The sequence below is a fragment of the Erythrolamprus reginae genome, chromosome Z (assembly GCF_031021105.1).
Source record: "Erythrolamprus reginae isolate rEryReg1 chromosome Z, rEryReg1.hap1, whole genome shotgun sequence".
Classification (NCBI taxonomy): Eukaryota; Metazoa; Chordata; class Lepidosauria; order Squamata; family Dipsadidae; genus Erythrolamprus; species Erythrolamprus reginae.
The window spans coordinates 147,286,527-147,357,764 of NC_091963.1; the positions used below are offsets into that span (position 1 = coordinate 147,286,527).

The 71,238-nt window shown below is 43.6% G+C and overlaps 3 protein-coding genes across 4 annotated transcripts; 2 read left to right on the top strand and 1 right to left on the bottom strand.

Moving 5' to 3' along the window:
• Positions 1-2,361: 2,361 nt before the first annotated feature.
• Positions 2,362-29,337, bottom strand: EFS (embryonal Fyn-associated substrate). 2 transcript variants are annotated; one of them, XM_070767069.1, is made up of 7 exons: positions 29,261-29,337; positions 26,717-28,201; positions 21,176-21,490; positions 20,570-20,668; positions 14,309-14,995; positions 6,344-6,433; positions 2,362-3,693 (listed from the first exon to the last, which is right to left on the bottom strand). In XM_070767069.1, the coding sequence occupies exons 3-7, from the start codon at positions 21,413-21,415 to the stop codon at positions 3,280-3,282; spliced, it is 1,530 nt and encodes a 509-aa protein (XP_070623170.1). In that variant the 5' UTR covers positions 21,416-21,490; positions 26,717-28,201; positions 29,261-29,337; the 3' UTR covers positions 2,362-3,279. The 2 variants fall into 2 exon arrangements, with proteins under 2 accessions (XP_070623170.1, XP_070623169.1); XM_070767068.1 differs by having other exon boundaries at positions 26,638-28,201; positions 29,261-29,324.
• Positions 29,338-48,712: 19,375 nt separating this feature from the next.
• IL25 (interleukin 25) lies at positions 48,713-54,763 on the top strand. The gene is made up of 4 exons (XM_070728721.1): positions 48,713-48,730; positions 52,165-52,388; positions 54,264-54,549; positions 54,689-54,763. Exons 1-4 carry the CDS (start codon positions 48,713-48,715, stop codon positions 54,761-54,763), a joined length of 603 nt encoding a protein of 200 aa, XP_070584822.1.
• Positions 54,764-59,424: 4,661 nt separating this feature from the next.
• CMTM5 (CKLF like MARVEL transmembrane domain containing 5) lies at positions 59,425-68,532 on the top strand. Its single transcript, XM_070727926.1, has 5 exons — positions 59,425-59,523; positions 62,935-63,087; positions 63,960-64,055; positions 65,278-65,356; positions 68,340-68,532. The coding sequence occupies exons 1-5, from the start codon at positions 59,425-59,427 to the stop codon at positions 68,354-68,356; spliced, it is 444 nt and encodes a 147-aa protein (XP_070584027.1). The 3' UTR covers positions 68,357-68,532.
• The last annotated feature ends 2,706 nt before the right edge of the window (positions 68,533-71,238 follow it).

A 71,238-nucleotide genomic window follows, 5' to 3' on the forward strand; every position in this document is an offset into this window, starting at 1 on the left:
AGTAGTCGCCGGCAGGCAGGACGTTGCAGCATATGATCTTGTGGGCAATACTGAGATCTTGTTTAAGGCGTCTTAGTTCTAAACTTTCTAGGCCCAGGATTGAAAGTCTAGTCTCGTAGGGTATTCTGTTTCGAGTGGAGGAGTGAAGGGCTCTTCTGGTGAAGTATCTTTAGACATTTTCAAGGGTGTTAATGTCTGAGATGCAATATGGGTTCCAACCAGATGAGCTGTATTCGAGGATGGGTCTGGCAAAAGTTTTGTAAGCTCTGGTAAGTAGTGTGAGATTGCCAGAGCAGAAGCTACGTTTACAACTCTTGAAGCCTTCTTGGCTATATTGTTGCAGTGGGCTTTGGCACTTAAATCTTTTGTTATTAGTTTCTGTAGTTGCGTTTGGAGCTGTTTCCTTTATAGAAACATAGAAGACTGACGGCAGAAAAAGACCTCATGATCCATCTAGTTTGCCCTTATACTATGTTTTGTATTTTATCTTAGGATGGATATATGTTTATCCAGGCATGTTTCAATTCAGTTACTGTGGATTTACCAACCACGTCTGCTGGAAGTTTGTTCCAAGCATCTACTACTCTTTCAGTAAAATATTTTCTCATGTTGCTTTTGATCTTTCCCCCAACTAACTTCAGATTGTGTCCCCTTGTTTTTGTGTTCACTTTCCTATTAAAAACACTTCCCTCCTGAACCCTTTGACATATTTAAATGTTTCGATCATGTCCCTCCTTTTCCTTCTGTCCTCCAGACTATACAGATTGAGTTCATTAAGTCTTTCCTGATACGTTTTATGCTTAAGACCTTCCACCATTTTTGTAGCCCGTCTTTGGACCCGTTCAATTTTGTCAATATCTTTTTGTAGGTGAGGTCTCCAGAACTGAACACAGTATTCCAAATGTGGTCTCACCAGTGCTCTATATAGCGGGATCACAATCTCCATCTTCCTGCTTGTTATACCTCTAGCTATGCAGCCAAGCATCCTACTTGCTTTTCCTACCGCCCGACCACACTGCTCACCCATTTTGAGACTGTCAGAAATCACTACCCCTAAATCCTTCCTTCTCTTCTGAAGTTTTTGCTAACACAGAACTGCCAATGCAATACTCAGATTGAGGATTCCTTTTCCCCAAGTGCATTATTTTACATTTGGAAACATTAAACTGCAGTTTCCATTGCTTTGACCATTTATCTAGTAAAGCTAAATCATTTACCATATTACAGACGCCTCCAGGAATATCAACCCTATTGCACACTTTAGAGTCATCGGCAAATAGGCAAACCTTCCCTACCAAACCTTCTCCTATGTCATTCACAAACATATTAAAAAGAATAGGACCCAGAACAGACCCTTGTGGCACACCGCTTGTAACCTGTCTCTGCTCAGAATACTCGCCATTAACAATAACTCTCTGATGTCTACACTTCAGCCAGCTGCAAATTCACTGAACTATCCAGGGATTAAGTCCAATCTTCACTTGTCTGTATCTGTTGTGTGCTCGTGTGTTGTTGTGGTTGAAGCTGAAGTAGTCGCTGGCAGGATGGACGTTGTAGCAGGTGATTTTATGGGCTATGCTTAGGTCGTGTTTAAGGCGATGTAGTTCTACGTTTTCTAAACCTAGGATTGCAAGTCTAGTTGCGTAGGGTATTCTGTTATGAGTGGAGGGCTCAGAGAAATATTCGCCTTTACCTAGGATCAAACTTGGTCTTCTGGTTGTGAGGACGAGACTTCCACCTGTAGGCTACCACACCACTTCTGTACAATCACTACAAGAAGGGTTGCAAATTATGGATCACCTGCCTTCCAATCATTGAAAATAAAATGAAAGGTCTCCCACGAAGAACGTCACAAGTGTGGATCAGATAGGGTAGTTCTCGATTTACGACCAGAGGTGGGCTGGTAAGGTGGAATGGTGACATGTGCGCGATTTCATTACCTGCCCAGGTGCAGTAGCAGAAGTGCGCTGGGTTCCGCTAGCACTTAAGAGCCATGGGGGCAAGCACAGGTCACCGTTCCACCTTGGCAGCCCACCTCTGCTTACGACCACAATTTGAGTGGAATTTTGGTCCTTAAGGAGGTCGGTTGTTAAGCAACCTGTGCTCCGTTTTGCGCCATGGCTTTTAAAAGGGTCTCCCTGAAGTCATTAAGTGAGTCCAAGCGTCATTAAACAAATACAGCTCCCCACTCCCCAATTGACTCTGCTCATCGGACATCAGTTGCGAAAGTTGTAAACCACAATCACATTTTTCAGAACCGTAACTTTGAAACAGTCGAATAAAAAGGGTTATAAGCCTAGGACTAGCCACACAGCTGGGTGGAGAAGGAAAGAACGCAGCAAAATTTTAAAAAACACAGTCTTTTTTTTTCACCATCTATTTTATTATCGTCAAACCTAGAGAGATTCTGAGAAATATTTCCTGAGGGGGAAAGGAAAAAAAAAAACTTTGCCTCCGTTTACCGATATTCTGACGGTGGGTTCTGCTAATTCAGTCTTTTCGACCGTGGTCCCTTTAAGAGGGGTGGACTTCAACTCCCAGAATTCTCCAGGGCTGGGGAATTCTGGGAGTTGAAATCCAGCCCCCTCTTAAAGGGACCACGGTTGAGAAATAGCATTTCAATTGCTCCGTCAATTCTGTTAACAACTTGTGTTGTTTGTTCTTCCAATCCTTGACACACTATCTTATTATTGCAGCTAATTGATGGGATTGGGGAGGGGGGAAGGTGGGGGGCTGGCAACGAGACACCCCATTTGGCAGCCATTTTCTTCTTCCTCGTTTCCTGTTGTGCCTCGTTGGGGGGGGGGGGGAGGACACCGGAAGCTATTCCCCTCCTTTCGACCATCAGGAGCATGTAGAAAGCAGCGAAGGTCCTGTTCTCCCTCTCTCCCTCGCATCCGTTCATGGATAGCGGGTTCGCCCTTCCAGATTAAAAGAATCCGTGCTGAATTCCAGCACCGGACGAAGCCCCGAGTTCGAGAGATGCTGGCGAGGGGGACAAAACCAGGGACGTTCTTTGGCTAGGAAGACTGGCAGGGTATAAGGAAGGAGGCCAAGACCAGTTCCTTGAGATACGACAGGGTGGGGTTTTTTTTGTTTGGCACATGCATTGGCCGTGGTGGATCTGGTCTTGACCGATGAACGAACTGGACCGAAGCGGAACATGGGTACCCATTCCTAGACCGTCACTGGCCCGGATGGGCCCCTCTGCAGAAAGAGAGGCCTATATTGTCTCCTCGTCCACTGTAGGGTGGAGCGGCAACCGCACGGAATCTCGGATCAAGATGGCGCCAAGGTGCCCAGCAAGGTGGTAAAAGCCAGAGCTTGGCGCGACAACTCCGTCACGCAACTCTGCATCTCCCGGGCGGCGGGCAACGACGGGTAGCTCAAAGCGGCGCTCTTGACTGAGAGCACCGCTTCCTTCAACGCTTGGCACAGGGCCGTGCTGGCGGCCCCCACCCTGGCCCGCACAGCCGCCGAAGACGCCAGGCGGGAGACGGTGTCGCCCACAAACACCAGCTTGTGCGCCGTGACAATGACGAATTTGCCATGGGGCACGAAGACGCGGGGCGGCTGGTGGGCCCCGGCGCTGGCCAAGAGGGCCTCGATGGCCGACACGAGGGTGCGGTAGTGCGTCTGGCACTGCCCCGTGTAGAACTGCAGCAGCTGGCTGTCCTCCGGGGATGGCGGCACCTAGCAAGGCGAAAGAGAAGGTTGTTAGGATATTTGTGACCTTGGGAACACCTTGTCACTAGAAATTTTACGTTTCCCACTATTATGCCACCCTCCGAGAGCAGAATTTATTCCAGGGGTCAAAAAGGGTTTTATTCAAAGTATTTCAACGTTGCAGAAAACACAATGTGGAGTCAAAAAAGTCAAGATGGCGGCAGTGACAGTGCAATCGGAGCACGTTAGGTTTATCGGGGGCATCAAAAACAGAGGATCAATTTGAATGGCAATGTTGCTATTGACATTTTGACCTATGATGGTGGCATTTTATGATTATGATCATGGTTTATCCCTTGTTGTATGCATACTGAGAGTTTATGCATTGGAGACAAATTCCTTGGGCAATAAAGAATTCTATTCTATTCTGTTCTATTCTATTCCATTCCATTCTTTCTATTTATTTCTATTCCTATTTACTATTAAATTCCTATTTTCTCTTCTATTCTATTTTCTAATTCTTATTCCTATTTCTATCCATTTCTATTTCCATTATTTCTATTTCGATTAATGTTTTCAATTCCTATTTTCGATTGGATTCCTATTTTCTTTTCTATTCCATTCCATCCCATTCCATATTTTCTATTCCATTCCATATTCCATTCCATTCCATATTTTCTATTCCATTCCATATTTTCTATTCTATTCCTTTCTTATTTTGTCACCAAACCCCTGTGGACCCCTCTGTTTGCACAGTGTGTTGTGTGGTCAGATACACAATGGTATTCCAATCAGCAGGGTTCAAATTCCAGCTGGGGTGCTTTTTTTTAACAGGACTCCTTCAAGGGAAGGGCAGGAGCCAAAGGTCAGTTTCTGATTTTGCAAACATAGCTTTCCATAAACGTCTGGGCTTCTGGCTTTTCAATCCAATACTAATCTCCAATGCAAACTAATCAATGCAAGAAACTGTACTTAACAAAATGACCGGATTCCTCCTCCTCCTAAACACTGACACCTTTGACATTATTTTTGTCTGCAAAACATGGCTAAACACATCCCTCCCTGACTCCATCATCATGGAGCACTATGTTTGGAATACTGTGTCCAGTTCTGGGGACCTCACCTACAAAAAGATATTGACAAAATTGAACGGGTCCAAAGACGGGCTACAAGAATGGTGGAAGGTCTTAAGTATAAAACGTATCAGGAAAGACTTAATGAACTCAATCTGTATAGTCTGGAGGACAGAAGGGAAAGGGGGGACGTGATGGAAACATTTAAATATATTAAAGGGTTAAATAAGGTCCAGGAGGGAAGTGTTTTTAATAGGAAAGTGAACACAAGAAGAAGGGGACACAATCTGAAGTTAGTTGGGGGAAAGATCAAAAGCAACATGAGAAAATATTATTTTACTGAAAGAGTAGTAGATCCTTGGAACAAACTTCCAGCAGACGTGGTTGGTCAATCCACAGGAACTGAATTTAAACATGCCTGGGATAAACATATATCCATCCTAAGATAAAATACAGAAAATAGTATAAGGGCAGACTAGATGGACCAGGAGGTCTTTTTCTGCCGTCAGACTTCTATGTTTCTATCATAGCAAGAAACTACCTTGTCTTCCGGTCCAACCGTGAAACCCGCAGAGGACGATTCTACAAAAAAGTCACTAAACCTAAAAAACATCCAAGTTACACACGATCACACCCTTCCTGAAACCATTGTCTGTGAGATTGTCCTTAAATACCACACTACGCTCCCTACTTTGCTACAGAGCCCCAGACTACAACATCACACATGTGAACAAATTAACCTCCCTGCTAACGTGGGCAGCCTCCTGCCCTTGCCCCCTGACTCTGTGGTTTTGTCATCAAACCTTTAACCTTAGACTGTCCACTGTTGACCTCACCTGGTTCTTAGAGGTCAGCAAGGGGCGTGCATAAGTGCACCAGCGTGCTTACCGTCCCCTGTCCAATTGACCCCTCTTATCAGTACCCATCTTAGAAACGTAAAAGATTGACGGCAGAAAAAGACCTCATGGTCCATCTAGTCTGCCCTTATACTATTTTTTGTATTTTATCTTAGGATGGATCTATGTTTATCCCAGGCATGTTTAAATTCAGTTACTGTGGATTTATCTACCATGTCTGCTGGAAGTTTGTTCCAAGGATCTACTACTCTTTTCAGTAAAATAATATTTTCTCATGTTGCTTCTGATCTTTCCCCCAACTAACCTCAGATTCTGCCCCCCTTGTTCTTGTGTTCACTTTCCTATTAAAAACACTTCCCTCCTGAACCTTATTTAACCCTTTAACATATTTAAATGTTTCGATCATGTCCCCCCTTTCCCTTCTGTCCTCCAGACTATACAGATTGAGTTCATGAAGTCTTTCCTGATACGTTTTATGCTTAAGACCTTCCACCATTCTTGTAGCCCGTCTTTGGACCCCTTCAATTTGATCCATATCTTTTTGTAGGGGAGGTCTCCAGAACTGAACACAGTATTCCAAATGTGGTCTTATATCTTATGTATGTAAACAATTGTATCTATGTATATTCCAAATACGTACTTGACACATAAAAATAAACGAATAGATGCTGAGACCCTGAGGTCATGAATTCAGGTGGGACACAGTGAGAGCAACCAAAGGGGTTATAAAGTTCAAAGAAGAGATACCATTTCTTCCGTCGGAGTTGCCTCTCCCGAGTCCGTAAGTGTGGGGCTGGCTTCGGGTGTGGCTGCTTTCTGCTGGATTTTATCAGCCCCCTGAGGTGAGGAGAGAAGGAAGAAGAAAGAAAGAAAAAAGGAAAAAAGAAAGAAAGAAAAAAGAAGAGAGAGAGGAAAGAAAAAAGAAAGAAAAAAGAAAGGAAAAAAGAAAGAAAGAAAGAAAGAAAAAAGAAGGGAGGAAGGAAGGAAAGAAAGAAAAAAGAAAGAAAGAAAAAAAGAGGGAGGGAGGAAAGAAAGAAAGAAAGAAAGAAAGAAAGGAGGTAGGGAAGGAAGGAAGGAAATTTAAAAATAAAGGAGAAAAGAAAGGAAGGAAGAAAAAGGAATGGAGGAAGGGAGAAGGAATGATTTTAAAAATAAAGGGGGGAAAGAAAAAAAGAAACAAGGAAAAGAAGAAAGGAAATTTAAAAATAAAGCGGGGGAGGAGGAAAGGAAGATAGAAAAGAAGGAAGGGATAGGAACAGAAGATGGAGAGGGGGAAGGGAAGGGGAAGAGAGGAAAGGTACAGGAGGGGAGGAGAAGCAAAGAAGGGTAACAGTGAGGAACGGAGGGAAGAAAAGAAATTTAAAAATAAAGGGGGAGAAAAGGAAAGAAAGACAGGAAGGAAGGAAGGAAGGAAGGAAGGAAGGAAAAGGAATAGGGAGAGGGAAGGAAGGAAATAAGGAATTTTAAAAATAAAGGGAGAGAAAGGGAAGATAGAAAACATGTAAGGAAGAAAGGAAGGAGAATAAAAAAGGAATAGAGAGGAAAGGGGAAGGAAAGAATTTTAAAACCAGAGAAAGAAAATGAAAGGAAGATTAAAAAAAAGGAAGGAAGGAAGGAATTTAAAAAATAAAGGGGAAAAGAAAAGGAAGGGAGGGAGGGAGAGTGGAAGATGAGAAAAGAAAGAAAAGGAAGAGGAAAGGCCAAAAGAAAGAACAACAAGCACATTTATTTACTGAGTCTCATAAATGACACAGAATGTTAGAATACAATCCAGAAATTCTTTCGGAAAAAACACAAGCGACAACCAACCACGATGAATTCAGATCATTGCATGGACTTGCAAACCCTGCATTGCTTCTGATCCAGGGTGGTGCTGGTGCTGGTGGTTCTGACCTTCCCGTCCATCCTTCGTCCGTCTACATTTTCGGCCTCGCCACTCAACTCTGCGAATCTGTGCTGACATTCTCCCCCCGTCTTCAGTTAATTTACGTGGTGAACCTCTCTCGGCCCCCCATTTGTCCCTTCCCCACCCCCTCCCCCCGACGCCTTTCACAATCCGATGCGATTCCCCCAAACTCTGTCCAGCGTCTCAGTTCAAGCAGAATTTTGTGTGCACAAAACTGTGTGTCTCTACCGGGTTGGGATTGGCGGTTTTGCAATCCTGCCCCTCGGGCCATCAAGTCCGTTGAAACCCTAATTTGGATTTTAGGTATGCAGTATTCTTTCTCATGCTAAATATTTTCGGCTAGCGGGGAAAAGCAAAAAAATGGATCCTTTTTGTGTTTTGAACGACAATTCTTTTCTGTCCCCTCCAGCACAATGCACACTGGGATTCAGAACACAATTCAAAGTGTTGGTCATGACCTTTAAAGCCTTACATGGTATTGGACCAGAGTACCTCCGGAACCGCCTGCTACCACACAAATCAAAGCGACCGATAAGGTCCCACAGAATTGGCCTTCTCCGGGTCCCGTCGACTAAACAATGTTGTTTGGCGGGCCCCAGGGGAAGAGCCTTCTCTGTGGTGGCCCCGGCCCTCTGGAACCAACTCCCCCCGGAGATTAGACCTGCCCCCACCCTTCCTGTCTTTTGTAAACTACTTAAGACTCACTTATACCGCCAGGCATGGGGGAGTTGAGACACTTTTCCCCCAGGCTATTTTTTATACTTTGTTTTATGTTTGGTATGAATGTTGCTGTTTGGTTTTTAAGTAATGATAGGGTTTTATATGTTTTTAATATTAGATTTGTTCCACTGTTATATTGTTTTTATTGCTGTTGTGAGCCGCCCCAAGTCTTCGGAGAGGGGCGGCATACACATCTAATAAATAAATAAATAAATAAAACGTGCCGAATTTCACCGAAAAATGCAATTATCAGAATAAAGTATCAAAGCAGGGACTCCTCGACTTACGACTACAATGGAGCCCAAAGCTTCGGTGGCTGAGCGTGACAGTTGTTGAGTTTTGCCCCCATTTTACGACCAGCCTTGCCCCCATTGCTAACTGAATCACAGGAGTTAAGTCAGTCACCCCATTGTTAAGTGAGCCTGACTTCTCCGCTGAAGTTGTTTGTCCGACGGTCACAAAAAGGGGACCCTGGAATATAAACCACCCTTGCCAACTGTCTGCATTTCGATCGCGTGATGGGTGGAATGTTACAACAGACGTGTGAAAAACAGGTCGAAAGTCGCCTTTCTTTGGTGCCGTTGCAACTTCAAACGGTCACAAAACGAACCGTTCTAAGTCAAGGATCATCCATAGCCCGGTGCGCGCAATGCAGATCGTCCTCAACTTGCAACAGTTTGTTTAGTGACGGTTCAAAGTTACGAGGGTCGCCCAGAAAGTAATGCACCAGATTTTTTTCCTTCAACAATTGTTTACGGAACACAATGAAACGTACACACAAGAAAGAATGATGTTTCATCTACACTCCCAATTTTTCCACGTGATCTCTGTCCCATTCTATGGCCTTCCTCCAGTGAGACACAAAGGTGTGAATGACCTGTCGGTACCACTCCTTGTTCGGGTCGCGAAGCCATTTTTGCACTGTGCGAATCACCCTCTTCGTCATCCTCAAAACATCTTCCGTGAATGGCATCCTTTAATGGCCCAAATAAGCGGAAGTCTGAGCGAGCTAATTCAGGGCTGTAGGGTGGACGAGGTAACACTGTCCAACCCTGTTTAGTGATGTGACATGCTGTTTGTAACGTACATCCCTTACAGACGCCATTTCGAAACACTGCTGCAGCTACGCTATCTGATGTGGTTAGCTCTGGCCCTGCTCCTGTCCCAAGGACTGTGGATGTGGGGGAGACATCCACATGCTGCAGGCCTGTTTTGCCCCCGGTGGAATCTGATGATGAAGGCTCCTCTGACCAAGAAGACATGAGTGACAGGGAGGAGGAGAGTGTGGCAGACAGCTCAGAAGGAGATCAATTCTCTAGCTCCTCCTTGGATTAAGAACAAGAGTTAACGATACAGCCACGCATGCAGAGATCGATGAATAGGCAACAACTGAGAGATTATTATCAAAGAAAATGAGGCCACCTGTGGTTGGGTGGGGCTGTGGTGATTAGTGAGGCTGCTATAAATAGCAGCCTGTGGGTTTGGCCATTGTGGAGGATTATCTGATCGTTGTGTTTCGTGACTGCTTTACTGACTTTGACCTTTTGTGTGCTGATTTCCCCCCGCTTTGAAACTAAACCAGAGCAAAGTGTGTTTCACTTTGTGAAAGAAGAAGGACTGTGAATTGCCTCACAGCTGCAAGCTAAGTATCACAGAACTGATAAGGGACTTGTACAAATTACCAGTTTGTTTGGAGACGAGTGCTCTTTGCTACACCAAAAGAGGGCTTGGTTTAAGTGAATTTTCATTATAAAGAACATTGTTTTGAATTTTCAAACGTGTGTGTGTCTGAAATTTGTACCTGTGAATTTTTGGGAGGAGTCTACCAGAGAGCCCAACAGAACAGCTATCTGTCTGAAGAAACGCAAAATTTACACACACACTCCTGACAATTGAAATAATGTATATCTAAAGTTTCGCATTCGTACCATTACTGTAGGCTGAGGAAAAAAATGTGGTGCATTGTTTCCTGGGCGACCCTCGTACAAAAGGACCTGAAATAAGTGACACGATCTGTTTTTCAAAACTAGGACCAGGTGACCCCAATTCAGATGTTTTGCCAACCGATTCATACTTATGACCGACGCCGTTTCCCCCTTTCTGCGATCTTTCAGCAAGCAAAATGAAAAACAGATTCCGTTAACAAGCGTCTGACTAACCTATCCACTTTGATGATTCACTTAACAACTGGGACAAGGAAGGTGGTAAAACAGAGGCAAAACTCCTTTCACGCTGCTTCACTTAAAGATGGAGTTTTTATTTATAGAAACATAGAAGTCTGACAGCAGAAAAAAACCTCATGGTCCATCTAGTCTGCCCTTATACTATTTTCTGTATTTTATCTTAGGATGGATCTATGTTTATCCCAGGCATGTTTCAATTCAGTGACTGTGGATTTATCTACCACGTCTGCCGGAAGTTTGTTCCAAGGATCTACTACTCTTTCAGTCAAATAATATTTTCTCACGTTGCTTTTGATCTTTCCCCCAACTAACTTCAGATTGTGTCCCCTTGTTCTTGTGTTCCCTTTCCTATTAAAAACACTTCCCTCATGGACCTTATTTAACCCTTTAACATATTTAAATGTTTCGATCATGTCCCCCCTTTTCCTTATTTATTTATTGGATTTGTATGCCGCCCCTCTCCGCAGACTCGGGGCAGCTAACAACATTAATAAAAACAGCATGTAACAATCCAATACTAAGACAACTAAAAAAACCCTTATTATAAAACCAAACATACACACAAACATACCATCCATAAAATTGTAAAGCCTAGGGGGAAAGAATATCTCAGTTCCCCCATGCCTGGCGGCAGAGGTGGGTTTTAAGAAGCTTACGAAAGGCAAGGAGGGTGGGGGCAATTCTAATCTCTGGGGGGAGTTGGTTCCAGAGGGCCGGGGCCACCACAGAGAAGGCTCTTCCCCTGGGTCCCGCCAAACGACATTGTTTAGTCGATGGGACCCGGAGAAGGCCAACTCTGTGGGACCTAACTGGTCGCTGGGATTCGTGCGGCAGAAGGCGGTCCCGGAGATAATCTGGTCCGGTGCCATGAAGGGCTTTATAGGTCATAACCAACACTTTGAATTGTGACCGGAAACTGATCGGCAACCAGTGCAGACTGCGGAGTGTTGGTGTAACATGGGCATATTTAGGGAAGGCCATGATTGCTCTCGCAGCTCAAATGTAGTTGTAAGTTGAGGACAGCGGTGTTTTTCAAATTCCGTTGCTACCAGTTCGCTATTAGTTAAAACCTAACAAAGCACAATAAACGATTTTCACTCAAAGGAAAAAGCAGGCATTGTTTCGAGGAATCCCGCTTTGAAAATTTACAATGGCTCGGGCGGGTCGGTGTCGGGTTCGAGACAAAGCACGTTCCCCCAACCGCATTGTGCTCGAGCGAGTTTCACACGCCAGCGTTCTAATCCGAATAGCTTGGGTTAATGTTCACCTTTCCCTGCAGGGAGGCGATGAGAGAATGGAACTTATTCTGAGGCAGAGAGCGCGTTTACAAGAATGAGGAAATTAAACCGGATTTCACAAAAAAATGTCCAATGTGCTTAGAAAGCCTGTTCGTTTTTCTTAATTTAATCAACACGCAAATTTAAGGGGTAATCTCACATTCGAACAATGGTTTCCTTTTCGGCCTGTGGCAAGGGACAGAATTTTGAAGGAGACTGTGCCATTCTGAGGAAGCAAAAACTGCAATCTATCAAAAGGTACAGGTAGAGGAGGTCGAAAAAGTCAAAATGGCCACAGAAAATGGCAGTATGGAAAGCTTGCCCCTCTCAGTGTGCGGCCTGCAAAGAGAGTGGGGCCTGTATAGTCTTTAAGCTACCGCCGCAATTGAGCCCATTAGGTCTCACATAGTTGGCCTTCTCCGGGTCCCGTCAACTAAACGATGTCGTTTGGCGGGACCCAGGGGAAGAGCCTTCTCTGTGGTGGCCCCAACCCTTTGGAGCCAACTCCCCCCAGATATCAGAGTTGCCCCCACCCTCCTTGCCTTTCGTAAGCTCCTTAAAACCCACCTCTGTCGTCAGGCATGGGGGAATTGAGACTTTCCCTTCCCTCTAGACTTATAAAATTTATGCATGGTATGTCAGTATGTATGATTGGTTTCTTAAATTGGGGTTTTTAAAATTAACTTAAATATTAAATTTGTTTACATTGTATTATCATTGTTGTTAGCCGCCCCGAATCTACGGAGAGGGGCGGCATGCAAATCTGATTAATAAAATAAATAAATAAAATAAATAAGCAAAAGCATTTTAAAGTGAGTCTTTTAAAACCTTTCTTGCCGATTTGTTAACTCAGTAATAGTGATGGGCGAACCGAACCCGCATAATTCGGGTCTGTACCGAATTTTGCGGTGTTCGGTATGCCGAACACGAACCCAATTTTTTTTTCAAACTTCAGGTAAAGTTTGGGGTCGTGTTCGGAGCTTTGACGTCACCGGTAGGTTGCTAAGGATGCCAAGGTGATCACTTCCTGGATTCCATGGAATCCAGGAAGTGATCACCTTGGCGTCCTTAGCAACCTGCCGGTGACGTCAAAGCTCCGCCCCTGGAATCTCTTCGTGGGAGGGATTCCCTGTTCGGGTTCGAGTTCGGCTGAATTTTGCGTAAAATTCGGCCGAACTTGCCGAACCCGAACACTGTTGGGTTCGCCCATCACTACTCAGTAACCTGATTGTTAACGGAATCTAGCTTCCGTGTTGGTTTTGCTCATTGAAAAGCCGCCAAAGGGGGAATCGCATGATCCCGCAAATCTGCAACCGTCGTAAATATGAGCCAGTTCAATGATGGGTTCTTAGCGGTGTGCCCCAGAGCTCCGCCCTGATAGCTCCCGGCAGATTGTGCAAGATGGCTGTGGGGCTGTCTTCGCTGGTCCGTCATGCGGCGCCGGCGCCATCTCTTTTTTGTTGAATTTTTGGCTTTATTTAGCTTCCTGCGTATTTGCAGAAGCAAAATCTCGCAAGGGGACGATCTCGCGCATGTACAATTTCAGTAATCTTTTCCTTCCGTGCATGCATGAAGTTAAAAAATGCCAAAACCACGCATGCACTAGCGACACCCCCCACCCCGAGTCGTCAGGTTGCACACGCAGCGCAACGGTAGACAGGTAAAGAGAAACCTGCCCCCGAGCCAGTTGCCTCACATGGCTGTAAGAGACCTCCGCCACTACTGGTGCTGTTGCACATGCAGCTCTGGGTGACTGGTGAGCCTGCGCATCGATGCGAGATTACGCTTCTGTGCATGCCCAGGAAGCAAATCTTGCAAGAAGACGGGCGGGCACGGAAGATTTCAGCGATTTTTTTTGCTCCTGAACATGCGCGGAAGCATAAAATTGCCGAAATTTATTTATGTATTATTTATTCATTTTTTATGTCACCTTTCTCCTTAGACTCAGGGCGTCTTACAACATGTTAGCAATAACACTTTGGAACAGAGCCAGCCTACTGCCCCCACAATCCGGGTCCTCACTTTACCCACCTTGGAATTATGGAAGGCAGAGTCGACCTTGAGCCGCTGATGAGATTTGAACCTCTGACCTGCAGATCTACAGTCAGCTTTAGTGGCCTGCAGTACAGCACTCTACCTGCTGCGCCACCCTGGCTCTTATCTCGCGCTCCCGCATGTTGTCTCGCATGATTTTGCTTCCTGTACATGCACAGAAGCCAAATCTCACTCTGATGCGCGCGCATGCCCGCCAGGCACCCAGAGCTACCGGAACACCGCCCCCCCCTCCTCGGTCCAGGTAGGAACCCAACACTGCTCTGACCCAGAAAAACCAAAGACCTGGGTCTCTAGTTAGAATACAGGGAGTCCTCGACTTAATGACCGATCACTTAGTGACTGTTGAAAGTACCAATTCTCCCCATGGTCACATGTTGGGCACTGGGCAACCAGACTGCATTAGTGGCTATTTGCACACACACACACACACACACACAAACAGCCACAACACCATGACTTGCAAACCTTTTTGTGCTCACTGTGAACAAGGAGTGACTGTTGTATTCACTGAATGATGGCTGCATTAAAAAAAACCCAAACCCGATTAACCTTGTGTTGCAGCCGTCCTTACCTTCAGATGGACATAATCGTACTCGTCCGCGAGACGGATGCCTTCGTATTCGTTGTGGACGTCATCTCTGGCTTGGTCCAGCTGGTCCCCCACCCCGAGCCCCCCCAGCCGGGGTGGAGGAGGAGGCAGCGGACGGTCCTGGATGCTGCCCTTCCGCGCGATGTTGGGCGACGGAGGCGGTAGCTCGCCCGAAAGCCGCTCTTCGCTAGGAAGAGCAGGCAGCGGACGGCGGGACAGACTCTCCGCGGACGGCAGCCGGGGACGAGCAGGGGGTCCCATGTCCCTAAGGTTGAGTCCTTGGAGGGCTCCCTCTAGAGGTGGGGTGCCGGGCGTCAGGAGAGGAACGTCGTAAATGGCCCCGTCTTCCTCTGCGTCTTCTTCGTCCTTCCCACCCGCCCGGATGTCTTCGGGCGATTCATACAAGTTAAGCAAGGCGGAAGCGCGGCGTAAATTGGATGGGATGGCATAGATCAGTGGCCCTTCGCTGTTTTCTTCATCCTCCTCCTCCTCCTCCCCCTCTTGCGCCAGGGTTTTCTTGAAGGCGAGGGGCACATCATAAGCCTCGTCCACCTCTGGTGGGGCGCTGGGCTGGGGGGCTACACGGGCGACCTTTTTGACCCGTGGAGCGGGTGAATCGTATGTGTCCAAAACCACATCACGGAGCAAGGAGGAGGGTACGTCATAAACCTACGAATGAGGGCAAAAAATAAAGAACATGTTCCCAAATGAAAGCCTGTTTTGGGGGTCAGGCCTACAGCTAAGCCATAAGCGTGTTTTGCGGGCCACGTGTTGGTTGAATCCAGATGTTAACCACAGTTTATGGCTCAGCGCATTTTGAGCCACATATATGGCTGGATCAGGAATGGAGAGCTCAGCATGGATGATAAATGCAGTCGCTTTGATTATAAACTGCAGTTTATGGCTTAATCTGTTGTTTTGCTTTGGTAGTTTACTTTAGTCCATATACCAAGGTTAAAAACAAACCATGGCTCACATTATACATTCAAGATAATACTTTTCCCCCCTCAACCTTTTGAAGATGTTGCAAACTTCAATTCCCCAAATCCCCATGTCTGGCTGTAGGGCCTTTGGAATGGTATTTTTAAGCCTTCCCCACTTAAATATGGGTGGACTTCAACTCCCAGAATTCCCATGACTGGTTTTGGGGCCTTTTGGACAGTGTCTTTCAACCTTGGCCCCTTGAAGATATGTTGGGCTGAGGAATTCTGGGGATTGAAGTCCACACGTAGTGAGGTAAAGGAACACTAAGATAGATAAAGGCCTTAATCGATACATTCTCTATTCTCATCCTTTTTACCCAGCATTTCAATAAAAGATCTGTGTATATCCATGGAGAGGTGTGGCATATAAGTCAAACAAACAAACAAACAATTGCTGCACGAATAAAAAAAAGGGCTGTGAAAATATTTACTTTCTCCTTACATCCTGGACATAAAGAGTTTCAAATCCTACCTACAAAACGTCGCTAAAGAGCCCTGCACACCAAGACAACTAGACACAAGAACAGTTCCCCCCCCAAATGCCATCACTCTGCTAAAGAAATAATTCCCTCAACACTGCCAAACTATTTACTAAGTCTGCACTACTATTTCTACTAATCATTTCTCATCATTCCTGTCACCCATTTCCTCCCACTTATGACTGTATGACTGTAACTTGTTGCTTGTATCCTAAGATTTTTTATTAATATATTAATATTAATTTTATTAATATTGTTTCCAATTGCTTATTACAATCATTAAGTGTTGTGCCTCATGATTCTTGACAAATGTATCTTTTCTTTTACGTACACTGAGAGCATCTGCACCAAACACAAATTCCTTGTGTGTCCAATCACACTTGGCCAATAAAGAATTCTATTCCATTCCATTCCATCCCTTCTTATTCTATGCTATTCTATTCTGTTCTGTTCTATTCCATTCCATTCAATTCCTTTATTCTATTCTATTCCATTCCATTCCTTCTGATTCTATTCTATTCCATTCCTTCTTGTTCTATTCTATTCTATTCCTTCTTATTCTATTCTATTCTATTCCTTCTTATTCTATTCTATTCCCTTCCTTCTTATTCTATTCTATTCCATTCCATTCCCTTCCTTCTTATTCTATTCTATTCTATCCCTTCTTATTCTATTCTGTTCTATTCTATTCCATTCCATTCCTTCTTATTCTATTCTATTCTATTCCTTCTTATTCTACGGCTTGACTTCCTGGCTCCAATCCTTCCCCGCAGGGAGGCGGAACCAATGAAGATGTTCCGCCCCAGACGCCTAATGGATCCAGAGGGTTTCCAGACGGCGCTTGGGGTTATTCCAGAGGCACTCATCCACAGTTCGGCGGAGTCTCTTGCGGAGGCCTGGAATACGGCTGCTGCGGAGGCTCTCGACCGGATTGCGCCTTTGCGACCTCTCCGTGGCGCTAGACCCCGTAGAGCCCCATGGTTCAACGAGGAGCTCCGGGAGTTGAAACGCCAAAAGAGACGTCTAGAGAAGCGATGGAGGAAGAGTAGGTCTGAATCTGATCGAACACTTGTAAGAGCTTTTATTAAGACTTACAAAGTGGCGCTCAAGGCGGCAAGATGCGCGTACCATGCTGCCTTGATTGCATCAGCGGAATCCCGCCCGGCCGCTCTGTTTAGGGTGACCCGCTCCCTTCTTAACCAGGGGGGAGTTGGGGAGCCCTTGCAGAGTAGTGCTGAAGAGTTTAACACGTTTTTCGCTGATAAAGTCGCTCAGATCCGGGCCGACCTCGACTCCAATTGTAAAACAGAGTCGACTGACAACGAGTCAGTCGAGGTGACTGGGGCACGTACTTGTCCACCTGTCTGGGAAGAGTTTGATCTGGTGACACCTGATGAAGTGGACAAGGCCATTGGAGCTGTGAGTTCCGCCACCTGTTTACTGGATCCGTGTCCCTCCTGGTTGGTCTCGGCCAGCAGGGAGGTGACACGGAGCTGGGCCCAGGAGATTACCAACGCTTCCTTGGGGAGGGGAGTTTTTCCATCACTCTATAAAGAAGCGCTTGTGCGCCCCCTCCTCAAGAAGCCCTCCCTGGACCCAGCAGTACTTAACAACTATCGTCCAGTCTCCAACCTTCCCTTCATGGGGAAGGTTGTCGAGAAGGTGGTGGCACTCCAGCTCCAGCGGTCCTTGGAAGAAGCCGATTATCTAGGTCCCCAGCAGTCGGGCTTCAGGCCCGGTTACAGCACGGAAACCGCTTTGGTTGCGTTGATGGATGATCTCTGGCGGGCCCGGGACAGGGGTTTATCCTCTGTCCTGGTGCTCCTCGATCTCTCAGCGGCTTTCGATACCATCGACCATGGTATCCTTCTGCACCGGTTGGAGGGGTTGGGGGTGGGAGGCACTGTGCTTCAGTGGTTCTCCTCCTACCTCTCTGGCCGGTCGCAGTCGGTGTTAGTGGGGGGTCAGAGGTCGGCTCCGAGGTCTCTCCCTTGTGGGGTGCCTCAGGGGTCGGTCCTCTCCCCCCTGCTATTCAACATCTACATGAAACCGCTGGGTGAGATCATCCAAGGACATGGGGTGAGGTATCATCAATATGCCGATGATACCCAGCTTTACATCTCCACCCCATGCCCAGTCAACGAAGCGGTGGAAGTGATGTGCCGGTGCCTGGAGGCTGTTGGGGCCTGGATGGGTGTCAACAGACTCAAGCTCAACCCGGATAAGACGGAGTGGCTGTGGGTTTTGCCTCCCAAGGACAATCCCATCTGTCCGTCCATTACCCTGGGGGGGGAATCACTGACCCCCTCAGAGAGGGTCCGCAACTTGGGCGTCCTCCTCGATCCACAGCTCACATTAGAGAACCACCTTTCAGCTGTGGCGAGGGGGGCGTTTGCCCAGGTTCGCCTGGTGCACCAGTTGCGGCCCTATTTGGACCGGGACTCATTACTCACAGTCACTCATGCCCTCATCACCTCGAGGTTCGACTACTGTAATGCTCTCTACATGGGGCTACCTTTGAAAAGTGTTCGGAAACTTCAGATCGTGCAGAATGCAGCTGCGAGAGCAATCATGGGCTTTCCCAAAAATGCCCATGTTACACCAGCACTCCGCAGTCTGCATTGGCTGCCGATCAGTTTCCGGTCACAATTCAAAGTGTTGGTTATGACCTTTAAAGCCCTTCATGGCACTGGACCAGAATATCTCCGAGACCGCCTTCTGCCGCACGAATCCCAGCGACCGATTCGGTCCCACAGAGTGGGCCTCCTCCGGGTCCCGTCAACTAAACAATGCCGGTTGGCGGGCCCCAGGGGGAGAGCCTTCTCTGTGGCGGCACCGGCCCTCTGGAACCAACTCCCCCCGGAGATCAGAATTGCCCCTACTCTTCCTGCCTTCCGTAAACTCCTCAAAACCCACCTTTGCCGTCAGGCATGGGGAAACTAAACATCTCCCCCTGGGCACGTTGAAGTTATATATGGTATGCCTGTATGTGTGTATGTTAGTATAGGGGATTTTCTTAAACTCATAATATTTTAATTAATTGGATTGTATTGGATTGTTTTTCACTTGTTGTGAGCCGCCCCGAGTCTTCGGAGAGGGGCGGCATACAAATCCAAATAATAAATAAATAAATAAATATTCTATTCCATTCCTTCTAATTCTATTCTATTCTATTCCTTCTTATTCTATTCTATTCTATTCCTTCTTATTCTATTCTATTCCATTCCTTCTAATTCTATTCTATTCTATTCCATTCCTTCTTATTCTATTCCATTCCATTCCTTCTTATTCTATTCTATTCTATTCCATTCCTTCTTATTCTATTCTATTCAATTCCTTCTCCCATTCCATTCCATTCCCTTCCTTCTTATTCTATTCTATTCTATTCTATTCTATTCTTTCTATTCCATTCCATTCCTTCTTCCACTCCATTCGTACCTCCCTTGATCTGGATTGTATCCCTCTGCTTGACCAGACTTGGCTTCAGTCTAATCTGGAGTGACAGATGCCCCTTTGGCTCTGACCGATATCCCCAGCTTCAAAAGACACCAAGGACGCTCCAAAAATCACAGTCTAGTTTTCCTTTTTTAAACCTCCCCAGCTGCCACCTCCGCATTTCTCCATTTAAGGCGAATGTTGGTTTGGCTTGGGAAGGGGGGGGGAAACGGGGGCCCTTTTGTAGGCAGCTGTCTCCTTTATAAAGGGCTCAGATACAATTACTCTCAGCAGCAGGGCAGGCGTAAAATTTAACCCCCAACAAGTTGCGGCCAGTTGTCGTCACCCCACCCCACCGTTTCCCCTACCCTGGAGGCTTTGCCAGACGCCACCGGGCGCACCGGCCGATGGCAACTGGCGCCGAGATCAAATGTGCCCCCTCCACCCAGCTGAGGTTTCGACGCCCAGGTCAGATTTAGAATAGAAACCAGTTGGCCATTCAGTGGGTCAGGGGCAATAACATAGGACATAGAAAACATAATAAAATAAAATCATAAAATGAGAGAAATGAAAATAACATAAAATAGTAAAACAGAATAGATTTGGAATAATAAGGTCAGAATAATAAAAATGGGCTAGAGAATAATAAAAATGGACTAAGGGAATCCTAATAAAATGAAGCAAAATAAATTAATAGAATAGAATAATAAAATAATAAATAAAAACGTAAAATAATGAAATAGTAAAATCAAATCAAATAACAGTACAGTAAATAAAAATAATGAAATAATAAAATAGACGAGTAAAGGAAGCTAAAATAGAATAAGCTAAAATAAAAATAACAATAATAAAACAAAAATAAAAAATAGAATAAAATAAATATATACTATAAAATAAAAAGAATAGAGGAATAAGATAAAAAGAATAAAAAAATAAAACAAAACATTAAAGTAAAATAAAATATAAAATAAAAATAAATAATCACAATGCTAGCCCTGCCATCTGGGTATATAATATATGTAGTTCTTGACTTACAACCAATTATTTAGTGACTATTTGAAGAGACTTAGTAGCTTTTCACACTTAAACCATTGCCAGAGCCCCACAACCACGTAATCTAGAAACCATACACTCGGCACCTGACTCATACTTACGACGGTTACAGTATCCCGGGGTCACGTGAGCCCCTATGGGGACCTTATGACAAGCAAAGTCAATGTGGAAATCAGCCTCACTTAACAACCGGGTTACTAACTTAACAACGGAAGCGATTCACCAAACAGCTGTGACAAGAAAAGGCCCAAAGAGACCCACAGCCATCTTTCTGGCTTCTTCTCTCAAAATACCTCCACGGAGTCTTCTTCTTTTCTGGTGCCCCGAGGAACCCTATAGATCCCCTCCGGGGGCAACGGGCAGGGCCTTGCAGGTGGTGGTATTTCATAGACCTGAGACAGAAGAAAAAGACAAGGAGAAACCAGAAATCAGGGTTCTGAGAGAAGGAGCAAATCCCTGGGAGCTTCAAACCGTATCTCAGATAGTTCGCCCAACATTGGAGAATTCATGGTTTGGTGTGGTGGAGGAAGCCCATCCTATCCCCTCCCAGTGGACCTCAAAAGCAAGGGGGTTCTGGAGTAAACATCTTAGAAGATCCAAGGGTTCCTCCCCCACAGCAGCAGTGGGTTGCACCCGGTACAGGCTGCACTATAGTGCGCCCATGTGAGAATCAGCTTCTGCACATGCGCCGTAAGTGAAATCTCACGTGACAACACTGGTGTGTGAGATTTCGAGAGATTTCGCTTATTTCCAGTGTTTTTTTGCTTCCGCGTATGCACAGAAGCAAAGAAATCGCTGAAAATCGGTGAAATCTCACGCGCACGAGCATCCTTGTGTGAGATTTCGCTTACGGCGCATGCGCAGAAGCCAAATCTCATGCCGACACGCCCACGGCTCACCTCCTGTTCTTCTTTCCTTTGATCTCTTCTTCTCCATCCATCCATGGACCCATCTGAGATCTTTCCCATGAGAAGACCTTCCTTCTTGGGGACCTGGTAGACCTCTGGGTTATGACTTTGGTGAGACCCTGACTCCAGGAGGACCTTCACTCGGTTGGCGGGCACGATCCCTTGCTGGCCGTGCAAAGAACAGAGGTGCCAGCCCTCCAGGCCAGTCCCTTCTGGCTGGAGAAGGACCATGAGGTCACCCTTGTGGAAGGAGAGTTCATCTGGACATTCGGCCGTGTTGTCGTACAGAGCACGACACAACTGTGCCTGTGGAGACGAAAAACAAGGTTGACACTCAGGGCTCAAGTCACACTTTCCAAAGCCTGGGAAGAATTCCAAGACTACAACTCCCAGAATTCCTAGATGACAACTTCCAGAATTCCAAGACTACAACTCCCAGAATTCCAAGACTACAACTCCCAGAATTCCAAGACTACAACTCCCAGAATTCCAAGACTACAACTCCCAGAATTCCAAGATAACTCCCAGAATTCCAAGACTACAACTCCCAGAATTCCAAGACCACAACTCCCAGAATTCCTAGATAACTCCCAGAATTCCAAGACTACAACTCCCAGAATTCCTAGGCCACAACTCCCAGAAAAACTAAATAACTTCCAGAATTCCAAACCACCACGCGCAAAGTTCTTCAAAACCCCCCAGAATTCCTAGATAACTCTCAGAATTCCCAAACCACAACTCCCAGAATTCCCACACTACAACTCCCAGGGTTCCTAGCTCACTTGTGGCTGGTTAGTTATCCATAACTAAGATGATGGAATGTCTTTATTTTGCAATACAAGTTGGGACGACTGTACGTTTTAATGTTTATAAATGTACAAGCATCTCCCCTGCTATAACAGGTAGTCCTTGTTTAGTGACTGTCTCGCTCAGCGACCGTTTGCGGTCGCGACTGGGATGTAAAACGGAACTTTGCAACCAGCTCTTGAATTTACGACCACTGCAGGTCTGCAAAGCGGAACAAAAAGCTAAACTCAGATTGGGAAATCATGCTCCGCTTAGCAACCGACACAGTTGCCCAATAATGGTCGCTAAATGAGGACTGCCTGTATATTAAAAATGCCCTAGGCTTCTTTGCTAGATTTCTACATGGGGGGGGGGCATTTTAAAAAAAATATATGCATGAGAAAGATTATTATACCACAGGACAAAGTTACACAGTTAGTTCTTACAACTACAGCTCCCATCATGCCCAGCTATTCAATTTTTTTCCAACTGTCTCCTGGGCGGTCATTCCATCATCCTGTTCCCCAGGGAACCTAGACATTGTTGGTTGAAACAGCTTTGGAAACAACTGATTGAGAAAGCCCCCAGGCCAAAGGACTGCAAATCTGTTCTCCCCGCATGTAGAAAACTAGTGCCTCAGGGACAATGTTAGCTCTTCACTGGCAGGGAGTTTTGAACAGGCCTTAATCCAGCCGTTTTCCCTTCCCTGATAGTCTGAATAGGCTCCAGGCCCACTAGGGGTGGACCCTGGCCTTCTTTAAGATTGCACTGATAAACGGCATTTTTAAAATCCATGCTTGAATTCCTCTGAAAAATAGAGGCAAAAAGACTGGGAAATTTGCCCAAAAATTGGGAACAGGATGAACCAAAACAAGTTCCGGCATTGCTCGCGTCCCCATTTATAAACAATCGCTGAGTTTTGCAAGCAAAACTTGGGGCTTTTTTAAAAAAAAAAAACCCCAAAAACTTAGTTTTCAAACATTTCCTGGACTAATCAGCAATATAGATAGTCCGCAACTTACAACAGTTCGCTTATGACCGTTTACAACGGGATGGATCCCTTTTCACTCTTTATGCAGCATTCCCGCCCCCCCCCCCCCCGGTCACGTGATTTACATTCGGACGCTTGGCTTATGATGGCCACAGTGTCCTCGGATCACGTGATCCCTTTTGTGACCAGCTGACGAGCAACGTCAACAGGGAAGACAGATTCAGTTAAACAACCGTTGTCGCTTACTTAATTCATTTAACAACCGTGGCAAGCGAAGCCATAAAATGAGGTGAAACTCTTTTAAAAAATGTCTCACTTAGCAACATAAATCAATTGTGGTCGTTAAGTCGAGGATTACCTGTAGTGGGGCCACGTCATAGAAACCCAGAAAACGAATGTCAGAAAAAGACCTTCTTGGACCATCGAGTGTGTCTTTTTAACTGAGTTTTTTAAAACTTTCTTTTAATTAATAAATTCATTAGGCTTTAATTATATGACGGCCCCATGAATGGTTCTTCTAAAAATGTTTATTTTATTATCTTTTGCAAAAATTAAAAAATCAGCATAGGCAGTTGCCGACTTGTTTAGTGACCGTTTGAAGTTATGGTGGCATTGCAAAAAAGTGGCAGGAGCTTTTTTTTGCATTTATTTTATTTTATTTATTTATTTTATTTATTTGATTTTTATGCCGCCCTTCTCCTTAGACTCAGGGCGTCTTACAACATGTTAGCAACAGCACTTTTTAACAGATCCAGCCTATTGACCCCACAATCCGGGTCCTTATATACGACTGTTTTACGACGCAATTAGAATTCAGATATTTGGCAACTGTCTCGTATATATGGCGGTTGCAGTGTGGGCCTGGTGATCCCCTTTTGCGACCGTCCCACAGGCAATGTCCGTGGGGAAGACAGTGCCACTTACATAACAATGGCATTGATTCATTTAACAACCATGGCAAGATAGGTCATTAAAAAGAGAGCAAAAATCACCAATGTCTCACTTAGCAGCAGAAATTCTGGCTCCATTGTGGCTGTAAGTTGAGGACTAGCTGTAATTTCCTTTCTTTCCCTCCCAGTTTTTGCTTCCAGAGTCCTGCAAATTTTGTAATAATCAGGTTAAAATATAATATACATCTCGAGCAATCATCTTTTAACTTTTTATATCTTTTTGATGGGGTGATAGCAGCCAAGATGTTGACAGTAACTTGGCGGACAAGGGAAAAAAGCGAAATCACCCATCTGGGTGTTTGACAAATAAAATTTAGCCAGAAATGATCTCATTTGAGGGAGTTTAAGACACGGCCCTTTAACCAGAAAGCATAAGATTGATAAATTTCAGCCAAAAATTTACATTTTTTACAGGAAATATTTCATTATCGATGTAAAATCAAAGCGAGGCCTAACTTTGCGCCTCAAGGAAAGACCAGATAGGGGAGCCCTCTCTAAGCGTGAGAAGGGATTCCTAAACCCATAAGCCATTCAATTTCTCTTCGGAGGCAGTCTTACTTACTTACTTACTTATTTATTTATTGGATTTGTATGCCGCCCCTCTCCGAAGACTCGGGGCGGCTAACAACAATAATAAAACAGCATATAATAATAATCCAATACTAAAAACAATTAAAAACCCATTATAATAAAAACCAAACAGACATACAGACATACCATGCATAAAATTGTAACGGCCTAGGGGGAAAGAGTATCTCAGTTCCCCCATGCATGGCGGCAGAGGTGGGTTTTAAGTAGCTTACGAAAGGCAAGGAGGGTGGGGGCAATTCTAATATCTGGGGGGAGCTGATTCCAGAGGGCCGGGGCCGCCACAGAGAAGGCTCTTCCCCTGGGTCCCGCCAAGTGGCATTGTTTAGTTGACGGGACCCGGAGAAGGCCCACTCTGTGGGACCTAACTGGTCGCTGGGATTCGTGCCGCAGAAGGCGGTCCCGGAGATAGTCTGGTCCGGTGCCATGAAGGGCTTTATAGGTCATAACCAACACTTGACTTATGACCATAGTGGAGCCCAACGTTTCTGTTGCTAAGCAAGACACTTGTGGAGTGAGTTTTACAACAGTTGTTAAGCGAATCCGTGCAACTGTTCAATTAGTAACACGGTTGTTAAGCGAATCGGGCTTCCCCGTTGACTTTGCTTGACGGGAGGTTGCAAGAGGGAAATCACATGACTCCCCATGCGGCCGCTGCAACTGTCATTTTGATCATGTGACCAGGGGGACGGCTTAGGGGAAGTAAGTATGCAAAAAGGTCGTAAGTGGCATTTTTTCAGCGCCGGTGTAACTTCGAACGGTCACTAAACAAACCAAGTCATGGACTGCCTGTATTTGAGCCAGCACACACAAAAAGTGCTTTTCTAGAGACGCAGCTTAAAAAAGCAAATCTCAAAAATTTTCAATTGGATTTAAAAAAACCACACCCTCAGGTAGAACAGGAACTGCTAAGCAAGTGCTGATTTCTTTTTAGGGGAAATGAAAAGTATTTTGATTTGCAAAAGTAATTCAGGGGAGCTTTGAGTTTTATCTCTCCCACTCCCAACGGCCCCAAAACCTTTTTCTGCGCCCCTCTTTCTCAACCCAAGTCAATAATACATCAAAGACTTCACGGCTACTTATCATCAGTTTGCAAATAATCAGGAGGCCCAAATAACCTTGGAAAGCAAATCTTTTCACTAAGGTCAAAATTGTTCTCAATCCAGTTTTATTACAAGCTGTGGCCAGGATAACCTTTTTTCTTTCTTTCTTTCTTTCTTTCTTTCTTTCTTTCTTTCTCCAGATTCTCCTTCCTTCCCCTTCCTTTTTTATTTTCCCTTCCTTCCTTTTTCTTTCTTTTTCTTTCTTTCTCTCTTTATATTCCTTTCTTGACCCATTCATTCCTTTCCTTTTTCTTTTTCCTTCCTTTCTGTTGCTCATTCCATTCTATTTTTATATTCCTTTGACATTGCTCTTTCCTTTTTCCTTTCTTTCCTTCCCTCCCTCCATCCTTTCTTGATTCTATTTTTTCTCTTCCTCCCTCCTTTTTCTTTACTTTGTTTTTTTCTTCCTTGCTTTCCCTTTCTCCCCCTCCTCCCTTTTTTTTAAATTTTCTTTCTTCCCTTTTTCCCCTCGCCCTCCTTTCCTCTCTTTCTTTTTAATTTTCTTTCTGTCTTTTTCTTCCTTTCTTTCCCTTTCTCCCCTCCTCCCTTTCTTTTTAATTTTCTTTCTTCCTTCCTTTTTTCCCCTCTTTCTCCCCCCGCCCTCCTTTCCTCTCTTTCTTTTTCTTTTTAATTTTCTTTTTGCCTTTTTCTTCCTTGCTTTTCCTTTCTCCCCCTCCTCCCTCTTTCTTTTTAATTTTCTTTCTTCCTTTTTTCCCTTTCTCCCCCCGCTCTCCTTTCCTCTTTCTTTTTCTTTTTAGTTTTCTTTTTGCCTTTTTCTTCCTTTCTTTCCCTTTCTCCCCCTCCTCCCTCCTTCTTTTTAATTTTCTTTCTTCATTTTTCTTCCTTGATTTCTCTTTCTCCTTCTCCCTCTTTCTTTTTAATTTTCTTCCTTCCTTTTTTCCTTTTCTCCCCCCGCTCTCCTTTCCTCTTTCTTTTTCTTTTTAATTTTCTTTCTGCCTTTTTCTTCCTTGCTTTCCCTTCCCCCTCCTTCCCTCCCTCCCTCCTTCCCTCTCTTTTTTTCTCTCTCCTACTTACACTTGCAGACATGTTGCGCCTTCAACATCAAACAAAGCGACCAGAAGACCTGAACAGCCTCCAGGAACCAGAATAATACCTTAATATATTAAGACTCTTCAAAAAATAAAGCCAGTCTTTAGAAGCATTCTCCTCTTCTCCTCTAGTACGTTGTGTTGTGCCGTTGTGCCCGGAGGGAGAACAACAACAGAAAAAAAAAGATTCCTGAGAAATTTAAAATTGATTTTTCCTCATCTTAAAACAAGCCAACAAACCACGAACATAGAAGCTATGCAACCTTGACAAAATGACTGTTCCAATGCAAAGCAGCGGTGGAAATTTCTAAATAAATTCAGGGGTTCCTATGTATAATAACATATATATATATATTTGTGTGCAGCGAATGTGGTTTCCTTAGAAGTTCGTCCAGTTGCAATTTCCAATTCCCTATGATTATTCCCCCAGTAGTTTTTCTGAGGTTTTCCAAATTTCTGGGTCAGCAAAATCACGGCAGGAAAGCAGTTGGAGAAACTCTGATTGCTTCCAGACCGAAAGAAAGACAAGAATGCAACAAGCTGGAACAGAGATTTGTGAAGCGAGCAGAAAGTGGAAAAACAGCCTAAAGACATTTAAGGGACTTTTTTCCCCCAAACGCCTTGTTTGAAAAACTGAAATAAGGAGAAGAGCCAGAATTTCATTTTTGTTTTTTGCAATGTCATGGAATCCAAACAAAAATAAAACCAGAAGTTTCCTATTGGCAAACAGAACGGGCCCAAACAATCGAGGGAATCAACCTCGGCCACGCAAACTTTTCCACTTAAATCCAGAATTTTTATTTTTATTTTAAAAAAAAAAAACTAATTCAAAAATTCCTTCAAAAATATTCAGCGAGTTTTCTTTTTTTCCTGAGAACAAGCCACATGGACCGGCGGCGTTATGGTTCATATTTTGCCATTATTATTATTATTATTATTATTATTGTTATTATTTTTTTCTCCGCTTCTCTGCTTCTTTAAGTATCAAGTCAAGCTTTCACCCGATGCCGAAAAGGCCTGGCATCGATCTAGCTCCAAAATAAAAATTGAAAAAAGATCCAAATTGCCTACAAATCTGACACGTCTCTCAAGCGAGGATTGGCGAAAGTAACTCCAGGAATTTTGAGGCATGTCCAAATACACGTCATCTTTCTAGAGAAGCCAGCTTCTGGCTCCCTCCAAAAGGCGAGGTTCGGATCCAGGTTAAATTCTGATTTTGAGAGAGGCTTCCACCTCCTCCAAATCTTCCGCAAATGTCAAGGATGGGCCAGATAATCTTGTTTTCATTCTCCCAATAGAACCACAGGCGGAAAATCTCCAAGTCAGCAGGGAGATATTGCGAAAATTGCAAGATAGGCTCCTTTTGTTGGCCCAAATATTTATTTCAGAGTGACAGGCGGAGGAGGCAGGGTTGAGTTGCGGGCAGATTTTTTCCTCCCAAATTTCTTAAAAAGTTATGGAAGGGACCCAAGTTCCCAGGCCAAAGGTGGCAGCAAGCAATTCCATTCAGGCCAGTTGGTGTCTCCTGCTGTGTGCCACTCGGTCACCTGCTGAGGCCAAAATACAAAGAGTCATTGTAAGGATTGGATTCCAGCCTTAACTTAAAGAAAGTTAACCTCTCCTCTTCCTCTCTTCCCTTCCTTTGAGTCAAGCCCAAAGGGAGATTTCTTGCATTCTGGAGGAAGATTATGGTAATATAAAAAAATCTTGTTTTTCCTTCCTCCCTCCCTCCCTTCCACTTTCCCTCCTCCCTCCCTTTTTTTGTTCCTTCCCTTCTTTCTTCCTCTTTTCCTTCCCTCCTTCCTTCCTCTTATTCCCATCTCCTTCCTTCCTTTTCCCTCTCCCTTCTCTGCTTTTTTGTCCTTCCTACTTCCTTCTTTTCCTCCTTCTTCCTTCCTTATCTTTTCTTCCTTCCTTTACTCATTCTTTCCTTTTTTCTTCCTTCCTTTTCTTCATATTTTCTTTCTTTCTTTTCCTTTCTCTCCCTCCCTCCCTTTTTTTCTTTCTCTCTTCCTTCCTTTCATCCTTTCTCCCTCCCTCCCCTTTCTTTCTTTCTTTCTCTTTCCCCCTCCCTCTCTTCTTTCTCTCTCTCTTTTCTTTCTCTCCCTCCGTCGGCTACCTTCACAGCCATTTCTCAAAAGTTGTTCCCCCCCCCTTCCACCGCCCCGGCGGAGAGTTCAGCGGGGACCCCCCTCCCAAGCCGAGCATTCCCCCCACCCCCCACCCCTACCACCCACCGACCCCATCAGCCCAGCTGCCTTTCGCCTCTCCCGGCTATCCACAGCCAGCATCCCAACTCAGCAAATCCCCCCCTCCGGCCAGGGAGGGCTCCCTCCCTCTCGTTCGGCCATCCCGACGCGTGGCTGGCTGCCTCCCGCCTGGGGGAAAGCGGGTGCGATCGCCGGGTGAGACCCCCACCCGAAATAAAAACCACGCGCAAAAACAGAGCCCGGCATCCTGGGGAGATGCAGAGAGGAGATGCTCCCGACGGGGCAGAAACCGGGGGATGGGGGAAAAATCAAAGCTGGGGGACCCATCCCCCCCAAACCCTCCCTGCTCTTCCCTCCCCCTCCCCACAATCCAGGTCAAAGGGGGGGGCAGATGCTTACTTGGCTGGCGCTGCCGACGCGCCCCCCTCGCCGGCGCCCTCCTCGCCCTCCAAGTCGGCTGCTTCAGCCTCTTCTGCGCCGGCGCTTCCCCTCCTCCTCCTCCTTGCAGAGGGGGGGCTTTGCCCCTTGGAGGTCCCCCCTCCCTTCTTCTCCTCCCCCCGGCTCCTGGTCGCCCCCTCCCCAAGCCAAGAGCCCTTCCCTTTCTCTCTCCTCCTCCTCCCCCACCGGCTTTGCAGCGCCCAGGGGGCGGAGAAAGAGGGCAGGCAGGGGGGCTGGCCGGCGCCCAAGCCCCCCCCCTCTTTCCCCCACCCAACCCCCCTTCGACACCCCTAGCGCCTCTTCCCTCAGGGCACATACACACGTCCCTGCCTGTCGCCTCCCTCCCTGACAACTCCCGGGTCCTAGACAGCCTCTCTGCCGTCCAGGGTTTGGGGAAAAGGGGGGAGAGGGAGAGAAAGGCCAACGACCCCCTCCCCGCCGGTTGGAGGGTCTTCAGGACTTGCGCCCCACGGGCAGCCGGAGGGAAAGTACGGCAGAGTTCCCCCCCCCTGCGGGAAAGCATGGGGTGGGTGGGGGCAGTTCTCCGAGGGGCTTCATTCCTGATCCGCGCGACGTGCCCACCCACCCCTGAGGTAGATTCGAGGGGTCGGGGAGGGGGGGGTGTCTTATGGATTGGGGGGTTATTCCGACTCGTGGGGGGTTCCAAGTGGGGGGGGGCAGAGGGGGTAAAAAAAAGGGGAAAGGGAAGAGAGGGAGGGAGGAGATAGGAATAAGGGGAGGAAGGAAAGAAGAAGGAAGGGAGGATGAGGAGAAAGAAGAAAAGAGAAGGAAAAAAGGCAGGAAGGAGATAGGAATGAGGGGAAAGAAGGAAAGAATGAGAAGGAAGGTGGGAGGGGGGATGAGGAGAAGGCAGGCAGGAAGGAAGGGGAAATGAGAAGGAAGGAGAAGGAAAGAAGGCAGGAAGGAACAAGAGGAACAAGGAGAAAGAAGGAAAGAATGAGGAAGGAAGGAAGGAGATAACAATAAGGGCAAGGGAGGAAAGGGAGAAGGAAAGAAGGCAGGAACGAGGAGAAAGAAAGAGAAGGAAAGATGGGAAGGGGAAATGAGAAGAAAGGAGGAAGGAGAAGGAAGGAAGGAAGGAGATAGGAATGAGGGGAAGAAAAAAAGAAGGAGATGTGAATGATGGAGAAAGGAAGGAAAAGAAAGAAAGAAAGAAAGAAAGAAAGAAAGAAAACACTTTTAGGAGAATGCATCTTGTCCAAGTCACTCCATTCTCCCAACCCCAAACTGGGATTTTAAATTGAATCTTGAAAACCACCTACTCCCTTTAGTATCTCCACCAACCAGCAGGTCGCTATCCAACTGGTACACCGGCCCCTCCATCCATCTCCTTGACCCACCCTGACTCTTTTATCATACACCACAATGTAAAATCACAGCTGACTGGGGAATTCTGGGAGCTGAAGTTCAACAGCTCCTAAAGATTTGGACACACCTGTCCTGTAGATGCAAGCAGTGTGGCCTCTTGCAATTGACCAATGAAAAAGTTGCCAATGGTCAGATTTTCCTTTTGATAGGCTATTCCAAGTGCCAATAACCCCTGGAAACTTCGCCTCCATCTGGTTTACCTCGACCCCTTCAATTTCAGTTTTCAGATCTTCTCACTTTGTAATTTCTCCACGTTTTAGTTTCTTCACCTGGTATTGCCACACCAACTATCCAGATTTCCCTTTTACTCAATCACAATTAAACCTGGTTTGTTTGGGCCAAGATTTTCTCAGTATTGGGAAGTCCCACAATAGCTTAATAACCTGCTCATTTTCAGTTACTGTATTTTTTTCAACTCGATATACCCACTTTATTTTTCGTTAATGTCAGACAATTCTTTTTATGTATGATTGTGTAGCAGATAAATTTTTTATAACAATGTATTTTTAAATTAGTTTTTTTAATTTTTTAACATTAGATTTGTATTTATATTGTATTGCTGTTATGTTGTGAGCCGCCCCGAGTCTTCGGAGAGGGGCGACATACAAATCGAATAGATAGATAGATAGATAGATAGATAGATAGATAGATAGATAGATAGATAGATAGATAGATCAATCAATATATAAATAAATATAAATATAAATATAAATATAAATATTTGTTGTTTTTTGTTGTTGTTCTTATTATTATTATTATTTAATAATTGAGGGAATTGAGATATTCCGTTCCCCTAGGCTTATAAAATTTATGCATGGTATGTCTGTATGTATGATTGGTTTCTTAAATTGGGGTTTTTTACATTACTTTTAATATTAGATTTGTTCATATTGTCTTTTTACTGTTGTTAGCCGCTCTGAGTCTATGGAGAGGGGCGGCATACAAATAAAATAAAAATAAATAAATAAATAAATAAATAAACAAGAAAGAAAGAAAGGAAGGAAGGAAGGAAGGAAGGAAGAAATCATTTTGGTGACCGTATTGTGTTACTGTTTGCGTGATCTTCCGCAAGACCTGAATACAGGGATGGTCCTCAAATAACAAACGTTTGTTTTGCGACCATTTGAAATTACAACGGCATGAAACAAGAGGGACTTAGGACCGTTTCTCACACTTACGACCGTTGCAGCATCTCCGTGGTCACATGATCAAAATTCAGATGCCTGGCAACTGACTCAGGCTTATGACGGTTTCAGTGTCCTGCGGTCTTGCGATCCCCTTTCGTGACTTTCTGAGAAGCAAAGCAAATGCTGATGCCAGGTTCACTTAACAACCGCGTTACTGATTTAACAACTGCAAAATCTCACGTGCGCACACCGAATACACAAAACTGCGTGCGCAGCTTCAGTTATACTACCGGTACAGCATCTTTGTTGTACCGGTTGGAACCCGATATCGGTGCAATTATTCTTTTGTTACCCGAAGAACAAAAAGGTTCGCCATCACTGGTCTATATTATTATTATTGTTGTCGTTGTTTTCACAAGCAGATCCAAGTACTTATTTATTCATTTGTCCAATACACAAATACATAGAAAGAAAAAGAGACATGTGGTAATATATATAAGGGTAAAAGTGAACTTAGAGGAGAGGATATATGAAAGGAAGAGAATACTGTATATATGATAAGTGAGAGAAAGGAAAGACAATCGGACAGGGGACGAAAGGCACACCAGTGCACTTATGTACGCCCCTTACTGGCCTCTTAGGAACCTGGAGAGGTCAATCGTGGAGAGTCTAAGGGAGAAATGTTGGGCGTTAGTGGTTGACACAATTGAGTCCGGTAATGAGTTCCACGCTTCGATAACTCAATTGTTGAAATCATATTTTTTACAGTCAAGTTTGGAGCGGTTTGTATTAAGTTTGAATCTGTTGCGTGCTCTTGTGTTGTTGCGGTTGAAGCTGAAGTAGTCATTGACCGGTAGGACGTTGCAGCATATAATCTTGTGGGCAATACTCAAATTGTGGCCTTTTGCAACTGACAGGTCGTGATTTTTGTCAATGTTTATTGTTTTCAAATGCTGGCTGAGGTCTTTTGGCACAGCGCCCAGTGTGCCATTTACTACTGGGATCACCCGTACTGGTTTTATGCCAGAATCATCGTGGTACTTCAATTTGAAGCTCCTGATATCTGCTAAGTTTTTCTTGTTGCTTCTCGTCAATTTGACTGCCACCCAGTATGGCGACTTGATGATCCAACAGCTTTTGACTCACTCCCACACAGTTGGATCATCAAGTGCCTAAACACCATTGGGATCTGCAAAAAATGTTGGCAATTTCATTGAAAACATGATGAAGCACAGGAAAACCGAACAGTTTGTTGGAAATGAAAACCACGGACTTGTCAACATCAAAAGAGGAATTTTCCGAGGAGACTCATTGTCACCATTAGAAACATAGAAGATTGACGGCAGAAAAAGACCTCATGGTCCATCTAGTTTGCCCTTATACTATTGGATGTATGTTTATCCCGGGCATGTTTAAATTCAGTTCCTGTGGATTTACCAACCATGTCTACTGGAAGTTTGTTCCAAGCATCTGCTACTTTTTAGCTTTTACCATTGCTTATCATTGTTTTTCATAATTGCCATGATCCCGTTGTCAACAATCTTACAAAAAACAAACCTTGGCTATCAAACATCAAAGAAATCTAATAAAAAAATCATATCTTCTGTATATGGATGATCTGAAGATGTATGGAAAAACTGAAATCCACTCTCTAAATCTTTAGCACTGATAATAACATGGAGCTTGGTTTGAACAAATGTGCCACAGTAGCACTGAAAAGGGGATTATTATTATTATTATTATTATTATTATTATTATTATTATTATTGCTATTACTACTACTATTATTATTATTATTACTATTACTACTACCACTACTACTACTACTATTATTATTATTATTATTATTATTATTATTATTATTATTAAACTTGTGATATTGTGATACAAAATCCAGCCTATCAATCTCGTTTGCTGTGTATTATGTTTCTTGTAAATAAAACAACAACAACAACCACCGGGATCTTAAAATTACAACGACTCTGGCATAAACCAGTACAGGTGGTCCCAGTGGTAATCAGCACACTGGGTGCTGTGCCAAAAGACCTCAACCAGAATTTGAAAACAATAAACATTGACGAAATCGCCATCTGTCAGTTGCAAAAGGCCGCCGTACTTGGATTTGCTCACATTATACAAAAATACATCACACGCTTGGGAAGTGTTCAAGTTGTGATATTGTGATACAAAATCCAGCATATCAATCTCGTTTGCTCTATTACTGTTTTTTTGTGAATAAAATAACAACAACAACAACAATAATAATCTCTTTTATTCATTAAACATGAAGCTCAAGTCAACTGAACTGAGGTTAGTTAGAATTATGATTATTCTTGTTGTTCTTGTATCCCAGCCTGATCTATTTCCAATAAAGCAGCTGGATCTCAGAAAGATAATTATTAAACAAAAAGGACCAAAGCTTGAAATTTTTGGGGAATTTTGCCCAGAAGTAAAATTCATTAGAGAAAATCGAGTGGGTGGACATGACAAGAACATGCTGCAATATTATGGATTATTTCTCCAATGGACACAGCTGGTGAGGACTCTTGGCCAATTTTACATTTGGGAATTAAGCAATGCCAGTTGGTATTTCGAAAGGAGCCTGAGACTTTCTGGAAAAACCTGTAAAAGCAATCCCACAATTTTGCTAACAAAACTATGTCATTATGCCTAAGAGCCTCCAGTGAGCTGAGGGCATATTTGCTTTATGCTTCCTTTGAGATAAGTACCTCCCTGGCAGCCATTTTGTGTAAGTGTTCCAAAGAACTTACCAGTTACCAATCCTGCTCCAGCGGGTGTGTATCTGTGTTGAACCAGCAGGGGGGGTTGGACCTCCAAGTTCTCTTCTAAGAGCCTGGGTGGTGCAGTGGTTAGAGTGCAGTACTGCAAGCTACTTCTGCTGATCACCAAATGCCAGCAGTTGGGCAGATCGAATCTTATTTATTTTATTTATTTATTTTGTCCAATACACCAGTGTTTCCCAACCTTGGGAACTTGAAGATATTTGGACTTCAACTCCCAGAATTCCCCAGCCAGCATCTGCTGGCTGGGGAATTCTGGGAGTTGAAGTCCAAATATCTTCAAGTTCCCAAGGTTGGGAAACACTGCAATACACAATGAGGGTGTTAGTGGGTATATATCTATATACACATAGTAAAATACATGAAGGTTATAGAGGAGATACTCATAGTATAATATATCTAAGAAAGAATAGAAAAGAAGATATAGGAATAGAACATATCAATAAAAGAATAGAAGAAGAGATATAGGAATAGAAGAAAGATAGGAGATATAGGAGAGCAATAGGACAGGGGACAGAAGGCACTCTAGTGCACTTGTACTCGCCCCTTACTGACCTCTTAGGAATCTGGAGAGGTCAACCGTGGATAATCCAAGGGTAAAGTGTTGGGGGTTTGGGGATGACACTACGGAGTCCGGTAATGAGTTCCATGCTTCGACAACTCGGTTACTGAAGTTATATTTTTTACAGTCAAGTTTGGAGCGGTTAATATTAAGTTTAAATCTGTCGTGTGCTCTTGTGTTGTTGTGGTTGAAGCTGAAGTAGTTGCCGACAGGCAGGACGTTGCAGTATATGATCTTGTGGGCAATACTTAGATCATGTTTAAGGCGTCTTAGTTCTAGGCTTTCTGGGCCCAGGATTGAAAGTCTAGTCTCGTAGGGTATTCTATTTCGAGTGGAGGAGTGAAGAGTTCTTCTGGTGAAATATTTTGGACATTTTCAAGGCTGTTAATGTCTGAGATGCGGTATGGGTTCCAAACAGATGAGCTGTATTCGAGGATGGGTCTGGCAAAAGTTTTGTAAGCTCTGGTAAGTAGTGTGAGATTGCCAGAGCAGAAGCTACGTAGGATCTCAGTAGGCTCCAGTTTGACTCAGCCCTCCATCCTTCCAAGGTTGGTAAAATGAGGACTCAGATTGTTGGGGGCAATAGGCTGACTCACTGTAAACCGCTTAGAGAGAGCTGTAAAGCACTACGAAGTCTAAAATGCTAAATGCTTCCAACTCTGATATTTTATGTGCAATTCCTTGAATTTAGACAAAGCATTGTTGGTTCTTTAACCATCTGTTTATTTTATTTATTGCTTTATTCAAGTTTAAACTAGTCTTGGTTTTACTATGCCAAACGGATTTTTTTGGGGGGTGGATATTTCCAACATATAATCATTTTTAAATTTAGCTCCTAACTTTTAATTAGCGAACCACAGTCTTAACAGAAGGAATTTAACATGATGCTCACTGCAGTTTTTATGGTTTGTGCAAATGTCATAGGTGCCTCTGGTTTTAAAGAATAAAACTTTGAATCTTTTGAACAGAATAGAATAACAGAGTTGGAAGGGACCTTGGAGGTCTTCTAGTCCAGTGTTTCCCAACCTTGGCAACTTGAAGATATTTGGACTTCAACTCCCAGAATTCCCCAGCCAGCAAATGCTGGCTGGGGAATTCTGGGAGTTGAAGTCCAGATATCTTCAAGTTGCCAAGGTTGGGAAACACTAGTCTAACTCCCTGCTCAAACTCCATCTCTGACAAATTGTTGCACAATCCCTTCTTTAAAAACTTCCAGTGTTGGAGCATTCACTGGAGGCAAATTGTTCCACTGGTTAATTGTTCTTTTTTTATAATTTTTAAATTAATTTTCTTTAAGACAAACAAGACAAACAACATTTAAAGGAACTACCATTGCTCCACTAAGCATAGGAGTCCTGCTAATACAAAAAAGAAGACTAGTTGTGATTCAGATCAATACAGAAAAATAATTCATGATATACTACTATAATATAACACCTACTTCGATATTTCCATTTTAAGATTATAATTAAAATAATTGGAGTCAATTAATAAAACTAAAAACCTTTCCATAAAATTTCTTGTTATGCTACTATAATATAACATCTACTTCTTTATTTCCATTTTAACAGTATAATTAAGATAATTAGAATCAATTAATAATATTCTACTATACTATAACATCTACTTCTACATTTTCAATATGGTTAAAATAATTGAAATCAATTAATAAAATTAGAAACTTATCTATACAATTTCAATGTGTTATTTATTCAATTTAATATATTTAAATTTTCTAGAGTTTGTTTATATATTGTCAATCATCCTTTTCTACATTCCACCAATTGTATACTTTCCCCCAAGTTTTATAAAACTCTGTTTCCATTTGATTATTTAACCGTCTCGTCATCATATCTAATTCTGCACATTCCATGATTTTCTTAAAAATATCTTCGTCTTTTGGGATTTCCTTTTCTTTCCATTTTTGCGCAAATGTAATTCTTGCTGCTACTAATACAGGGGTACCTCATGATACAAACCCCTCGTCTTACAAACAACCTGAGAGACGAACCCGGGGTTCAGAAATTTTTTGCCTCTTCTTACGAACTTTTTCCTTCTTACGAACCCGCCGCCGCCACCGCTGAGAAGCCCTGCCGCCCGGCTGTCGCTTTTTGAAACAGCCGGGGGGCTTCTCAGCATCCTCTTGAACCCAAACGCCAAACCCGAACTTCCGGGTTCGGCGTTCGGGAGGCCGCCGAGAAGTCCCCCGGCTGTTTCAAAAGGTGACAGCCGAGCGGTGGGGCTTCTCGGCAGCCTCCCGAACGCTGAACCTGGAAGTTCGGCAAAAGTTCGGGTTCGGGAGGCCGCTGAGAAGCCCTGCCGCCCGGCTGTCACCTTTTGAGGTTTAGATGCAACTGGCTTGCATGTTTAAGTGTGTTTGCTTGCAATTTTGTTCTTTCTAAAGATTATCTGGACCAATGAGCTCATTTGTATAATGACACCATAGATATTTTTACACATTATCGCACTGCTGTGCTTTTGTGCAGAAGACACAAAAAGTACAAAGGAACACTGAATAATAATGTACAGACACCTTGAACACTATATTGAAATGTAAAGCAAAAACAGCTAAATGGAATCTATTTTTAAACAAACAGGATTTACAACTCTTTACAATTCTGCTTTGGGGTTTTTTTTTTAAAAAAAAATTGGATTAGAACAACATAAGCAACCTGTTTGGGACACAGAGTTATCCTAAACTTTATAAAGCTGGGTCATTTGTAGGGTCATTTGAAAGACAAACAAAAAACAAGACGCAGGAAAGCATTTTAAAATTTCATTCTTTTAAATGAAAAGATAAGGAAGGAGGAAGAATGTTTCAAAAATTCAATTTTTTTGAAACCACATGGACTGCAATGGTATCCTGCAACCCTTTAATACAGTTCCTCATGTTTCATACAGTTTCAAATCCAATAAATAAAATACAGTGATACCTCATCTTACAAACGCCTCGTCAAACAAACGTTTCGAATACAAAACCGGGGTTTAAGATTTTTTTGCCTCTTCTTACAAACTATTTTCACCTTACAAACCCACCGCTGCTGCTGGGATGCCCCACCTCTGGACTTCTGTTGCCAGCGAAGCATCCGTTTTTGTGCTGCTGGGATTCCCCCGAGGCTCCCCTCCATGGGAAACCCCACCTCCGGAATTCCGTGTTTTTGTGATGCTGCAGGAGAATCCCAGCAGGGGAATTCCAGCAGTGCAAAAACAGGCGCTTCGCTGGCAACGGAAGTCCGGAGGTGGGGTTTCTCATGGAGGGGAGCCTCAGGGGAATCCCAGCAGCGCAAAAAGGGGCACTTCGGCTGGCAAAAGGGGTGAATTTTTGGTTTGTACGCATTAATCACTTTTCCATTGATTCCATTATTTATTTTTTATTTTATTTTATTTATAAAATAAATAAAAATGAAATAAAATTAAGTAATAAATAAAATAAAATAAAGTTTGGAGGTTATTCTTCCGTTTCCTGATCTTTCTGCTGTGTGATGTCTCTTTGTATATTTTGCTATGGTGATCTGTTTCAGTTTGAAACCAGCATTTTCCGCGATTCGTTTTCCTTGATTCTATCTTGCTCTTTACCTGGCTAAACCCCAGAGTCCAATTTGCATGGATGCAAATATTTTACTATTCCCCGAGAAAATCACCTTCACTTTCTTTCCACTACACCACAAACACACAAGGATGTAGCTAACCAGATGTAATTCTGCATACGTGCAGGTCAGCAGCCTTATGAATTAATCTCCTTTTCTTCTCTGGGTAATTTTTGTAGTGTGTGGGAAAAAACAACCTAATTGCACAAATATTTCCTCCCTTGTTGTCACAACACAGAAGCCCCGAGATGCAGAAATTTTAAAAATAGACAGAAATTGGAGTTTTAAAGCTTTTGGGGTGACTTATATAACATACTCTAGTGCAGTATTTCTCTTTTTTGGGGGGAAGGGGGTATACATTTTTATTGTTTTTCCACATTTTCAAATTCACATACCTCAAATTAGAATACAATACAATATAATACCAAGTGTCAAATTCTTAATCCAAATTTCCTAATTATTTATCCAATTTATTCTGGTACGTATCTTTCATCCTGTGCTACCTCCTTTTCAAATCCTATCATCCGGATTTCAGATATTCTCCCTCGCCCTGATTTGAATTTAGCTAACTCAGTTTCTCGTGGCTATTTGCTGTTTGTCTACCAAAACTGTGCCGTCGTGCTACAATCCATTTCTTATATTCTTAAATTCATGCATACTTTTTGAAAACCCTCATCTTATGGTAACTGCCCTTAACAAAAGAAATTTCCAAATTTACTTCTCTTTATATCCCAGGAAGGAAAGATAATGCAGTGTTTCTCAACCTGGACCCCTTTAAAATGGGTGGACTTCAACTCTTAGAATTTCCTAGCCAGCCATGCCAAATCAGCTTTCTCATTGCCCATTATCCATCCATCCATCCATCCATCCATCCATCCATCCATCCATCCATCCATCCATTTGTTAAATTCAGCTATGGACATTTGGTTTCTTGATACAGCTAGTCCTCAACTTACAACAGTTCATTTATTTATTTATTCATTTGTCCAATACACAAATACATAGGAAGAAAGATAGAAATGTGATAATATAAAAGAGGGTGAAAGTGAACTTAGAGGAGAGGATATATGAAAGGAAGAGAGTATATATGATAAGTGAAAGAAGGAAAGACAATTGGACAGGGGACGAAAGGCACACCAGTGCACTTATGTACGCCCCTTACTGGCCTCTTAGGAACCTGGAGAGGTCAATCGTGGAGAGCCTAAGGGAGAAGTGTTGGGGGTTAGGGGTTGACACAACTGAGTCCGGTAATGAGTTCTAAGCTTCGATAACTCGATTGTTGAAATCATATTTTTTACAGTCAAGTTTGGAGCGGTTCATATTAAGTTTGAATCTATTGCGTGCTCTTGTGTTGTTGCGGTTGAAGCTGAAGTAGTCATTTAAGCAATATTCACTTACCAGTAGTTACTGGTTCCACCGCAGATGCTCCCGTGAATAGCGAGTGTCTGGTGGAAACGTAACAGATATTATCGCTGATCCTTCTATGAATTATGTTGACTATCCTATTATTTTCACTAACTGTTGTATCTCATGTTTTATGTCCCAAAGATTCTTTTTTTTTCCCAAGAGGCAAACTGGACATTCTGTGGTTTTGCTTCCCTCCCAAGAAGCTTCTTCAGAGCCGAGGAAGCTTCTTGGATGGGAAGTGAAACCTCTTCCAAGAAAAAAAAAACCCCAGCAAGCCCAGTGCAGACTCTGTAAAGAAACACATGAAACAATCGATCACATACTCAGCTGCTGCAAAAAGATCGCACAGACTGACTACAAGCATAGACATGATGCTGTGGCACAGATGATCCACTGGAACTTGTGCCAGAACTACCATTTACCAGTGGCAAAGAACTGGTGGGATCATAAGCCCGAAAAAGTGGTTGAAAATGAGCAAGCAAAACTACTGTGGGACTTCCGACTTCAGATTGACCGAATTCTGAAGCATAACACACCAGACATTGTGATTGTGGAGAAAAAGAAAGTATGGATCATCGACATCGCAATCCCAGGAGACAGCAGAATTGAGGAGAAGCAGCTAGAGAAATTAGTGAAATACGAAGATCTAAAAATCGAGCTGCAACGACTCTGGCATAAGCCAGTGAAAGTGGTCCCAGTGGTACTTGGCACGGTGGGCGCAGTACCAAAGGATCTCAGCGGACATTTGAAAACCATTGGAATTGACAAAATCTCCATCTGTCAATTGCAAAAGGCCGCTTTACTGGGATCGGCAAACATAATTCGCCGCTACATCACGCAGTCCTAGGTGCTTGGGAAGCGCCCGACTGGTGATGAAATACAAAATCCAGCATAGTGATCTCGTTTGCTGTGTTGTACTGACATAATAATAATAATAATAATTGTAGATAATCTAAGCTATAGATTTTGTGGTTAGGAGTAGATACCACAGAGTCAGGTAGTACATTCCAGGCGTCGATCACTCTATTGCTGAAGTTGTATTTTTTGCAGTCTAGTTTAGAGTGCTTGACATTTAGTTTAAATCTGTTATGTGCTCGTGTGTTGTTGCGGTTGAAGGTGAAGTAGTCACTAAGTGGCGATCCTCATTTTTATCCTCAAGGCCAGGCTGAAGCATCCGATAACTGCAGTGGTGGAATGCCTGCTGATTCACCTGAATCTTCCTGGAAAAGGTGATATAATTAGACGAGGAAACCCGGGGTTCCTAAACCACAAGGAAATCCCTTTCCGAGAGGGCATTCCCAGGTTCCCCTCACTGCCTATTGTCAGGTGTGAATGTTGTTGCTAGGACACCTGCCAGTAGACCTGGGTTTGCTGCTGTTGCTTCCTCTTCCCTATTGTTCCCCTTGGCAACCCTGATGCGGTTGTTGTTTACGTTGGGATTCCTGCCAGAGCAGACTAGAGCAGTGATGCCGAACCTTTTTCCCCTCGGGTGCCAAAAGAGCGTGCACTCGTGCTGTTGCGCATGTGCCAGTGCCCACACTCATAATTCAATGCCTGGGGAGGGCGAAAACAGCTTCCCCTGCCACCCTGGAGGCTGAAAATGGCCTGTTTCCCAATTTTTGGTGGGCTCAGTAGGCTCATGTTTCGCTCTCCCCATGCTCCAAAGGCTTCCCTGGAGCCAGGGGAGGGTAAAAACGCCCTCCCAGAGCCTCTGTGCAAGCCAAAAATCAGCTGACCAGCACACACATGCATGTTGGAACTGAGCTAGGGCAACAGTTCGCATGCCAGCAGGTATGGCTCCGCATGTCACCTGTGGCACCCAAGCCACAGGTTCAGCATCATTGGACTAGAGGACCACTAAGGTCCCTTCGGACTTTGTTATTCTTTTACCCTAACAGTTGGTCCTTTCTTTATCCCATTTTTATCCATTAAAACCCACCACAGGTACAGGAAATTCTGAACCTACAACCAAATTGAGCCTAAATTTTTTTGTCGCCGAGGCAATCGTTAAGTGGAGGACTTAACGAAGCAGTGGAAGTGATGTGCTGTTTGGGCCTGGATGGGTGTCAACAGACTCAAACTCAACCCGGATAAGAGGGAGTGGCTGTGGGTTTTGCCTCCCAAGGACAATTCCATCTGTCCTTCCATTACCCTGGGGGGGATTATTGACCCCCTCGGAGAGGGTCCGCAACTTGGGCATCCTCCTCGATCCACAGCTCACATTAGAGAACCATCTTTCAGCTGTGGCAAGGGGGGCGTTTGCCCAGGTTCGCCTGGTGCGCCAGTTGCGGCCCTATTTGGACCGGGAGTCATTGCTCACAGTCACTCATGCCCTCAACACCTCGAGGTTCGACTACTGTAATGCTCTCTACATGGAGCTACCTTTGAAAAGTGTTCGGAAACTTCAGATCGTGCAGAATGCAGCTGCGAGAGCAGTCATGGGCTTACCTAGGTATGCCCATGTTTCACCAACACTCTGCAGTCTGCACTGGCTGCCGATCAATTTCCGGTCACAATTCAAAGTGTTGGTTATGACCTTTAAAGCCCTTCATGGCACTGGACCAGAATATCTCCGAGACCGCCTGCTGCCGCACGAATCCCAGCGACCGATTAGGTTTCACAGAGTGGGCCTTCTCCGGGTCCCGTCAACTAAGCAATGTCGGTTGGCGGGCCCCAGGGGAAGAGCCTTCTCTGTGGTGACCCCGACCCTCTGGAACCAACTCCCCCCGGAGATTAGAACTGCCCCTACTCTCCTTGCCTTTCGTAAGCTCCTTAAGACCCACCTTTGTCGTCAGGCATGGGGGAACTGAGACATCTCCCCCGGGCATATACAATTTATGAATGGTATGTCTGTATGTATATTTGTTTAGAAAATGGGGTTTTTAAAATATATTTAAACTATAATTTAGATTTGTTGTAAATTTTTTCACTTTGTTGTGAGCCGCCCCGAGTCTATGGAGAGGGGCGGCATACAAATCTAAATAATAAATAAATAAATAAATAAATAATATTCCTTTGCAACTACAACGGTCAAGGGCCTCTATATATAGCCCTTGACTTGCAACAGTTTCATTTAGTGGCCATTAGAATTTACAGCAGCCTTGAGAAAAGTGACCCATGGCTGTTTTTTTCAAACTTATGACCGCCACAGCTTCCCACATGATCAAAATTCGGACACTTGGCAACGGGCTCATATTTATGATGATCTCAGTTCTGCGCATGCATAGCAAGCAAAATCTCATGTGAAGATGCTCGCGTGGGCGAGATTTCAATGATTTTTGGTGATTTGTTTTTTCTGTGCATGTGTGCAAGTCTTCAGAGAAGGGCGGCATACAAATCTAAATAATAATAATAATAGTAGTAGTAGTAGTAGTAGTAGTAGTAGTAGTAGTAGTAGTAGAAGTACAGTGAACCCTCGATCATCGCAAGGGTTCCGTTCCAGGACCCCACGCGATGATCGATTTTTAGCGAAGTAGCGGTGCGGAAGTAAAAACACCATCTGCGCGTGCGCAGATGGTGTTTTTGCTTCCACTGCCGCCCGCCCTTCGCCCGCCCACCCCGTTGCTCGCGCCTGGGGTGCGCGCGCGCTTGGGGACTCCCTAGCTCCGCTTCCCAGCTGGGGAGCGGAGCTGGGATGTCCCCAAGCGCGCGCGCTTTCCCCAGCAACGCGCGCGCGGTGGGGACTCCCTAGATCCGCTTCCCAGCTGGGGAGCGGAGCTGGGATGTCCCCAAGCGCGCGCGCTTTCCCCAGCAACGCGCGCGCGGTGGGGACTCCCTAGATCCGCTTCCCAGCTGGGGAGCGGAGCTGGGATGTCCCCAAGCGCGCGCGCTTTCCCCAGCAACGCGCGCGCGGTGGGGACTCCCTAGATCCGCTTCCCAGCTGGGGAGCGGAGCTGGGATGTCCCCAAGCGCGCGCGCTTTCCCCAGCAACGCGCGCGCGGTGGGGACTCCCTAGATCCGCTTCCCAGCTGGGGAGCGGAGCTGGGATGTCCCCAAGCGCGCGCGCTTTCCCCAGCAACGCGCGCGCGGTGGGGACTCCCTAGCTCCGCTTCCCAGCTGGGGAGCGGAGCTGGGATGTCCCCAAGCGCGCGGGCACCGCCCGCCCGCCCACGCTGTTGCTGGGGCCGCTTCCCAGCTGGGGAGCGGAGCTGGGGTGTCCCAGGGAAGCCTCTGGGGGAAGGGGGAAGACCCAGGGAAGCCTCTGCCCGGTGGGGAAACTCCACCATCTACGCATGCGTGGAAGGGCACGCATGTGCAGATGGTGGAGTTTACTTCCGGGTTGAAAACTCGCGAAATAGCCCTTTCGCGATACTTGAGGACGCGAAACTCGAGGGTTCACTGTAGTAGTCTGTTGCTGAAGTTGTATTTTTTGCAGTCTAGTTTAGAGCGATTGACATTTAGTTTAAATCTGTTACGTGCTCGTGTGTTGTTACAGTTGAAGGTGAAGTAGTCACTAAGTGGAGATCCTAATTTTTATCACCAAGGTCAGGTTGAAACCATCAGTTTTATCCTCAAGGCCAGGCTGAAGCATCTGATAACTGCAGCGGTGGAATGCCTGCTGACTCACCTGAATCTTCCTGGAAAAGGTGATATAATTAGACGAGGAAACCCGGGGTTCCTAAACCACAAGGAAATCCCTTCCCGAGAGGGCATTCCCAGGTTCCCCTCACTGCTTATTGTCAGGTGTGAATGTTGTTGCTAGGACACCTGCCAGTAGACCTGGGTTTGCTGTTGTTGCTTCCGCTTCCCTATTGCTCCCCTTGGCAACCCTGATGTGGTTGTTGTTTACGTTGGGATTCCTGCCAGAGCAGGGGGTTGGACTGGAGCAGTGATGCCGAACCTTTTTTCCCCTCGGGTGCCAAAAGAGCGTGCGCAACAGTTCGCATGCCAGCAGGTATGGCTCCGCGTGTCACCTGTGGCACCCGTGCCACAGGTTCCCCATCCCTGGACTAGAGGACCGCTAAGGTCCCTTCCGACTTTGTTATTCTTTCACACTAATGGTCCTTTTTTATCCAATTTTCATCCATTAAAAACCACCACAGGTACAGGAAGTTCTGAACCTACAACCAAATTGAACCTAAAATTTTTGTTGTTCACTTTCCTATTAAAAACACTTCCCTCCTGGACCTTATTTAACCCTTTAACATATTTAAATGTTTCGATCATGTCCCCCCTTTTCCTCCTGTCCTCCAGACTATACAGATTGAGTCCATGAAGTCTTTCCTGATACGTTTTATGCTTATGACCTTCCACCATTCTTGTAGCCCGTCTTTGGACCCGTTCAATTTTGTCCATATCTTTTTGTAGGTGAGGTCTCCAGAACTGGACACAGTATTCCAAATGGGGTCTCACCAGCGCTCTATATATGACCATTGCTGCATCCCTGTGGTCGCATGATCAAACTTCGGACACTGGGCAACTGATCCGTATTTACGACAAGTAGCAGTATTCTGGGGTTGTGTGAAAGCCGGATTCACTTAATGACTGTGTTCCGAATTTAACCGTGGCGGTGATTCACTGAACAACCATGGCCAGAAAGGTCGTAAACAATGATGGGCCGATACCGGAACAATCAAGTGCTTCGCTCCGGTAGCAATTTTTGGGACGTGCACTTAGCTGCGCGTCCTTGATGTGCGCCCATGCGCAAGATTTGGCTTCTGCACATGCGCAGCAAGCAAGATGGTCACGCAAGCGAAATTTCGACAATTGTTGGTGATTTTTTTTTGCTTCTGCTCATGCAGGGAAGCAAAAATAGCGACAAAATCCACTGAAATCTCACTAGTGTGTGCGTTTTCATGTGAGATTTCGCTTGCTGTGCATGTGCAGAAGCCAAATCTCACGTGGAAGGGTGCATATGTGTCTGCCTGCTGCGCACACACCCCTGACGATCTTGGAAGGCACACCAGTAGCTCCAAAGATGACAGTTTTTCTCTGGTCATAAAGTCTCGCTTATGTTGTGGTTGGCTCTGGCCCAGCTCCTGCCCCAAGGAATGTGGAGGTGGATGCAGGGGAAACATCAACATGTCCTAGGCCTGTTTTATTGCCGATAGAGTCAGGTAGTGCAGTTTCCTCGGACAAAGAAGGTGGGGGAGACTTGGAAGAGGGGGGGCTTGGCACACAGCCCAGGAAGCCAATCACCATTATCTTTGGTTGATTCGGATGAGGAAGTGTTAGACTCACACAGGCACAGAATTATGCATCAAAGAGACCAATTGAAGAAATATTACAGGAGATAAGAGGGGCCACCTGTGTTTGGGTGGGGCTCCAGCAATTAGAGCTGCTGATATAAATAGCAGCGTGCTGGCTTGGCTGTTGTGGAAGATTATCTGATCGTTGTTTCTTCAGGACTGTGCTTTGCTGTTTCCAGACTTTGTTAATTTTTCACGACTTAGAAACCAAAGCAGAGCAAAGTGTGTGTCTTTCACTTCATGGAAGGAGGAGGGCTGTGACGTTCCTTCACAGCTGCTAGCTAAGTACTTAAGGGCTGATTAAGGGGATTGTACAGACTACCCGGTTGTTTTGGGACGAGTGCTCTTTGCAATACAAAAAGGGTGCTTTGTTTCTTTCGAATTTTTGTGATAAAGAACATTGTTTTTGAACTTTCAAGTGTGTGTGTGTGTGTGTGTGTGTCTGAAATTTGTACCCTTGAATTTTCGGGAGACTCATACCACAGAGCCTGGCAGAACAGCTTAGCTACAGACATATTGGAGCTCCGTTTCAGTCTTAGGTCAAAGCCTCCCTCCTCTGCGCCCTCACCCAGTGAGCTGAGGTGTGCTGAAGAGCCTCCAGTTCCAGTGGCAGTCTATCTGCAATAAAAAGTCTAGCCGGGAGATTTATGGACTATCTTGCATTTGATCTCACTGCATGAATTGACCCAGTGGATTCTCCAGTGAGATCTCACTCCCATCCGATAGCGAAAATGGAGTTGTGCATGCAGCATGCAGCTCCAGGGGGCTAGCGTGTGCACGGGTGTGTTGGAGTGAAGTTTGGCTTCTGCGCATGCGCAGGAAGCAAAAGGATGTGTGGGTGCTCGAGATTTCAGTAATTTTTTGCTTCCGCGCATCACCAAAATCTCGCGTGCCAATGCATCTTCTTGCAAAATCTGCTTTCTGCACATGTGCAGAAGCCAATGCACACGCATGCGCGCCAGATACACACGTGCGCGCACTGGTCCCCTGGAACTGAGCACACAATTGCACAAGAAGACGAGGTAAGCAGGAAATCCCACCTGTCCCCCCCCCTTTCCTCCCATTGGATCCGAGTTCCAATGCTCCCATTATGCACCATTCGGACGATGAAACATGGGGACTAGAATCCGTTACCCCCGTCGAAATAATCACCTGCAGGATCAGGAATTGGGGCTGGGAGGACTCCCCTCTCCATGAATCTTGGGGAAGGGGCTTCACCTGCCTGATTGGGAAGCAGCCAAGAAACCCAAAGAATCGGTCACTAGTGGCGAAAATGCACTCTGCGCATGCGCTGAAGGCTTTTTCACATGCACAGAGGGTTTAGAAAAGAAAAAATGGCAATGTCCCGGCAGGTGGGTGGAGCCTCACGCTGCTGCTGCTACTGGTATGCTGAACCGCTGGCAATGTTTCACCAACACTCCGCAGTCTGCATTGGTTGACGATCAACTTCCGGTCACAATTCAAAGTGTTGGTTATGACTTTTAAAGCCCTTCATGGCACTGGACCAGAATATCTCCGAGACCGCCTGCTGCCGCATGAATCCCAGTGACCGATTAGGTCCCACAGAGTTGGCCTTCTCCGGGTCCCGTCAACTAAACAATGTCGGTTGGCGGGCCCCAGGGGAAGAGCCTTCTCTGTGGCAGCCCCGGCCCTCTGGAATCAACTCCCCCCAGAGATTAGAACTGCCCCTACTCTCCTTGCCTTTCGTAAGCTCCTTAAGACCCACCTCTGTCGTCAGGCATGGGGGAACTGAAACATCTCCCCCGGGCAGATACAATTTATGAATGGTATGTTTGTATGTATGTGTGTTTAGAAAATGGGGTCTTTAAATGTTTTTAAACAGTAATTTAGATTTGTTGTAGATTGTTTTTTCACTTTGTTGTGAGCCGCCCCGAGTCTGCAGAGAGGGGCGGCATACAAATCTAAATAATAAATAAATAAATAAATGCCCACTACTAGTACGCCCGAACCGGGCTGAACCAGAAGCCTTCCACCGGGCCGGTAGCCGGGCCAACGGCCTGAAGGAGAAAATCCCTTCATTTGAAAGCAAATTCTTTCATTTGCAAAACAAAGTATGGAAGGAGCAGATCTCCCCCCTCCCCACACGCCAGGGGGTTCCCTTCCCAAACCCCCCATTTCAAATTCCATCAAGGTTTAGATGGAATTCTTTTTTTAAAAAAAAGAACCCTATTTTTTTCCCCAGAAAGGGCTATCCCGCCTCCCTTGCAAATGAGCTTAACCACAGTTCATTTCCCAAGCATGGAAAATTCTGACCATAAAATAAGGATTCCCAGCGCAGAGCTGAAAGGACTCACCTGAGAGGCCTGAGAGACAGACAGGAGCTTCTGCACCATGCAACACCTGTGGCTGGTAAGTCCTGGAAAGCTCTCCTTGGGTCTGGCAGGGCAGCCGGGTTGGGCTGCCTCTGAGCTTGGCACTTGGTGGGCAGAGGGCAGGGGACCAGGTTTGGTTATGTTGCATCCTTCCTTCCTTCCCTTCCCTTCCTCCTTTTCCTCCCTTCCTTTCCTTCCTTCCTTCCATCCTTTCCTCCTTTTCTCCCTTCCTTTCCTTCCTTCCATCCTTCCTTCCTTTCCTCCTTTTCCTCCCTTCCTTCCTTCCATCCTCCCTTCCTTTCTTCCTCCCTTCTTTTCCCCATTTCTATCTGCCTCTTTCTTTCCCTCCTTCCACTCCCTCATTCCCATCTTCCTTCTTTCCTCCCTCCCTCCCCCTCATTCTTTTTTCCTTTCTTCTTTCCCTCCTTCCTTCCTCCCTTCCTCCCTCCCTTCTTTCCTTCCTCCATTCCTATATCTTTTATTCCTTCCCTCCTTCTCCTTCTCCTCCCTTTCTTTCTTCTCCACATTCCCATCTCCCTCCATCCTTTCTTCCCCATTCACACGTCTTTCCTCTCCTTTCCTCTCCTCTCTCCTTCCTTTTCTTTCCCTCCCTAAGTCAATCTTGATTCCAGCTACTCTCAGTTAATCCCTGAAATGGATTATTCCCAAGTCAACTTTCGTGGGTACTTTAGTATCCAACTTTGGCCACTTGAACACCTGTGTATGTCAAGCGATCAAGGTGAGACATCCTTGCTTTAGATTCACGGGGGCTCTGTCTTTTCCAAACCCTTGTGCCCCAGTGTGCTGTGGAAAGGGATTGGAGTGTGCCTGTTGACCAGGGTTGTGAGTGTGTCAGTGAGTGACCGCAACCCAAACCGAACACAGTGAGCCTGTCTGTGTTTGTAAACTCCCGCAAAAACGTTCATTCGGTGAAATGGGTGTTTAGCTGCAATCTTCCTTTCTTTAAGACGGGGGCGCCCAAGAGAGGTGAAATGCTATCGGTTCAGACTCAGACCGGTTCACCCGAATCGGTAGTAAAAAAAAATGCTACCAGTTTGGGTGAATCGATATATCCAACGATCAGCTATGCAACGATCAGCTGTGCCGCAGCATCTAGATCAGTGGTTCTCAACCTGGGGGTCAAACAATTGTTTCACAGGGGTCGCCTAAGACCATGGGAGAAGACAAATTTCCCATGGCGTTAGGAACTAAAGCTTCTATTCTGGCGCCTTGGGACCAGGGGTGGGCTACCTCCTGGACCGGGGTGGGAACACAGTGGGATAAAAAAAATGGAGCTCCACCCCAAGGCACCCAATTTGCACTGAAATATATTGAAAGAAAATGCATAAGCCATGCCCACAGTGTGGTTGTAAAAAGTTTGGTAGCCCTTCACTGCTTGGAACACATTTTTACAATCCGACCAATCAGGTGTTTACAGTGGGGGTCTCCCTCTGACCTTCCGGCCAATCAGCTTAAAGCTCTGTTGGGAGAATTGGCGCTAGACTTATGGTTGGGGGTCATCACAACATGAGGAACTGTATTAAAGGGACGCGGCATTAGAAAGGTTGAGAACCACTGATCTAGATTATCTAGAAAGCAGGATTTGTTTGCTTTCTTGCTACCTGCCTTTGCAGACTCTGACGGCTTCCAAATGCTCCTTTTTTCGTGCTGCATCAGTGGTGGGCAGCAGCTGGTGAGCCCAGGTGCAGGGCTCCAGTAGGTTCCCAAATAAAAGGAGTTTTTATGCATATGCTCTGGGAATGTGTTGAAGTTCCAAAACTTTGGAAGGAAGTACAGAATGAAATAAATAATATGCTAAACATTAATTGGATAATTACAAGAGAATTAGCAATACTAGTTAAATATGAGGAATTACGAGACTTTATTCCCCCCCCCAATATATATTTATTAAATTTTTCCAATATTTTAATAGGCATCTAATCAGACAGTCTTTACTTAAAACATGGAAAGAGATAAGACATAAACATTATATAAAAATACCAAATTGGCTATCCACAATGGAAGCTCTAATATATCCAAATACAATAGAAAATTAAATACAAAGAAATATTAGATACGAACGGTAAACTCAAAAGTAGGGAAGAATTAATAATACAAAATATAAATATAGATTGGTGGACATATCTACAAATTAAATCTAGATATAAAAAGGATATGGAACAATCAGGTATAGAAAGAACTACCCAACCACTAGATAAACTATTGACAGGCCCAGAAGAAAAAGCAATATCTAAAATATATAAATATCTGATGGAATATGAAAGACCAGAGGAGATAGTTAAAGGTACAATGATTGCCTGGGCGAAAAACGTTGGGAATTACGAGACTTTAAAGAAATCAAAACAGCAGCTTTGGAAAGCGCTCAAGCAGTGGTGGTATTAGGGTGGAAGGATAGCAATAAATGGACAATCCAGAATTGGTACTGGTACATGGTGGACCACATCCACTTCGAAATTATGAAAATAAGATTAAATAACTTTGATGAAAATAAATTGGAGAAGCTGATGGCATGATAGAATAAGGTGAAAAAGTATATCTTAAGTAGAATTTATGACGACAATGTGAAAAATAAATTCCAATCACTTTTTGTATGAAATGTAAACTGGAGCTAAGGAAGAAATGGAAACTTATTGTAAAAAATATAACCCCCTAAATGGTGGAGGGGTTTTTATTGGTGTTGGGCACGTTTTCTTTTATGTATTTTTTGTTTATTGTTAATTTAGTAAATAAACCAATTAAAAAAAATATTAAACAGTAAGTCAGCAGCCGTGCACATGCGCAACCGAAATACTGGCGATTTTTGGCTTTTTTTTCCCCACCGTGTTTTTGCTTCCACACATGTCCGGAAGCAAAAAGGTGGTGAAAATTGACACAATCTCACACAAGGACGCTTGTGTGTGAGAGATTTGGAGGATTTTTGCCTCTTTTTTGGCTTCCGTGCATGTCTAAAAGCAAAAAAAGCCCAAATCTCAGACATGTGAGCCCATGCACCAGATGTGCGCACGCATGAAGCGCATCATCAGCACCAGCAGTGGCAGCCCATCACTGCACTGCACGGTTGCAGACTTCAGAGGATTTCACCCCTGGTGTTCAACGGTGGCGTCTTTAAGACTTGTGGACTTCAACTCCCAGAATTCCCCTCACCAGCAAGAGTTTACCAGCATTCAGCATGGATAGGATAACAAGAAACATGGGCAGACTATTCTATTTTTTGATGTGGGCTACTTTCATATTAGATAGAGGGAATGCGGACGACGTAATATATCTTGACTTCAGAAAAATGGGAATAGTTAGGGAATTCATGAGTCTTAAAACTCAGCAACACCTTTGGAAGAGTCGGGAAGCCCTCAAACCTCTGGAGAAAACCCCGATTTGCAGACTGGGACCCCTGCCCCATTGCCAGCCTGCCCTCCACTGCCCCCACCTCCAATTCTCTCCTTCCTTTTTCAGGCCGTCCTCAGCGTCCTGTTCTCAGCGCCCCTGTTACGCCAAGCACATGGGTGCTTTTCAAAGCATGACTGTTGCCATCACAGCCGGATTGACCAATTGGGGGCGGGCCTCCGAGTGCCAGAACCAATCCCCACCCCTCCCTCCCCCACGGATTCAGCCACGGGTTGCCGAGCGACGTCGAGCGGTACCGAGGCCCAACGATCCACCTCTCCTTGGAGTTACAAGTAAGGAAAAAAACCATCCATATAATTGAGCTTCATTGGGAATGGGGAGTTTTGCCCCATTTGATAAGTGAGGGACATGGTTATTATTATTATTATTATTTATTAGATTTATATGTCAATGTGAGAAAAGTATTATTTTACTGAAAGAGTAGTAGATGCTTTGAACAAAGTTCCAGCAGTCGTGGTTGGTAAATCCACAGTAACTGAATTTAAACATTCCTGGGATAAACATAGATCCATCCTAAGATAAAGTACAGGAAAATAGTATAAAGGCAGACTAGATGGAGACTAGGAGGTCTTTTTCTGCCGTCAATCTTCTATGTTTCTATGAATTACCGGTAAATTGCTAAAACTCCATTCATTTTTCTAAGACAGCCTTTGGATAGAGCAGGTTTGATTTCAGTGAAATTCCTCACGAAGCTGTCATCGAAACCTCATCTTCTACTAAACCTAGCTGCGTGTTTTTTTCAAACATGGCCCCTTTAAGATGGGTGGACTTCAACTCCCAGAATTCCCCAGCCAGCATGAATTCTGGGAGTGGAAGTTCACCCGTCTTAAAGGGGCCATGTTTGAAAAATATTAACCTACATAAATTGGTGCAATCTCTTCTGGGGGTCTCTCCTTCTTCTCTGTCCCCACCTCTAAGGGTCTCCTGCTTGAGCAGGGGGTTGGACTAGAAGACCTCCAAAGTCCCATCCAACTTTGTCATTCAGTTGATTAAATTCTTACCCATCCCGAAAAACCGAACGGGATCCATCTTGAAATTATTATTATTATTATTATTATTATTATTATTATTATTATTATTATTATGTCAGTACAACACAGCAAATGAGATCACTATGCTTTTTTGCTGTGTTGTACTGACATTATTATTATTATTATTATTATTATTATTATTATTATTATTATATATTAGATTTGTATGCCGCCCCTCTCCGTACACTCGGGGCGGCTCACAACAGTGATAAAAACAATACATGGTAACAAATCTAATAATTAAAACCTAAAATAACTGTTTTACATTAAAAAGTCTAAAAAGAAAAAAAAACCCCAATAGATAAAATAAATACACACAGGCATATAATACACAAAATTACATAGGCAATGGGGGGGATGTCTCAGTTCCCCCAAGCCTGACGACAGAGGTGGGTTTTAAGGAGTTTACAAAAGACAAGGAGGGTGGGGGCAGTTCTAATCTCTGGGGGGAGTTGATTCCAGAGGGTTGGAGCCGCCACAGAGAAGGCTCTTCCCCTGGATCCTGCCAGACGACATTGTTTAGTCGACGGGACCCGGAGTAGACCAATTCTATGGGACCTAATCGGCCGCTGGGATTCGTGCGGCAGAAGGCGGTCTCGCAGATATCCTGGTCCGGTGCCATGAAATCCCTAAGGTGCCATTTTTGCAAGAGGCAATTTGGACTTTTTTTTTTGTTTGAAGATGTTTTGCTTCTACTCCAAAAAGCTTTGTCAGCTCTGACTGGATGGTGGGGAATGGAAAGATTTTTTGGACTTCTTTTGCTCTTTTGTAATTTTTATTGTTGTAAGCTGCCCCGAGTCTTTCATGATTGGGCGCCATAGAAGTCAAATAAAATAAAATAAAATAAATAAATGTGCGCACAGCCACGTGGTGTGGGACGAAGCGAACCAGCGGTGAGGTAAGTTAGAACCAATCCATGAGCAAAACATCTTGAGGGAAAAAAAACAGGAAGTCCAATTGCCTCTTGAAAAAAACCCCCAGCACTTTTGAGACAAACATGAATTGGGTGACTGCAAATCTCTACAGGCCTCCATCTTGGAAAGGAGGCCACCCCTTCCCACAACCTCAGCTGGGCTTCTGGTGTGGTTGTTACCTGACTCTCCTTGTCTCCCCCAGGAAGGATTTCATCCCGACACGTTACCCGCAGAACCTCTGGCAGGCGTCTTGCTCTTGCGACCATTGTCTGTCCCTCAAGCCTTCCGTGCCACACCAGAAAATGAAGACCTACAACTCTTTGGACCCGAGGGGCAACTCCGTCACGGTGACGAGTAGCATTCTTGTCTTCTATCGGGTACAGTGTCCCGACCATCTGGGCTTGTATTATCTGCAACCTCAGAATTACGTGGTCAACGTCTCTTGCGCTTGCGTGGTTCCCATATACTCGAGCAAAGGGCAGGAGATTGTGAGGTCTTAAGAAATGAGAATAGCACCCGTCGCTTATGAATGGACTCCACCATTAGCAGCTCTTCAAATTCAGAATGGTGCTGAAAACAAGCCACTTACAACTGGTCCTCACATTTACGTCCCCAATGTCGCCCAAGGTCAAAATTCATGCACAGGTCATCCTCAACGTATGGATGAAAGCAACACAGCAGGAGAACAGCTCTAACCAGTGAAGGACTGCAATGTTTTTTACTCCCATTCTGTGGGCGTCGCTTATTTTGTGGGTGTGGTTTGACAACCATGTGACCAGGGAGGAGTGGCTTGACGATCATGTGATTGAGGGTAGCTTAAAAATCATGTGACTGGCTTAAAGGTGACTCAGGTCAAGGGTTTGCGCTAGAGTTAGGGTGCCTGGCCTCTCCTCGCCTCAAAGAGACACAATTTCCCTCTCTATTTACTATTACTGAACATCCAAAATATGCTATTTAATTCGATGTATATATACCATATGTGTACATACATATTACACACAGGCACACAAAAATATACATTATTTACTATATAAACTGTATGTGTATACGCACACACACACGCACAGCTTTTCTAAAATTATACACATTCAAACCCATTTACTGTGATAGGAAAAACATACCCAGAGCCTAGAAGGGGGGGGGGGGGGGAAATCAAATATTTTTCTACCGGTACTGTGTACCTGACCAATTTTTTTCTACCAGTTCTGTGTAACTGACCATACCTGTAGCAGCCCATCACTGGGTCTAACCAAACTCCCCTTTATTGCTCCAACTTTTATTTTATTTATTTTTATTTATTGATTTATTTTGTCCAATACACAATGAGGGTTTTAGTGTCCCCAAACATCCCCATGTTTAATACAAGTCCTGGAGCAAAGCTCACACACGCACCTTCCTCGGACCTCTGGCTGAGAGTAATCGAGTAAGCCAGGTTTGCAAAACAATAACCAAGGCTAGAAGTCCAGTAAGCCAGGTTTGCAAAATGGTAACCAGGGCAAGAGGTTCAGCCACGCAGGCAAATCGGGCAAAGCATCACAAAACAGCGCATCATCTCCCGGTGTCGGCAAGTACACGCAAGGCTCCACAGATGCCCCTCCTATTGGACTAACAGCGTAGCTAAATTTTATATTTTATGTATAATAAAATACGCGACTCATACAGTCTGCAGTATGATCGCAAAGGAGATGCATTAGAAATACCTGTGAATTTGAATAATATTTGCAGTATGATCACAAAGGAGATAGTGGTTTAAATGTATTAGAAATATCTGAATAATTTTTGTGGTTGGACACCCAGAATTGTAATTGTATATTGTTATGATGATGTGATGCCATATTTATTTATTTTTTGCTTTCAATTTATTTTATGTAGTGACTTTTTATGTTACTGATGTTACTTATCTTGGCTAATGAAATTTCTTCGGCTAAGATTCGAGAGCACCCTTTTTATACGTTCCTTTTCCCCATTCTCTTTGATAATGTATTTCCAAGAATATTTTCTTTGCACATTGCTCTTTTTCTTCTTCTTTTTTTGGTTATTAATGAAAAAGCAATAAAATATAACTAAATTAAAAAGCAGCTTGTTCCTTCCTTGGCAACCTTCTTAGACAGATCAGATAGGAAATGAGACCTAATGAACTAATTCTAAATTTATTATATTCACTGCAAAGTTTTGGAGAGAATTCCTCAAATTGGTCAGATCCACACAGGGGCATAGATAGATAGATAGATAGATAGGTAGGTAGGTAGGTAGGTAGGTAGGTAGACAGAGACAGACAGAGATAGATAGATAAATAGATAGATAAATAAATAGAAAGATAGATAGATAATAGATAGATAGACAGACAGACAATAAGATAGATAGACAGAGATAGATAGATAGATAGATAGATAGATAGATAGATAGATAGATAAATAGATAGATAAATAAATAGAAAGATAGATAGATAGATAAGATAATATATAGATAGATAGATAGACAGACAGACAATAAGATAGATAGATAGATAGATAGATAGATAGATAGATGGATAATAGATAGATAATAGATAGATAGAGAGAGAAAGATAGATAGATAGATAGATAGATAGATAATAGATAGATAGATAGATAGATAGATAATAGATAGATAGATAGAAAGATAGAGATAGATAATTGAAATGAAATGAAATAATGAAATAAAATAAAATAAATAAATAAATTTTGCAAGTCGCAAAGTACAAATCTCCTCTTTTATGGCCTGAAATGTTCCTTCAGAACATCTTTATCCATCCATGAGGCAGCTCTGGGCTAGGCTGTCTCTTATTTTATTGCAAAGAAGAGCAACTAAAAGCATTAAAGGCCCAGGGATTAAAACACCCGAAGAATGGTTGCAGGATTAGAGTTTGACCAGTCTAGAGAAAAGAAGGATTTAGGGGTGACATAATAATAATAATAATAATAATAATAATAATAATAGTAGTAGTAGTAGTAGTAGTAGTAGTAGTGTAGTAACAACAACAACAACAGAGTTGGAAGGGACCTTGGAGGTCTTCTAGTCAAACCCCCTGCTTAGGCAGGAAACCCTACACTACTTCAGACAGATGGTTATCTAACATCTGCTTAAAAACTTCCAGTGTTGGAGTATTCACAACCTCTGGAGGTAAGCTGTTCCATGGATTAATTGTTTTGATTGTCAGGAAATTTCTTCTTCATTCAAGTTACTTCTCTCCTTGTTTAGTTTCCACCCATTGCTTCTTGTTCTACCCTCAGGTGCTTTGCAGAATAGCTTGACTCCCTCTTCTTTGTGGCAACCCTTGAGATATTGGAACACTGCTCTCATGTCTCCCCTGGTCCTTCTTTTCATTAAACGAGCCATGCCCTGTTCCTGCACCCTTTCTTCATATGTTTTAGCCTCCAATACCCTAATTATCTTTGTTGCTCTTCTCTGCACTTTTTCTAGAGTCTCAATATCCTTTTTACACCGTGGTGACCAAAACTGCAGTACTCCAAGTGTGGCCTTACCAAGGCCTTATAAAGTGGTATTAACGCAATCCATTCCATTCCATTAATGGATTGATGAAATTTTAGAGGTTAAGCTAGAAAAAACGCCACAATGTTTTCTATTAGGTATTATTCGCCAACATTTAAATAAAAATTATAGTATATACTTGATCATTCACATTACCACTGCAGCAAGACTAGCCTTTGCCCAAACTTGGAAAAAAGAAAAAAATTCCACAAGCTGAATTAGTACTAGGAAAAATCATACAATGTGCAGAAATGTCCAAATTGACCCTAGAAATAAAAGGTAACGAGGAATCGCAATTTTATGATTGTTGGAATTTATTCTATTACTGGCTCGAAAATAGAAACAAAACTCGCTAAGTATACCATAAAACATCTATATTAAAAAATATAAATAAATAAATAAAGTGGTCTCCCCTGGCCTCTCCCTGCCCTGGCACTGTATCAAGTCCAAATCACCATGTTTTTGAAGCCATCCATGCTCCAAGGTCCCTTCTAGCTTTATTCTGATGGATTGATCAATCCATTATCTGACATTTCTCCAAGCAGCATTTACGGCAAGAAAGGTCATAAACTTGGACATGTTTTGCTTAGGAACAGAAATTCTGGTCCCCATTGCGGTTGTAATTCGAGCACAACCTGTAAAAGACATCTCTGATCATGTGCAAAGTTCCTTCTCTTGTAAGTCAATGATCCCACGCCTTCTCAAATCTAACCTTCATACTTACAACCAGTTCTGAAGTTATGAAAAGGACCCCCTTGGAAATATACAGGATCGTATTTTGGGAACCTGGCAACTAGTCTGTATTTACAGATGCTTGTAGCATCCTATGGCCTTGTGTAACTGATTTATGACAGTTCCCCCTCCCCACTTGTTTATTTTCAGGTTTTGGGAAAAATACCCATAGGAAACATTGGGTAGCTTAACAACTGCAGCAAAGAAGATCCTGAACTCAGGTCTGATTATATGACTTGTTTTATGACTCTCATTACTCATTCCAGAATATCATTTCATTTATGATACACCATTTGCGATAGATAGATAGATAGATAGATAGATAAATAGATAGATAAATAAATAGATAGATAGATAGATAGATAGAGAATAATAAATTGATAGATATAGCAGAGATAGATAGAGAAATAAATAGAGAAATAGATAGAGAAATACATAGAGAAATAAATAGATAGATAGATAGATGGATAGATAGAGAATAATAAATTGATAGATACAGTAGATAGATAGATAGATAGATAGATAGAAAGATAGAGAATAATAGATAGATACAGTAGACAGACAGACAGACAGACAGACAGACAGACAGACAGATAGATGATAGACAGTCAGAGAGAGACTGATAGCTAGGCAGCTAGCTAGCTAGACAGATGATAGATGATAGACAGACATAGATATAGCTAGATTATAGATGATAAATGATAGATAGACAGATAAGAAGGCAGCCAGTCAGGCAAGAAAACAGACAGATAGAGATTGATTAGATATATATTAGGTAAAGAGGTAGACAGGTGGATACATAAGTAAGAAATAATAGCGGCGCCCCCTCTTGGAAGCGAGGCAAAGCGCAGGCGCTCCGGCTCGCTCCCCGTTGCCCTCGGGCTCCCCCTGCCGGCTGCCGGCTCGCCTCTCCTTCCCCTCTCCCCGCTATCCTTCGTCCAACGTCGGGACAATCGAGCGCTTGTTCTCCGGTCGTCGGTCGCCTCCTGGCCCGGCCAGACAATCCTCTTTTGTCCGTCCCCGGCCGGGATGCCAGGGCGAAAGTGCAGGGGAAGGCGGCGGAGCTGGGTCGGATCCTCCTCCGAGGATTTGCCCGGCCCGAAGCCCCCCGAGGCGGCAGGATGGGCGAGCGGGAGCCGGCGAACGTCGAAGATGGGGGCTTCGCGCTGGACAAGGACTTTCTGCGCTCCCCCAAAGGGGTCCTGATGGGGGCCGAGCTGGTAAATCACCCAAAAGACCCCCCCCCTCCGAAACCCTCCCCCCATTCTTTTTCCAAACTTTGCCGACGGTCCCTTTTGGGCTTTTTTTTGCCTTCATCCCTTAGCTTGACTGAGAGCATCCTTCCTTCTCCTTCTTCCTGCCTTTTTCTTCCTTCTTCTTTCCTTTTCCTTTCTTCTCCTTCAATTTTCCTTCTTTCCTCCCTCCCTCCCTCCTTCCTTCCACTACTTCCATTTCCTCCTTCTTCCTTTTTTCCCATTCTTTCTCCTTCAATCTTCCTTCCTTCCTACCTTTCTTCCTTTTTCTTTCTTCTTTCCTTTTCCTTTCTTCCTTTCCCTTCTTCTCTCCCTCCCTCCCTTCCTATCTACCTCTCCTTCCATTTTCTTCCTTCTTCCTTCCTTTTTCTCTCTACCTTCTTCAATTTTCCTTCGTCACTGCCTCCCACTCCCTCTCCTTCCGTTTTCCTTCTTCTATTTTCTTCTTCCCTCTTCCTTTCCTCATTTCTTTTCTTCCTTCTTTTCCCTTCCTCCTTTCCGTTTTTCTTTCTTCTATTTTCACTTGTTCCACTTTCACATTTTTCTTTTTCTTTCTTTTCTTTTCTTTATTATTTATTTTATTAATTAGATTTGTATGCCGCCCCTCTCCGTAGACTCTATCTATCTATCTATCTATCTATCTATCTATCTATCTATCTATCTATCTATCTATCTATCTATCTATCTATCTATCTATCTATCTACTCTATCTATCTATTATTTTCTATCTCTCTATCTCTATCTATCATCTATCTATCTATCTATCTATCTATCTATCTATCTATCTATCTATCTATCTATCTATCTACCTACTGTATCTATCTATTATTCTCTATCTATCTCTCTATCCATCCATCCATCCATCCATCCATCCATCTATCTACTGTATCTATCTTTCTATCTATCTATCTTTCTATCTATCTATCTATCATTTTTTCCTTCTCCTTTCCCTTTCCTTCCTTCCTTCCTTCTTTCATTTTCCTTCTGGTTTCCCTTCCTTCTCCACCTTCTCTCTGCAATGGCTGATTCTGTTCCCCCCCAAAAAATTAATCCATCCTTCTTGCCTTCCCTTCTCCCCTCTCTCTTCGCACTCCCTCAATTGGACGGTTTTCTAACTCCACTTTCCATCGTTCCCTCCTGTGAGGAACCCAGCCCCAGATAGCCAGGAAGGGAGTAGATCTCTTTTCTTCCAGAATTAGAGGTGATGGGACACATACACAAAAAATGCGGAAGGGGGTAAAAAAATGTCCAGAGATCAATGACTAATTTTCTGTACGGCCGTACTACAATTCCCATCACGCAAAGTATTGACATTGTGATGAGGCTGGCTTGGGAGGGTGAGGTAGAAAAACCTCTTGATTCAGGGAAATATTTATATTTATAAATACAATATTTATATATACAGTAATATAATATTTATAGTTATAAAACCAATATTTCCTAATTCTTGGTTGCTTGGAAGATGCGTGGACTTCAGTTTCCAAAATTTTCCCCATCCTGAAGGAGAAAGCTGCCCCTGTTGAACATCTGCCTGTCCTTAAAGCTCTAAAAAGCACAGGTGACCAACAGAGGGGTTAAAAATGTGTGGACTTCGAATCCCAGAATTCCTCAGTCAGCCATGAGAGACTTTCACAGTCAGTCAAGGCAACCAGATTTCCTGGGGAATTCTGGGAGTTGAAGTCCACCATCCTTAAATGATTATAATTGTTTATTTATTGATTGATTGATTTTGTCCATTACAAAAGAGTCGGGGTGGCGCAGCAGGTGGAGTGCTGTGCTGCCGGCCACTGAAGCTGACTGTAGATCTGAAGGTCAGTGGTTCAAATCTCATCTCCGGCTCAAAGTTGACTCAGCTTTCCATCCTTCCGAGGTGGGTAAAATGAGGACCCGGATTGTGGGGGCAATAGGCTGGTTCTGTTAAAAAGTGCTATTGCTAACTTGTTGTAAGCCGCCCTGAGTTTAAAGAGAAGGGCGGCATAAAAATCAAATCAATCAATCAATCAATCAATCAATCAATCAATCAATCAACAAAAAAACAAAAAAACGACACAAAGAGGGTTATAGTGGATATACATATAGTAAATATATAATGAAGGTTATAGAGGATATATTCATAGAAAGATATATCTAAGAAAGAATAGAAGATATAGGAATAAAATATATCAATGAAAGAATAGAAGAAGAGATATAGGAATAGAAGAAAGGTTTAGGAGATATAGGAGAGCAATAGGACAGGGGACGGAAGGCACTTTAGTGTACTTGTACTCACCCCTTACTGACCTCTTAGGAATCTGGAGAGGTCAACCGTAGATAATCTAAGGGTAAAGTGTTGGGGGTTTGGGAATGACACTATGGAGTTCGGTAATGAGTTCCACGCTTCGACAACTCGGTTACTGAAGTCATATTTTTTACAGTCAAGTTCAGAGCAATTAATATTAAGTTTAAATCTGTTGTGTGCTCTTGTTGTAACTTGTTGTTGTTGTCGTCGTAACTTTGAAAAACTGTCACCTAACTTAGTCACCTTTTCCCATGCTGTTGTAACGAACACTAAATGAAATGACAAAGTAACTCCGGGCTGGGGAATTCTGGGAGTTGAAGTCCACATGTCACCAAGCATCCAAGGTTAATAAATACGTTTTGTAGTGTTTATGGTGAGTTCCAGTATTGGGTTGCTACCGGTACAGATGATGACGGCGCACCATTAGTGAAAGCTGTGCTGTGCACACAGCTTCTGTTCTCCCGCGTACGTGCGCGCACATGTACGTTTTTCGTTTCTGTATACGAGCAAGAAGCAAAATCACTTTGTGTGAGAGATATTTTGGTGATTTTTTGCAGCAAAAAAATTGCCAAAATCACTCTCTCTCGTGCGTCCCCTCGTGAAATTTTGTTCCCTGCGCATACGCAGAAGCAAAAAAATTACCAAAATCCCTCTTGCACGCGCATCCCCTCATGAAATTTTTTTACAAAATTTTTTTTTTACTATATATAAATACATTGAAAACATTAATTCACATACTTATATGAGATTTTCATACGCACCGGAATTCATTAGTCTGTCATTTTGTATGTGCAGGAAGCAAAAATCTCACAAGGGGACACATGCGCACAAGAGAGTTCAGTGATTTTTTTTTTGCTTCTGTGCATGCGCAGCAGCAAAAAAATTGACAAAAATCTCTTTCCGCATACGCAGCAACAAAAACACGCTGAGATGTGCATGCGCGCATGCAGGAGAACAGAAACTCTGTGCACAGCTCACTGGTAGCGGCAGTAATGGGAATCTACCCCTGGTGGATTCCCATTGAATCAAAAATCTACAAATTCAGATTTAGGGAGAAATGTTTTACCGTTCACACATTACCTTCTACCTCCTTCTTTCAGGGTCTCTGTTTCCTGGTTTTCTTGCTGCTCACGGTTTCTGTTTCGGCCTACATGGGTGCTGCCTTGCTGGAGATGTTGGTCACTCTGACTTTCCTGGGTTTGAGAGCCACGTACTACCACGAACGTCTGACCCGGGTCAACTGGCCCTGCCTGGTGGGTAAACCTCTGGGTTAGAGGTAGTAGTGGATTCCTACCAGAACATTAAAGGAAGCCGCAACAGTAGCAAAAGTTGAGCTTCATGCGCAGCTTTGGGTGTCTTGTGTGCTAGTGTTTTTGCTTCTGTGCATGCACAGGACACAAAATCTCATGAGGGGACACACATGTGAGGTTTCAGTGATTTTTTGCTTCTGCGCATGTGCAGGAGCAAAAAAATCACAGAAATCTCTCGCGTATGTGCAGGATGCAAAATCTCAAGGAGGGACAAACATGTGAGATTTCAGCAATTTTTTGCTCCTGCGCATGCGTCGAAGTAAATAAAAATCACTGAAATCTCTCGCATATCCGCAGGATGCAAAATTTTAAGGAGGGACACACATGTGAGATTTCAGCAATTTTTGGCTCCTGCGCATGCGCTGAAGTAAAAAAAAATCACCGAAATCTCTCACGTATGCGCAGGACGCAAAATCTTAAGGAGGGATGCACATGTGAGATTTCAGCAATTTTTCGCTTCTGCACATGTGCCGAAGCAAAGAAAAAGTCACAGAAATCTTTTCTGCGCATTACTTTGGGAGATTTTTGCGTCCTGCGCATGTGCAGAAGCAAAAACTCACTGGAATGCACACATGTGAATCCAAAGCTACGCACTAGTAGCAGCGGTAGGAGCAATCTGCCCCTGGGTTAGTGTCAGCGAAGTCCCTTTCCCTGACAAGTAGCATTGGAGATAACTGGATAGCACTGAAGGGCATTGAAGAGTGTGATCCATAATTTTCTGCCTTTTTTTTTTTAAAAAAAATCATTTTAAGGGGTTTTAGGGTTTTGGGAATGGACTCCCACACTGATTTGGGGACTTTTTCCCCTCTCTGCAGGATTTCCTTCGGTGCGTCAGCGCGGGTATTGTCTTCGTCGTGGTGGGCTTCGCCGTCATTGCCACCAACCATGAGGGATCGGCCGTGTCAGCCTTTGTGAGTGACCGCCTTTCCTCCCGATCGGCTCCTTACCATCGGGAGTTCTGGGAGATTTGGAACTCAGAATCTCAGATTCTGAATTTGGGAATTCCGGGAGACCGTATTCCAGATCTCTGATTGGCTCATAAGGAGGGGTGGAAAATGTCCATTTGGGAGTTGTACCTGTTGAACCAAAGCTTTTTACAATCAAATCCTTTTTACACTTGTGTTTTAGTATTTTATTATTTTGTTATTTTATTTACTTATTTACTATTTTATATTTATTATATTTTAGTTTAGTTTATTATGTTACCTTAGGTTTTTATTTTTTACATATTTTAATTTAATTTTATTATGTTATACTTTGTTTTATTAGTTTAGTTTATCGGTCTTTATTTTATTTATGTTATATGAGGTTTTTATTCTATTTTTAATTTTACTTTACTTTAATTCAGCATTTTATTTTATTTCAATTTAGTTGAATAGTTTGTTTTATTTTATTTATAGCATGTTTTTATTAGTTCCATTTTATTTTATTACTATAGTTTATTTCAATTTAAGTTTGTTAGCTTCTTTTATGCATGTTGTTTTTATTTTATTAGTTTATCTTATCTTATTTTATTATATTATATTTTATTTCAATTTATTTTATTAGTTTGTTTATGTTATGCATTTTATTTTATTTCAATGTAGTTTAATTTATGCTATATGGTTTTTACTTCCTTTTATATTTTATTTTATATTATTAATTTATTTCATTTCATTTTAATTTCATTTTATTACTTTATTTATCATTTTATTTAATTCTTTATTGTGCTTTACTAATAACTGCAGGTAACTCAATAGCCAACACTACAGCCTCCTCATATTTTCCCCGTAATAACAACTCTCTGCAGCAGGCTGACTTGAGAGAAGTATTTATATGTCACCCACCCCATTCTCAAGCAAATCTGGGCAGCCTAAACATTGAATAAGTAAATTTATGAATATTTATGTATTATATACAAGACCTAAAGGAGCAGAGCTTGGGTCAAATGGGTGCCATTATGATTTTTTAAAAAACTCCTTCCATTCCCTACTGCAAATTACCGGTAATTTTTCCCCCCGGAGGCAAATCTAAGAAAATTCCCATGCAAGTGTCCATGAAATGTTAATTTTGGACTTAACTAAAAAATGTGTATTTTTTCCAAATTGGAGAACCCTTCAAACTCTCAGGCTTTGCTTCTCTGCTTCATGCCAGGTTTTCAGTCTTATTCTAATTGGAATTTTCTGCTTGGACGCCTACAAAACCTACCAAGCAGAGATGGGACCGGAAGAAGGTGAGCAGATCGAATGAATTTATAGAATTGGTGCTTGTTTTGCTGCGGCCATGCTGAGTAATTTTTATTTTATTTTATTTTATTTTATTTTATTTTATTTTATTTTATTTTATTTTATTTTATTTTATTTTATTTTATTTTATTTTATTTTATTTTATTTTATTTTATTTTATTTTATTTTATTTTATTTTATTTTATTTTATTTTATTTTATTTTATTTTATTTTATTTTATTTTATTTTATTTTATTTTATTTTATTTTATTTTATTTTATTTTATTTTATTTTATTTTATTTTATTTTATTTTATTTTATTTTATTTTATTTTATTTTATTTTATTTTATTTTATTTTATTTTATTTTATTTTATTTTATTTTATTTTATTTTATTTTATTTTATTTTATTTTATTTTATTTTATTTTATTTTATTATTTTATTTTATTTTATTTTATTTTATTTTATTTTATTTTATTTTATTTTATTTTATTTTATTTTATTTTATTTTATTTTATTTTATTTTATTTTTTACTTTACTTTACTTTACTTTACTTTACTTTACTTTACTTTACTTTACTTTACTTTTTACTTTACTTTACTTTACTTTACTTTACTTTACTTTACTTTACTTTACTTTACTTTACTTTACTTTACTTTACTTTACTTTACTTTACTTTACTTTACTTTACTTTACTTTATTTTATTCATTCATTCATTCATTTATTTATTTATTTTGTCCAATTCACAATAATACACAATGAAGGTTATAGAGGATATAGTAGAGAAGAAATACGAGATGTAGGAGAGACTATAGGACAGGGGATGGAAGGCACTCTAGTGCGCTTATGTACGCCCCTTAAATTGGGACGGAGCTGGTGTGAAAAAAGCCAAACCCAGATTGACCACCTGGAAGGGGGACCACCAGTAGTGGGTTCTAAAACCCTTCACTAGTGGTTTGTCTGCCCCAGGCGGGGATTCCTCCTCGCCGGCGTTCCCAGAGCGCTCCCGGTGACTGGCATGGACACATGTGCATCCAGAGGGCGGGTGCATGTCAGCGTGAGATTCAGCTTCTGCACATGCGCCGGAAGCCAAATCTCACATGAGGATGCGCGAGCGAGCGAGATTTCGGTGATTTTTGCTGATATTTTTGCTTCTGCATATGCAAACATCAGGAAATATCGCCAAAACCACCCTTGCACACAAGTCGTCTCACAAGATTTGGTTTCTGGCACATTACTGGTGTTGTTCTGCATAATAATAATAATAATAATAATAATAATAATAATAATAATAATAATAATAATAATAATAAAATATTAGATTTGTATGTCGCCCCTCTCCGAAGACTTAGGGTAATTCACAACAATAATAAAAAACAATATTATAGCAAAACAAATCTAATATTAAAAAGAAGCATATAAAAACTCTATCATATTTAAAACCAAACATAAAATATAAAAAGCCTGGGGGAAAGGTGTCTCAACTCCCCCATGCCTGGTGGTATAGGAGGGTCTTGAGTAGTTTACGAAAGACAAGGAAGGTGGGGGAAGTTGATTCCAGAGGGCCGGGGCCGCCACAGAGAAGGCTCTTCCCCTGGGGTCTGCCAAATGACATTGTTTAGTCGATGGGACCCGGAGAAGGCCAACTCTGTGGGACCTTATCCATTGCTGGGATTCGTGTGGTAGCAGACGGTTCCAGAGGTACTTTGGTCCAGTGCCATGTAGGGCTTTAAAGGTCATAACCAACACTTTGAATTGTGACCGGAAACTGATTGGCAGCCAATGCAGGCCATGGAGTGTTGTAGAAACGTGGGCGAATCTGGGAAGCCCCACGATGGCTCTCGCGGCCGCGTTCTGCACGATCTGGAGTTTCTGAACACTTTTCAGAGGTAGTCCCATGTAGAGAGCGTTGCAGTAATGATGAGGGCATGAGCGACTGTGAGACAATGACTCCCTGTCCAAATAGGGCCGCAATTGGTGCACCAGGCGAACCTGGGCAAACGCCCTCCTCGCCACAGCTGAAAGATGATGTTCCAATGTCAGCTGTGGATCGAGGAGGATGCCCAAGTTGCGTATCCTCTCTGAAGGGGTCAGTAGTTCCCCCCCAGGGTGATGGACAGACAGATGGAATTGTCCTTGGGAAGCAAGACCCACAGCCACTCCGTCTTGTCTGGGTTGAGTTTGAGCTTGTTGACACCCATCCAGACCCCAACAGCCTCCAGGCACCAGCACATCACTTCCACATCTGCAGAAGTGCTCCAGGTGGGTGGGCAGAACCTCCCATTGCCAATACTACCAGTTCTTAAACCGGGCCAAAACAGGAGCAACCTACCGCTAAGAGACCATCAAGCGATATCTGGAGTGTTGTGAGTGGTGAGGAAAGCCAAATCATGGCTTTCCTCACCACTCACTTTGGGGAGGAAAATTGGGGATTACAAGGATATATCCTTGTAATTCCCAAATTTGGAATGAAATCTGATGACAGATTCTCCTGAAAGGTAGAATCATGATTTAATTCGGACTACGAGCCCGGGAAAGAATAAGAGGGAGCTGATTGGAGACTATGCAGAGGTCTTGATTGATATTTAGTTGGCGTAATTATCAATAAAAACGGATACTCTGTCATCTCCACTGCCATTACTCAATCTCTACAACATTAAGACGTGTGGACTTCAATTTCCAGAATTCCCTAGCTGTGAATTCACCCAGCTGTGCTGGCTGGGGATTTCTGGGAGTTGAAGTCCATCATCCTCCTCATCTTTTAACAACTCCATCATCCCTTGCAGGGTGGAGCTTCGGCAACTGAATGGAGCTAGAGGAGTGTTCAATGGCCGGATGCTTTTCCTGTCGCCAATGTGAAATTTTGTTCAGCAGATATATACTCATTGTACCCAGAGAGAGAAAATTATCCACCTCTACCTAGGATTGAACTCACAGCCTCCTGATTGTAAGAGCTCCAACCAAGTTTCTTTTCCTTTTCTCTTACAGACCCAGAGCGTCGGTGAATTTGCATGTTCATAAGTCCCTGCCTCAGTTCTCCAACTTCCGTATCCACCTATGGAGATGACTCCCATCTTTCCTGGAGACTCCGGATCCGTGTTTTTTGTAGATTATTTCCAGATTTAATTTGCCGAAAAGACAAGATTAAAATTGCTTCGGATGCGATACAATAGGCCTCACGTTTCCAGCGATTAGATACGTGTGTAGGAAGAAGTGAACACAGATGTCTTTTACTACTAAACATATCTACACTACTAAATCTCTCGTGTCTGCCGGTTTGTAACGGTGCTTCGTGGGGCAACAGTTTGCGGATTCATGTGCTTCAAAGTCATGTGACTTAAAGCAGGCGGGGTTTCCATCTATCGACGCTACTGGAACGCTCCTGGAGATGGGCGTAGGCGTGCGGGCATTTAGCAGGTGGGTGCAGGTGTCCACGCACAAGGTTCGGCTCCTGTGCATGCAACAGAAGACAAATCTTGTGTGAGGACATGTGTGTGAGTGAGATTTTGGCGATTTTCGCCTATATTTTTGCTCCTGCGCATGCGCAGAAGCAAAAAATCCTGAAAATGGGCAAAATCTCACACACAAGAGGTCCTTGCAGAAGATTTCACATCTGTCACATGCACAGAAGCCGAATTTTGCATGGGCATGTACATGCACATGTTGGGGGCATGGAGTGTGCACATCTCCATTACCACTAATGGATCGCTGATCCCACCCATACCAGCTGCAACCCATTACTGACTTAAAGATTGTGTCAAAAATCTGGGATACAGGATTCTTGTGGGGTTGAATTTTTGGCAAAGCCTTGGCCGCTTTGGGGGTGATATACTGCCATGCTTGCTGTTGGAAATCAGCTATGGTGATGTGATTTCCAACAGGCCTCCCAATTTCCCACAAAAACAGTCACTGGGGAAGCCTGCAGGAAAACGAGTCACAATCATTGGTTTTGGGGTTTTTTTTGCCAGTTTTTCTGTTTAGAGAAGGAAACCTCTCTGAAACAGATGAATTTTAATTGCAGGCTTCCTAGTAGAACCCTTGACCCCCCTGAATCAGGAGGTTATCCTAGAGGTCATCCAACCCAACCCTTTCAGAGTCGGATAATTGGGAACATCGCTAACGAGACCTATTCACTTCTGTTTGAAGAACTACGGTGAAGGAAAGCTCACCACTCCATGTGGCTACTTGTTCCTCTAGCTCAAGGCTCTCCAATTAAGATGTGTAGACTTCAACTCCCAGAATTCTCCAGCCAGCCACACTAGCTGAGGAATTCTGGGAGTTGAAGTTCACAAGTCTAACCAAAGTTGGGGACACCTGCCCTAGCTGATGCCTTACAACTTTAGGAAGTTTCTCTTGATTTCTAGGGTCTACCTCAGTGTAGCCACTTTAAGCTGTGTGGATTTCTTCAACTCCCAAAATTCCAACAGCCAGCCAGAATTCTGGGAATTAAAATCTACACCTCTTAAAGGGGCCATGACTAAGAAACTTGATATTGTCTCCTTGTGTACAGAAATGCTAAGTAGGCACCAGTGGTGAAATTCAATTTTTTTTTCTTAATGGTTCTGTAGGCGTGGCTTGGTGGGCGTAAAGTCATGTGACTGGGTAGGCGTGGCCAACTTAAAAAAAAACTTTTAAAGTATTTTTTAAACTAACCAGTTTCTCCCAAACTGGTAGTTATAAAAATGCTTTTAAAAGTTCTTTTGACAATCAGCTGTGAAAATCAGTTGTGCCTGCAATCATCAGAACCTTTAAAAAAAATCTTTTAAAGCATTTTAACTACCTATTCGCCAGAACCGGTTGTAAAATGCTTTAAAAAACAAAAAGGGGTGGGGGAGGAGAGGGGGGTTCTGACAATTGAGTGGCACATCTGATTCACAGCTGATTATCAGAACCAGTCGGTCAACTAATTGTTCCTCGGGATCCTTGAATCTACACTTAGCCAGGACAGATCGGAGGCGAGTAACGAAGTCGTTGGTTGACTCGCCTTCAGATTGGCGCATTTGTGCAAATTGGTGGCGGTAGACTCGAACAGGAGTTGTCGGCTGAAAGTGAGCAGCAAGCTTGGCTTGAAGTGTTGACCAAGCAACGGTTTCTAAAGTATCTGGGTCGACGAGAGTGGAGGCTAAGCTATAAATTGCTGGTCCGCAATAGCTTAGGAAAATAGCCCGTTTCCTGTCGTCATCTGCATCTTGTAGGTTGCTCGCTTGTAGAAAAATTCTAAATTTGGACATGTATGATGTCCAGGATTCCGAGTCTGGATTGAAGAACGGTGGTGGTGGAGCCATGACCGAACTCATGGTTGCTTGGTGGGAGTTCGACCTCCTCGTCGCGACTGTTAAATCACTGCACCGGAGACTTCTGTTTGTTCATAACACGTTTATTCACAACACACAACAAGCAAGCGTTCTCCTGAAAAGCAACTCCCAACAAGGGAAACGGCTAACCCGTGGCCCTTTGTTCTGTCTGGGTTCCCCCCGACGTCAACACCAACTAAAAAGAGTAGCCAGACACGCTGGTAAAAAGCAAAGTCATTTTATATCTTTGAAAACAAACACAGATAACAAAAACTGTTCTTACAAACTGGAATGCTATGAAGCTTCACAGAAAAGTCACGACGGCCAGACAATACAACAGGCTTCTTGCTGGCACACACACCACTGTAGATAATAAAACCCATGCCTCTCCCAAGTTTTCAGCCTTCGAGGCCACAAGCCAGAATCAGAGACGCCAAGGATCGAAGCAAGGTCACAGGACTCCCAAAAGATAACTCTCCACAATACAGGAAGGGCGGGCCTGCCTTTTCAACCTTTCTGAGGAGAACCACACCCAAACCCAGCTGTTGCCTATTAGGGATGGAAATACCTGGCTAATTGTCCCCTTCTTTGTG

What these genes read in the sequence shown, in the direction of transcription:
- CMTM5 (XM_070727926.1), top strand. Translation starts at nt 59,425, where the DNA reads ATGGGCGAGCGGGAGCCGGCGAACGTCGAAGATGGGGGCTTCGCGCTG. An exon ending in TCCTGATGGGGGCCGAGCTG is followed by an intron (nt 59,524 to 62,934) that starts GTAAATCACCCA and finishes TCCTTCTTTCAG; the next exon opens with GGTCTCTGTTTCCTGGTTTT. An exon ending in GGGTCAACTGGCCCTGCCTG is followed by an intron (nt 63,088 to 63,959) that starts GTGGGTAAACCT and finishes CCCTCTCTGCAG; the next exon opens with GATTTCCTTCGGTGCGTCAG.
- IL25 (XM_070728721.1), top strand. An exon ending in ACCTCTCCTTGGAGTTACAA is followed by an intron (nt 52,389 to 54,263) that starts GTAAGGAAAAAA and finishes TGTCTCCCCCAG; the next exon opens with GAAGGATTTCATCCCGACAC. An exon ending in CGAGCAAAGGGCAGGAGATT is followed by an intron (nt 54,550 to 54,688) that starts GTGAGGTCTTAA and finishes ATGTCGCCCAAG; the next exon opens with GTCAAAATTCATGCACAGGT.
- EFS (XM_070767068.1), bottom strand. An exon ending in AAAGGAAAGAAGAACAGGAG is followed by an intron (nt 20,669 to 21,175) that starts GTGAGCCGTGGG and finishes CTTCTGTCTCAG; the next exon opens with GTCTATGAAATACCACCACC. An exon ending in ACGATTATGTCCATCTGAAG is followed by an intron (nt 6,434 to 14,308) that starts GTAAGGACGGCT and finishes TCCTCACCTCAG; the next exon opens with GGGGCTGATAAAATCCAGCA.